The 72,089-nt window shown below is 47.8% G+C and overlaps 1 protein-coding gene across 1 annotated transcript; it reads right to left on the minus strand.

Annotated features, from left to right (window-relative positions):
* Window positions 1–5,699: 5,699 nt before the first annotated feature.
* Dkk3 (dickkopf WNT signaling pathway inhibitor 3) lies at window positions 5,700–46,416 on the minus strand. Its single transcript, XM_008853488.2, has 8 exons — window positions 46,284–46,416; window positions 45,550–45,785; window positions 38,759–38,893; window positions 34,844–34,927; window positions 11,017–11,109; window positions 9,009–9,153; window positions 7,838–7,994; window positions 5,700–7,026 (listed from the first exon to the last, which is right to left on the minus strand). The coding sequence occupies exons 2-8, from the start codon at window positions 45,760–45,762 to the stop codon at window positions 6,819–6,821; spliced, it is 1,035 nt and encodes a 344-aa protein (XP_008851710.1). The 5' UTR covers window positions 45,763–45,785; window positions 46,284–46,416; the 3' UTR covers window positions 5,700–6,818.
* Window positions 46,417–72,089: the final 25,673 nt, after the last annotated feature.

The raw sequence follows: 72,089 nt of genomic DNA on the forward strand, positions 1-72,089 counted from the left end.
TGTTTTGTTTTGTTTTTTTGCTACAGTAAACTTCCATCTACGCAGTTCTGTGTAATTTTTGAGAAATCTATATTTTAGTCATCAGTAGTTAAAGTCTTAGGGGAATCCTGTGAATTCTGAAATCAGTTGCAAAATGGTGTGTGTACGATTTTCCAGGGGGCTCTTTTCAGTGGAGCTTGTGGCCCAAAAGATGCTGATGCACCTGGGCTGAGTGCGAGGAATATGAAGAAGCTCCTCCAGGGCAGTCCTCACGGGCTGCGGGGCTATGAGCATTCTCTTCACCGAGGTGGTTTTTCACAGGTTGGCTTTTGGAAACAACCCAAAACAGGAAACTCAAGAATGCACTGAAGTCTGTGTGACCATTTAGAGAAGTACGGTTATCGGGAAGTTGAAGCCAAGAAGGCCCAGGGTGTTGGGAGTGAGCTGCCCTCTCCACAGCAGCCTCTGCCATCCTACCCAGAAGAGAAGTGGAAATTCACTAGCCCCGAGTTACTGTTAGCTTGTACCCCCTTTCTACCCCTTTGGGGGACCACCCCTTCCACTCCCTCCCCCATACAGAGAACACACCGTTGAGAGCCTCACACAGTGCTCAGGTCACTGCTTAGTGTCACTTTATGGAGACAGAAGCAGTGGCGGTTTGTCCAGAAACTTCTGTGCTCTGACTGTCCCTTCCCAGTAGAAGTCAGCTCTCACCGAGCTCAATGTAGTCCTGCAACTCTTATATCACTTTGTGTCATTAAGGCAATCTGATCTTAGTGTTCAGTCTGTCAGTTACATCACTGAGGCAATCTTAGTGTTCGGTCACTAACACCATGCACGTCCCTGACACACAGGGCCGCCGCTAGCTGTCCTGCCTGGTGCCAGGAGTGGCGGTCAGCCTCACCGTGTGCTCTTCCCCAACCACTACCAATGACAAGTGGGAAGGAGGCAGAAGTTGGTAGGCAGCCGCCTCTGGTAATGAGGTCACTGTTGCCTCTTACAGACTCAAAGGTAGATGCCCACGGGTTCTATCAACAAAGTGCTCTGAGCAGCACTGGCGACCCTGCCCAGAACTTGACTACATCTTTTTGCCAGCCTCCTAGCAATAGACCTTCCCTGGCATGTACCACTCTCCCATGGTGCACTGGACCCCACAAAGTCTTCAACTCCTAATATCTTTTGGTGCCTCTGTCTCTGGAGAAGCAGTTGCTCTCTAAACTCATCTTTGCCTCCCCTAGGAACCACTAGGGGGTCAGGAGGTCTTTATCTGCCCTGCCTGTCTGCTATTTCTTTTCTCCTGCCATAGATTGATGTAAGCCTGAATGTCCTGCACAGTCTTTTTTTAAAAAAAAATTTTCCTCTTTTTTTGGACAGCGTTTATCTGTAGTCCCAGCTAACCTGGAACTCGCTATGTAGACCAGGCTGGCCTCAATCTCACAGAGCTCCACCTGCCTCTGCCTCCAGGGTGCTGGAATCAAAGGCATGTGCCTCCATGCCCAGCTGGATCTGTCTCTTAAAGCTCCCCTCGGCTTTCAGTTAAGGGAAATTTCTCCTCCCCCATGAGGAAGTGATGGGAATAATCATTCCCAAATATTGCACCCTACTCCCCCACAAAGGGCAGTTCATACCCACTCTGGGCTTCAAGTGACAGGTGGACAGTAACTTTACCTACATGGGAGGTTTGTTTGTGAAGGTGTCCAGAAGGGTCTGGGTAGATGGCTCAGCTGGTAAAGTGCCTGCCTCGTGTGAGCATGAGGACCTGAATTTGGATCCCCAGCATCCATGTAAAGGCCAGACAGTAGGCCCATATCTAACCCCAGCACTGGTTGGGGGCGCAGTCAGGTGGCCTAGAAGAATCAATGAGTTTCAGGTCAGTGAGAGACCCTGTTTCAAAAAATTAAGGTGGAGAGTAATTAAGAGATTCCCAACATCCACCTCTGACCTCAACCTGCATACACACGCATCTGCACACCCAAATAAACACACATACAAACCATACCTCTGATGTTCAGAGATGGTTGTGACCAGGATTGCTGTCGTTTTCAACTTCCAGGAACCAAACTCAGCCCTATATACTAGGCAGGATAACTCTCCCAAAGATGCCCAGGGGCTGAACTCCAGACCCTGGGACTGTTTACATGGCACAGGGGCTATGAATGTAATAACAGTCAAGAACTGTCATGGGAAGATTATTCTGGTTATTCAGGTGGGCTTAATCTACTCACAAGAGTCCTTGAAAGTGGGAGGGCCTTCCACAGAGTAAACTAGAGGGACCCATTATTGCTGATTTTGAAGGAAAGGGTTATTGTAGTTTGAGTGTGAAATGCCTCCCATAGGTTCATGTGTTGAACACATGGTCCTCAGCTTGTGGCACTGTTTTGGAAGGTTGTGGAACTTTCTGAAGGAGGAAATGCATCACTGGAAGTGGGCCTTGAAGTTTAATATCCTGGCCCTATTTCCTGTTCCCATTCAGCTTCTTGACGGGATAGACTGTAACCATCCACCTTCACTCCTGCAGCCAAGCCCTTTCATCATCATGGACTATACCTTCACACTATAAACCAGAATAAACCCTTCTTGACAGGTCACAGAAATAAAGTAACTAATACAGGGGCCATGTACGGTCAGCCACCTTAGGGACTACCAGAGTCTGGGAAGTGAATACTCTTTTGGAGTCTGCAGGGAGGAATACAGCCCACTGTTGTTTGGGTCTCCGGAAGGCTGCATTGGAGCCTAAAGACACATCCTGAGCACCTGTCCTCAAAGGTTGGGGACAAGGGGGGACAGGGGGCGGGGCTTTTCCTATTTCACTTTCCCTGGGTAGCTTGGCCTGTAGCTGGAATAGCTACTGTGTAGGCAAACCTTCAGCACCTGCCACCATTTCCCTGGCAGGAAATGGATCCCAGGAATGAGCAGGCAGCAAGTCAACGCCACATTCAACAATGGTGACACTGGTCTGCCAGCTATGGAACTCAGCTAAGAAGCTACAGGGCCTCTTGCAGCATCCTTACTTTTGAAGAGCAGGGTATTGCTTTTTAGGGTAATTACCAGTTCCAGAAAAGGGCTCTAATTTATTTCTATATATTTCTTAATTATTTTTATTTTTTTTATGTGTATGAGTGTTTTGCCCTGAATATATGTAGGTACACCCATGTGTGCAATGCCTGTGGAGGTCAGAAGAGGGTATCCGGATCCCCTGGAACTGAAATTAAGAAATGGTTGTTAACCACAATGTGGATGCTGGAAACTGAACCAGAGTCCTCTGTAAGAGCAGTCAGTGCTCTAAGCCATCTCTCCAGCCCTACTTTTTGTATTTTTAATGTGTATGAGTGTTATGCCTGCATGTATGTATGTGCACCATGTACATGCAGTGCACATGGAGGCCAGAAGATGGCATTGGATCCACTGGAACTGGAGTTACAAAAAGTTGTGAGCTACCATATGGGTGCTGGGAACTGAACCCAGGTCCTCTGCAAGAGCAGCCAGTGCTCTTAACACTGAGCCATCTCTCCAGCCCCAGGTTCTAGTTTTATCTCATTTACCACTATTACTCTGGCACCCAAGACAGGGCACATATGGTATGTGCCCCACACATTCTTTTGGGTGAAATAGTTTTCAGCCTCTTCTCCAAGCACCTCCTAAAGTTTCCCTCACCTTCCAGCCTCTTCTAGCCACTTTGAATTATGACAGTTTCCCCTCTGTGGCCCCCTTACCTCTCTCTTGCCTATGGTCCAGAATGCCTTTCCTTTTTGCTCTGGCTTCCTGATAAACCTGTGGCTTTTCAGATCATACCTATGCCAGCTACAAGCTAAGTCCTCCATGGGGGCTTTGTACTCACTGCAGGGCTGACTGTTACTGTCACTGCTTGATTTAGCTATGTCCCACCTTTACTGTGATGCCTTCAGGCCAGGGATTCTCATCTGGGTCAGCTTGGCATCTACAGGGCATGTCACAGCCCCTGGCTCTGATATGGTTCTCAACGTATAGCCACTGCATGATCCACGAAGGGATGGAAAGTGACCCTAGTGGTTTTTTTAATTATATGTATATGTGTGGGGGCATATGAATGCAGTACCCACAGAGGCCAGAAGAGGGTGTCAGATCCCCTGGAGCTCGAGTTACAGGCAGTAATGAGCTGCCTGACATGGAATGCACCCATGTCCTCTGGATGAGCAGCAAGGGCTCTTAACTGCTGAGCCACCTTTCCAGGCCCATGCCCTCCATATTTGAGACCACCTCCATATTTGATCTCAAAGTCATCACTGTACCCATGACATCACACCATGTTAGATGCTCTTTCATCTGACTTCTGGCTCTTCATTCTTCATCTGTTAAGCTGATCTCATAGAATCCAAGAAGTTAAATGAGTTAGCAAAGGTGGACTGCTCAAGCTTAGAATCATTTAGGAGACACACCTCTTGGCATATCTGTGAGGGAAGGAATTTCCAAAGATGTTTAACAAGGCAGGAAAAGGTCTCTTGCAGCAACTCAAGTGGAAGCACCAGAATCCCCGGCTCGGAGCAGGACTCTATGGATTGTTGTAAGAATATAGCAGACAAGCTGGACATGGGAGAAATCACCACCTTTGATAAGGCCAAGCTGAAGAAAAGCAGGAAAAGAATGTCCTGCCGAACAATGAGACCATTGAGCAGGAAAAGTGGAGCGGAATTTAAAAGCCTAGACTGGGGGAGTTCCCCACCCTGCCCCACCCCTGTGATCTCTGAAACACCCTGATGTATGGTTAATGAAAATAAAACACACCTCGTGGCAAAAAAAAAAAAAGGCAGGAAAACCCACCTTGAATGTGGGCACTACCATCCCATGGACTGGGCTCCCAGACTCAATAAAAATGGGAGAAGGAGAGAGTCAGCTGAGCACTGGCAATCCCTTCTCTTGATCCCCCATAATGTGAGCAAACAGCCTCATCCTCTGACTGCCAGCACCCTCCCACTCCCCCTTCCATGATGCACTGCATTCCCTAAATCAGGAGCCAAAACAAACATTTTCTCCCTTAAGTTGCTTCTCATCAGATGTTTGGCCCACAGCAACAAGAATAAAACAGAGGTGCAGGTACCTCCAGCCTTGCCTTTAGGAGGTGGGCCCTGGTAAGAGGACCCTAGGTGACAGGAGGGACTATGGAACTCCAATCCTTCCCCTCTCTTTCCCTTCTTAGCCAGAGGGGAGCAGCATGACTCTACTGAATGCTCCCACCATGATGTTCTGCCTCTCCACAGATTCAAAGCAACAGGATCATGGCTGAAACCTTCATAACGGTGAACCAAAATAAACCTTTTCTCTTTGAAATTATTAACCTCAGATATTTTGTCAGAGTTGGAGTGCTAACACAGACCTAGAACTATGTCTTGAGTACAGATAGCCTCCAAGAAAAGACTCAAATATTCCATTAGTTCAGAAGACAGTGAAGTAGTTTCTCACTTGAAACCAATTCCCATCCAGACATGGTTAAGACTTCTGGCATACTTCATTGCTAAAAGAGGTATGCTGGCAATGCCCGGAAAATGTGTCTATGGAAATTTTTTTCTGTCTCTTTATAATCCAGGTCATTTCTGTTTAATTTTTCTAGCTGAAGGGGTTTTATATTTATTGAAAAATCAAAGTCCAAGAACTGTCAGAGTATCCAAAGTGATATATGCCTGATTTCTAAACACAACATGTGTTTATATATCATTCAAAATTAAAAAGGGAGCATGCTTATACAATTGTATGCAACTTTTTTAATAACTCTGAATACATGGTGGAACAGTTCCTGGAAATATCAGCCATTGAACAACATCCTGCTCGGAGCTCTCAGTTGGAACATTACAGCCGTATTCAGAGCCTGGCTTGGTTTTGCTTTCTGTGTTCAGTTGCTGCTAAATAATTTTGCAAATTTCACTTACAGTCCTGATCTTACAATTACTCAAGTATCTTTCTTGCAAGTTAATTTATAGATGATGCCCCAATTACTGACCTTCAAAGTTACTGAAGCAAATGGCAAAGGACAGTGTCCACATCACTAGTCTCCACTAAAGTGATGGTCACCCCACACTGCTACTTCTAACAGAGGGACATGCAAACTAGCTCCACCTCACTTTCAGGCATGCCTCAAAAGGAAAACAAAATATTTTACTCCCTCCGTTTTGGGAGCATGGAGGCTGGTGTGTGGTGAGCAGGAAACACTGAGCTTGGAGCCACACATGAGTGAAACCGACCCTGGTCTTCATTTAGCTGTGTGACCGGCAAGTAGCTTGTAGTCTCAAAAACTCCAGGAGTCCCCTCCCGGGCTGTAGCAAGTGGAGGGATGGGTTACAAAGGGCTGTGCTGACAGCGAGGTAGGAGCTAAGAGAAATGCATAAGAGGACACTTGAGCAGCAAACTTCCTCTTCAGCTGCTGCCTCTGCCCATAGGAAGAACTGCATGACAAGGTCAATGGCTGCATTTTGCCAGGTTGATATTTGCAAAGCAGGCACCCTCCCTCCTTCACATGCCCCCCAAAGCCATCAAGGGCAGACTCCATCTCTTTCCATTCCCTCCCGTAAGTAACTCTCCAACCCATGTGCAACAAAACAGAATGTCTGCCGACCTTGGAGGCAAAAGGGTCAACGGGCCCTCACCCGCCATGCCCATCTTTCCCCACCACCAGAGGGGTGGGTCATGCAGTGCAGCTGGGGCAGCGGGACAAATGCACTAGCACTGCACCTTGTTAAGCCAGAGGGAAAAGTTACTGGGAAGGCCAGGCACGGGGAACACCTGGCCAGCCCACACCTTGGGGACACTCCTAGGGAAATAAATTAGCCATTTCTATTGCACGTCTAACAGTAGCTCCACTGGCACTGGATCTAAATCTCTTCTCCACCCAGCAGCTCTGCAGGGGCGGGCTCCTCGAATGCCATTTCCTGAGCCAGGTTCCGCTCCAGGTCCTCCAGTTCCTGGCGCACCTCCTCCATGAAACCACCATACTCATCAGGGGCATCCCTGGGCAGCAGGCTCTCATCTTGATCATGGCTGCCCACGAAGGCTGGCTTACACACGTACACCAGACTGTGGCTGGGGAAAGAGAGGGCTGAGGCTTGGTTAAGTGTTCTCCAGCACCCTATGGAACAAAGCCAGACACTGAGCATGAGGGTTACACTAGAAGCTGTGCTCCTTGTGGGCCTTCCGGCCTCACCAACTCTACTTCCTGTCAGGGCTTTTAAGTTGTCTTCACTTCCTGTCAGTATCACCTGGGTCACCTGCAACAATACCCTCAAGGCAGCCACAGGTCTGTCTTTATGTGACTAACTCTTGTCTTGGCTGCCTAGGAGCAGGCCCTGAGGATTTGGGGGTTTTGGGTTTTGGTGCCACAGAGAGTCCCCTCGCCCTCTACCCATCTGGGCTCCATATGGGGAGGCCCTGGGCCTCTGTGGGAGAGGGGAAGCGAATGCTGTCTGCCCAGCCACCATGGATGCTGGTAGACTAGGAGGCTGTGGACAGGGAAGAAAGATGTACAGAGATGCTGGCCACAGTGGTCCCTGAGGCTCCAGCCTCCAACATTGCCTCCCCCCTCCCCATGGTGGTCCACTCCTTCTGCCTCTCTGCCAGCACCCTCTCTCACTGTGAGGATTCAGCCTGGGCTCATTCTCTCCATACTCTCTCTCTGGGACATGGACTCAGGAAGCATTCAGCCACCATCCATAGCCAGCCTATAGATCTGCTGCTGACTGAACCCCTCCTCCATCCTGGTGACCTGGGGACGCAGCTAGTCACACACCTCCTACACTAAATCCACATCTCCCCCTGACTGAACTGCTCCTGAAGCCCCCTGGATAGCATTTCATGTGTCCTTAGCCCCAAGAAGGGGCAGCAGGAGGGGCCTCACCTGTGCGGCTGGCAGAGGAGACCACTGGTGCAGGGGCATCGATCCAAAGCGCCCTCAGGCTCCAGCTCCCAGGTTATGAGGTCCAACAGCCGGCTGGCAGGGTCATGGCAGAGCTCACCCTCCACAGGTAGGGGTGTGCACACAGGAAATAGCAGGCCTGGAGCCAGTCAAGAGGCACCATGAGGACGGGCAGAGAAAAGGGTGAACCTCCCTGTCCTCCCTCAACCCCCTAGTGAGGTTAAGATTGACGAAGTGAAAAGAATGAGGGACAGGCCATTGAGGATTGCCCATGAGTCTGCCTGAGGACCAAGCCTCAAGCAGGCCAGGGCACCAATGAAGACCTAGGTCAGTATAGTGGGAAGAGGCAGGCAGAGGAGCAGAGAGAGAGAAGACAGACAGGAGCTGGATGGTTGAGGCTTGGCAGGAGACAGCAGGACCTGATGTGGGTCCAGATCAGCAACACCTAAAAAGCCATTCTCTGAGAAAATCACTGAGGTGGCGGGTCCTGGGAAGAGCAGAGGGATCAGGAAAGCCTCTTGTAGGCAGCTGAGGAGCATTCAGACACACTCCTTGGAGAGGAGAGTGCCCATCCATGCTCACAGGGAGAGAACAGAAGCTGGGAACCAAAGCGATTGTTCACAGAAAGAAGAATCTGGGCCAATGTGGCCTTCGTGGGTGGGGTAGGGGCTGCCCTAATTCCACTCTCTGGGGGTACTCCTTGTGCCCTGGATTCATGCATCCTAAAAGAATTTAACTTTCTAGGCTGGATATCATGGCGCATGCCTTTAGTTCCAGCACTCAGGAGACAAAGGCAGGTGGATCTCTGTGAGATTGAGGCCAGCCTGGGCGGTATAGTGAGTTCCAGGCTAGCTGAGGCTACAGGAAGACCCTGTCTCAAACCCAGGTCCTCTGCAAGAGCAGCCAGTGCTCTTAACCACTGAACCATCTCTCCAGCCCCAAGAATTTAACTTTCACAACCACCAACTGGGCAAAACCAAAACAGAAGATAGTTTTTCTACCTCAGGAAGAAGCTGTGTGGCTGGGTCACACACAGCGAGTGCCACAGTGAGCACTGGAAACCGTGCCAGTGAGGCAGGGTGCTGCAGAGGTATGGGGGGCATTCTGAGAGCTTGGGACAGGCTTCCCAGAACCCACAGGGGAACCTACACACCTCTCTGGAAGGCACAGCACAGCCCCGGCTGGCAGTCCCTCTGGTTGTCACAGATGGTCCCGTTGCCACCTCTGGTGGCCTTTTTGGTGCAGTGACCCCACACACATAGCTGATCTCCACAGCACTCACTGTCCCGGGTGCAGAGCTGCAGAGAGGGAGGAAGAAACAAGACCCGGAGGTTCATGGGACACCTGGCCTGTCACAGTGCTCCAGCCTGGCCAGCCCAGCCAGAGATGGCTGAAAGCCCCAACCCCCCATCCTCTGAGAGGAGACAGGCTTTTCTGCCCAGCTCAGGACTGTGCAAAGGATACTTGAGTGTCTATGGAGCTTCCACCCCCAAACTATATATTTCCCCCCTTTAACGAGGCCCCAGTCAGGAAGGAGGGTCACTCAGGCCACAGGTGGGGGCAAAAGCATCATTCTAACAAGCTGATAAGACAAATCAGAGTCAGGAGAGCCCAGGGCAGGAATGGTACACTCATCCCAGTGACCCAGAATCCCACAGGAAATAGCAATTAGAGAGCAATGAGAGGCCTCCTGGCTTGTGCCCAGTGAGGGACTGGGAGGTACAACAGCACCTGCCTCTCCACAAGGGGTCTGAGTAGGGTCAGGAACCCCTTTATCCTCCAAATTTACTGTGCTATATGATCACCACAATAAGGGAAAATAGCAAGAGTTTTTGTGATCATGGCTTTGTCTAAACTGCATGCCAGGGGAGGGAAGGGTTTCCTCTGCTCTGGACCACCTCCACTGGGGGAGTGCTCCAGCCATCTCTTTCTTCCCTAATAGAATGTGTGAACTGCAGAAGAGCCATAAGCTTCATTAAGGAAAGCCATAAAACCATAAATCCCTTAAAGTGGCTAACTGATCCTAAATTAGCAGCCTGGCCTTGCTCAAACCTTATCAACTAGTCACTTCCAGAAGTGAAGGAGACTATTTATGGAACTGACCTGTCTCCTTTAATGCCATAGATAACTTGCCTGCTCTGCCTGAGAAAATATTCTTAGGAAGAGGATCTTCAATTACCCAAGGACACCAGACCCTGGCACCTGGCAAATTCCTGCAGCTGTGTTTAGTAGAATTCAGATAAAAGTCCAAACTTCCCACCCCCTATTTGCAGATGCCTTCTTCCCACGGAAGGGTATCTGTCACTCACTGTGTTCCTGAATAAAAGGACACATTCTTTGCCTGTTATAGGTCTGGCTCTGACTCTTATTTCTAAACTCCTTCCTTTTTCTGCTCTCCTAAATCTAACAATGTCTACTTTGGAAGGCTGTGAGGAGATTAAATGAGATAGTTTGTGAGAAACACCAGAAGTATCATATATTTTCACCGAATATCAGCATCCATTCCTCTTGCCTCAGCCTGTTTCCATCACCCAGCAAGAACTGAGCACCTACTATGTGGGTAGGCACCATTATGAGTGATAGGGATGTTATACAGGCCCATGCTATTTTGTAAAGATCCATTTTGGTAAAACTGTGATAATTCCTGAAACTACAATCATTTGCATTTCCAGAACTGAAGTAACTTGCTTTCCTAGAGTCCTGCCATCCCCAACCTGTGACCCTCAGTAAAGGACTGCCATAGGAAATCTAACACTCCCTCTGTGCTCTTATTGGGCAGATTGAAAGAAGTTGGGAGTTGGGCTGCACTGTTTTCTAGAGGGAGGAAAGCAGTGGTCCTTTCCCCTGCCTGGGGACAGCAGATGTGTAGTGCTGTGTGTACTATATGTTGTACCAGAGGAAGGGATTGGTTTAGGGCCTCCTGCCTCTCCTTCCTCCCATTCTCTGAGACAAACAGTGTGACCAGAGATTGAGGGCAGGTCTGCTGGTGGCTTTCTGTCATGCCAGGGTGGAATCAGACTTCTGAGTTACTCTGGGACCTGGCCCCACTGAGACTCCTCCCCATCACTGAAGGGCTCTTGCAAGCAGCCCAGCTGAGACCCTCTGGAGCATCTAGCCATCTCCCTGTGTCAGGCAGCCCTGGAGACTGCTGGCACCCTCACCATCTGCTGGTCCCGGCATGGCTGGCAGGTGTACTGGAAGCTTTCAAACTGGCAGTACTTGGTGGGTCCGCAGTCCTCATCAATGATGCACTCCTAGAATGGAGAAAGGGGCAGCTTCATCAGTAAAATATGGGGTGCAGACCCTAAGTGCCCCCAGAAGGGTGAAATTCAGATTCATTCTAGTCTTGGGTGAAATATGGGCCCCAGAAGTGTCTCCTAGACCAGGCCATCCCAGAGCCTGGCCAGGCTGGTGCTGTTCACATCCGCCTGTCCAAGTCCACACGGTGTCTAGTTTCATAGGCTCCCATGCCCATCACACAATCCCAGGCTGTGTGCAGCACCCTCCACACCCAGGGTGGGGAGCACAGGGACTCAGGGTCAGTCTTCCACATGGAGCAGATGGGTTTAATAAAAGGTGCTAATGAGTTCCAGGCTCCATGTGACTTCACAGGAAGGACTAGAGGCCAGGCCCAGCAGGCCTTGCTGCCTGGGAGGACAGCAGAGGTTGTACCACCAGATACCAACCCTGCCTGCCGGGAGTCCTCCATAGTTTCCTGAGTTCTTAGGCGCAACCAAGAGCAAATGAGCCTTAAAATGAGAGTTGGGTGGCTGGGATCCCACCATCCCAGCCCGGGTGGCCTTCTCATGGCCACCAGCTAAGGAAGGGTATCTGTCCATCTGTGAGTCAGACCTGCCATCAAGCTCAGGCCTAGGAGAGGAGGGCGGAAGAAGGAAAACAGTGAGAAGGACTCCATTTATCACCTGCTTCCCTGGGCTGGCACAGTGCAGAGCCTGACATCACTGATCCCAGGCCTCACAGCAGGTGGCAGCTGGGGGTCCCCTTCTCTCTGTTGCCAACTGGGAGATGAAGACCCAGAGAGGTCATGGCATCCCACTTGAGAATATGGCTAATTCAAGGTAGAAGGGCACTTTCTACCAATGTAGCTAAATGGGCTATTCAAGAAAAATATGGATTTTAATCCTTGTTTCCTCCCTTTGTCTCAGCAAATTTCATCTGACAAGGTCGTGGTTAGAACACTGACACAGCTAGCTAGAACCCGCTGGCCTTGTGTCCTGATGAAACATCCTCAACTCTGTCTCAGATGGACTTTCAGACAGAGGATTTTTTTTAAACATTTGTTTTCTAAATTTATAATAATCTACCTGGTTTTAAGGCTTTTGCGATAACCAATCAATGTATAGGTTTCCTTTTCACTGTAACTCACTGCCTAAGGTATGAAAGATGAGTATTTCCTCCTTTTAGCTTCCAGACTTTTTAGACTTAAGTCCTCTGGACCAGGATACAGCCTAAATAAACCTGCTTCCTGCATCACCTGGTGTCATCCTATCCATCTCCCAACACTACCACAACCCTTCGAAGGAGGGTCTCGTGGCCCCAAATGTAATAAACCAGAGATAAGGGCTCCCCAAGGGCCTGGTGTCCTAGAGTCCAGGCAAACCTTCTGGAAAGGTCTTGGTGAAGAGTGGGACTGGCCTCCCAGTGCATCCTCCATCCTGAAACTCAATGCGGTGCTTAACACAGTAAAGCATGGTGGGTCAGGCCAGGATCTCGATGCCTGGGGCTGGTCTTCACCACCTTCTGTGAGCTGAGGCAGCTGTATTAATGAATATAGGTATCTGGGGACCTACGGCCTGAGCATGTGCACACTGGGTCTCAGCAGATAGGCCCCAAAGAGCTATTACTGGGATACTGCTGATATCCATGCTCCAAGTCTGAATGTCCCCTGGCCCAACTCTGAAGATCTGAGATTTTGGGGGCAGCTGCAGGCCTGGCATTAACTCTTGCCCCCAGTAGAGGGAGCCTGGGCTATGCTCTGCTCAGCCACCAAAACCATCTTCCCATAGCCCTCTCTGAAGGATGACAGGGAGGAGGCCAGTGTGAGGGTACATATGCTTGATACATAAAGTCACTCTTCAGCACATCCTACCGGCATGCGCCACCACTACTGGCATAAAGTCACTCTCATACAGCAAGCTCTGGGCTTGCCAGGGCTCAGGCTGACTCCCAGAAAACCAGAAAGCCATTTTGCTCTTTATGGTAATTTCTCAACAAAATGTGAAAGGAGACCCCCACTGACACTAAAAAACATCTAAGATCACTCTCTTGCTCAGCCCCAGGAGTCACAAGGCATTCTTCAAAGTAATTCTAGTGTCTCTTTTCTGTGCTCAAGGGTTATGCTGCCATTTGAGCCCATCTCCTACAGAGTCCTCAGTACCTACCTGGGGCCAGGCTCAGAGGAGCTGAGAGCTAAGGAGAAAGGCCTGGGATGCTGGAAGACTCTGCTGCTTCCCTGTCTAAGCAGCACTGCTTTGATTTCTGAGGGGTGAGGACCTTACCGGTCTCCTATCTCTTAGGCCCTTGGACTGGAGTAAGATAGCCACTCAATATGGCACCTGAACTGAAGACACATGAGAGTGAGAGCCTTGGCCTGCAGGAGGCCCAGGAGGGCTGAGATCTGATGCTGAGCACCTGCTCTACAGAGGTCACCACTACTGGCACAGCAGGGCCCTGAGTGCCCACTAACAACATGACCTCTCCCTAATCAACATAGCTATGATCCTTATAAACTGAAGTTCTCAAAAAACAAAACAGCCACATCTGTGATAAAGATTCTACAAGACTGCTTTTTTCAGATTAGAACATAAGTGATTGTGGAGGGTTAGAATGTTACAGGTACAGACACAAATTATCTTGGGCCATCTTTAGCCCCCTACATGGCCATTCACTGTCTACCTCTGTTGTCGACCTAACATCCAGCCCCATGACTAGGAGGTAAATCCTTTTGGAATGTACAAACAGACCCCTGGCTTCCACAAACCCAAAGGCTAAGAATGTCATTGGATAGCCAGGCATGGTAGCACACACCTTTAATCCCAGCACTCAGGAGGCAGAGGCAGGCAGAGCTCTGCCTGGTCTATATAGTGAGTTCCAGGCCAGCTGAGGAACAGGGGGACCCTGTCTCAAAAAGACCAAAAAAAAAGAATGTCATTGGATAACATCTGTGAGGCCTATAGCAGAGGTTTCCCCAGCTTACTGTAGCCCACCTACCTGTTGTACCCACCAATATGTTTTTAATTTACTTAATTTATGTAATAAATATGTATTTTATTTATGTGTTCACCTAAACGAGTTTATGTGCACCATATGCATGCCTGATGCCCAAAGAGTCCAGAAGAGGGCCTTAGATCCCTCGGAATCTAGAGTTATAGGGAAGTTGTGAGCCACCATATACATGCTGGGATCCAAACCCAGGTCCTCTGCAAGAGCAGCCAGTGCTCCTAACCGCTAAGCCATCTCTCCAGCCCCTGGAACATGAGATGACCTGGGCCATGGTCACTCATATTTGGTTCCTGGATAAACTCTTATTCCCTTTGAGGCGACAGGGTTTTTGTGTCAACATGCCATCTCAGATATGGAAACTAAGACTTCAGGCCTTGGAGGATCGCCCGGAGTCTCCGAACTTGTCACAGGTGGTGTCAGGTCCCCGACATCCCTGAAGACAGGGTCTCCAGATCTCTGTGGTACATCTCAGCTTTGCCCTCCCTTCATGGCCCATCTCCACTAGCTCAGTTAGCCCAGCACCAGCTTCCTGTGCCAGGGCCCAGACAGAAGGGGAGGTGACAGCCCCGGGGTCTGGGATAACAGGATAGCAGGGCTTCCAGTGAAGCTGTGACCACACCCAATCTGTCCTGCCCCTCCCTCCCATCCTGACAGTCAGCCCAGAAGCTGGTCACCATCTGCAGTCATTCCATTTCATGGAGACCTTTGTAGTGTTGTGCTATATTTAGAAAGCTCGGCTGGAGGCCCAAAAGCAGGACTAAGAGCAGCAGGGGCTTGGCCAGGGCTGCCTGGAAACTGCCCTGGAGCCTTGACGGAATCCTGAAATAGTGGAAAATGGCACAGGAGCTCATCTGTATCTTTGATTTTCCAGCTCACATTCTGTCAGAGAAGAGATCCAAGGAAACAAAGGCCAAAGCCAGGGGTGAGGGGACTCCACCAGGATAGTACAGCTTCCCACGGTGCCCCTGCGGGTCAATGGCAAACAGCACACTGCTCAGGCTCCATTCTGCAGAGGAGAGTGAGCCTTGGGGCCCAAGGTCAGGAAAAGCTAAGGTTTAAACACAAGTTGAACCCCAAGGGCTCATTCCACTGCTTCTTATAGCCCCAACATTCTCAATTTGAGGGTCAGAGAGACAGCTCAGTGAGTAAAGGCACTGGCCACACAGGCCTGATGACTACCTGAACTCCATCCCCAGAACCCACATAAAGGTAGAAGGAGAGAACCCACTCCACAAAGGTATCCTCTGACCTCTACATATGTGGTCATGGTACATGTGCCCTCTATTATAATTTTTTTGAATATTAAATGTTGTTGGACAGGGTGGTGCGTGCCTTTTAATCCCAGCACTCCAGAGGCAGAGGCAGGCAGAGTTGAATTGAGGCCAGCCTGATCTACATAGCGAGTTCCAGGCCAGCCAGTGCTATGCCTCAAAAAAAAAAAATTTTTTTTTTAATGCCCCTTATGGATTTGTTCTTCTACCCAAAATTCCTATGTGGACCTAAAACTTCAGAATATGCCCTATTTTGGAGGTAAGGCCACTGCAGGCTCGGTTAGTTATGATAAGGTCACAAGAAATCTTTATCTGTGGTAAGGATTCTACATGGCTGACTGATGGGAACTTCCTGGTTGTGGAGAGTTGGAATGTTGCATGCCTGGAGCCAAATGATCTCGGACTCTTTTTAGTCCCCTTAGTCACTCTTTGCCACCTGAATCTAACTGCTCATCCTTAGTCGACTGTTAAGTTCTTTGGGGATGGATGTATTAGTTCCTACCTCTGCCCTAGTTTCCAGAGCCCCTACACCAGGGCCAAAGCACCAGTGAAGCCACAGAAGGGTCTAGCAACTTGAGCCAACGGATCTCTTTCTACCGAAAGACTTAGAACATCAGGCTTATGCCAGGGCAGGGCTCTCCCCATCACAACTAACCTCCAGCTTCATCTCAGAGCCCTCTGTCAGTGGATAGGGACAACAGAAAGGATGAGAGGTGCATGGAGACGCAGGAGGGACTCAGGACCAGCCAAGAACCAAAGACAACAATCAGGCAGCAGAGGGCAAAGAAGTCTAAGAACCCTATCAAGACTGCAGGCTGCACCCCACTGGTAACGTCCCAGTCACTCTCACACTGCCTTCCCTCCAAAACAAGCAAAGACAAGGAAACCCAGACAGTAAGATAGTCTCTTGCCAAGGTCATGGGTAAGTAGCAGAGCTGTACTTGACCCTAACCTAGGGCTTTGGAGACAAGGGCAGATGTGGGGGCCAGGGGCAGGCAAGGAGCAGGAGGTAGTGGTATGAAGCAGTGGATGCTCAAGAGCCCTCGAGGAGGGGGTACCCTCCCTGCCAGGCTGCAGTCCTCCAGGCTGGCCCTGGTACAAGGTGTCCAGGAGACTGGTGGGCAGCTTCTCTTTCTTTAGTTGATTTCCAAGTCAACTTATTCTAAGATGTATGTATATGTGACTAGATGTGTGAGTGGGTATGTATGAGCATGCATGTGCACTGTGTGGGTGTACAGAGGCCAGAAGAGGGCATAGATATCCTCCTCTACTACTCTCTGCCTATTCCTTTGAAGCAGGATCTCTCTCTGAATTTGCATCTTGTTCAGCTAGGCTGGAAGTCAGCAAGCACCAGGGATCCTCCTGCTTCCACCCCCTCCCCTCAGAGCTGGTGTTACAGGCATGCACTGAACACCTAGTTAGGAGGGTGCTGGGATCAGAACTCCAATCATGATTGTAAAGCTGAGCCATCTCTCCAGCTCCTCAAGTCAGTTTCCCCTCACTGCTGAGAGTCCTTTTTTGACCTCAGAATGAAGCCAGCTGTAGGAGCCTGTAACAAAACCTGCACATCTGTCTCCAACACAGCGGGGTGTCTGCACTCTTTCCTAGAGGTGGGGCTCCAAGCTGTCTGCCAGCTCAGAGCTGCAGGGCAACCTCACCCAGGGCTCTGGCCTGGCTCACACTGCAGAGACAGTGCTGTGGGAAACTCCAGGCAGAAGCCAGGGGCGGATACCAGCCCTCATTATCCTTAAGTGCCAGTGTATGCAAAAGCCAGAGTATGTTGCTTGCTCCTGCCAACCCTCCCTTCCCCACATTTCAACACCCAGGGAAGAGGAGGGCATCCCACCCCCCACTCCAGCTAAACTCGCCCCCACCTGGGGCTTGGCACCCCAACTGGTAAGGTTTAGCACCTTGAGGTAAGGACCAAACCCTATTCTTAGCCTGGCCACTCCCCCTTCTCCCTCTACTCCTGTAACACAGTTCATACCAGGGCTCCTCTCACAGCCTCCTCTCCATCAGCCACAGAGATCTTCAGGCAGAGATGGGTGTCCCACAGAATAGCTGGCTCCCTCCTCTGAGACCTTAACCCACTGCCTAACCTCACAGCCCTATGCCCCATGTCTCATACTCCATGCCCCACGCCCACAGGGCTTCCCAGCACATTCTTTAAGCCTGAGTCTTCCTGCACTGGGGTTCCTGCCAGAGGAACTTCTTCCTGGTCCTCACTCTGATTTTATCTGGCCTATCCCTCCCCCTCTCCCTGTCTTTCTCTCCCTGCCTCCTGTCTCTCCCTCTCTTTTTTTCTCTCTCCCCTCACCCTTCCCCCTCTCTGCTTTCCTCTAGCCATGATTTGAGCAGACTTGCTCCCCATCCATAATGGTTTGCCTTCCCACAGACCCCAAAACAATGGAGCCAACTCAAGGAAGCTCTGAAACCATGAGCCAAAATAAACATCCTCCTCTAGAATTGATTGTCAAGGTGAAAAGGAAGCCAGCTGACACCCAGAGAAAGGCACCTCACCTCCCCAGCCTCTCAGGTCTCCTCCCATCCACAGGGGTGTACCCTACCTCTGCTGTGCGCCCCCATCTACAGCAAGCCCCATTCATCCTCCCTTGAGTCAGGGGAGGAGAGGTGGGCCTAGATGGGCCTCATTAGACACAGCCCTCTCCCTCACTGCTGCCTCTGCTCAGGCCCTGCTGCAGTGCTACCAACCCAGGGCTGCAAGGCCCCCACAGGGCCTCCAGGGAAGCAAAGAAGATGTTAACAAGCAGGTTCAGAAATGGCAGAGAGCCAAATCCTTACGGGGTTCCCAGGAACTGAATCCAGACCTGGATCCCTAGAGAAGGTGTTGAGTGCCAGAGAGAAACAAAGCCAGCCTGGCTGATGTTCACCTAACCCTCCCAAAGGAGCTCTGCTCCTGAGGGAAGGGTTCTGACTACAGTTCTGGGCATCAGACATAAAAGGGGATTTCTACACAAGTAGCAGAGGGGCTGTTGGTTGGTTGGTTGTTTTTGTTGTTGATGTTTTTGTTGTTTGGTTGTTTTTAGACAGAGTCTCCCTATAGCCCCAGCTAGCCTGGAGCTCACTATGTAGAACAGGCAGGCCTCAATCTCATGAAAATCCCCCTGCTTCTGCCTCCCAGATGCTGGGATTAAAGGCTCGGACCACCATGCCCAACTTGTTTGTTTTAGAGACAGGACCTTGCCATGCAGCCCAGGCTAGCTTTAAACTCGATATGTAGCCAAGGATGACCTTGAACTTTAGATCTTCTGCCTCCTGAGCACTGGGATTACAGGAGGCTGTCACCATGCCCAGTTTATATGGTTCTTGGGGTGGAATCCAGGGCTTTGTGGGTACTGGGCAAGCATTCTACCAACTAAGCTACATCTCCAGCCCACAGAGAGATGTATTGCCCTGAAAGGATCTTTGCCTCCAACTCTGGGTCACATCTCATGCTCTGAAAACTCAAACCGAATTATATGTGCCCCTGATCATAATTGTTTTGGAAGTTTTGAGGGCTGAGGGCCCTGAAGAAGGCTGAGGGTTGGACTAATTCAATCAGCATCTAATTGGAGGAGACAGCTGCCTTCCAGGCCCTGAAAACAGCCTGCATCTTCGATGCTGTGCAATAAATTAATGTGACAAAGAAGACACGAGTGGAAAAAACGACATATCCTCCAGTGACCAGAAAGTGGAAAACTTCAGTTCTAGTACTGGGGTGCTGTCAGGTTTGGAACCCCACAAAGTATGTTTCAACCATTTTCACTTCCTGTGGCTTTAATCCCCTCATCCAACAACCTTCAGAGGAATAGCCTCTCGTCCTGAGATTGATACCAGATAGGGGCAACCTGGACATCTCTGTCATTGGAAAGAGATGCTCAACACTCCTGCAATGAATGACCAGAATAAGGTCCAAGTTTAGTTAGCACAAGGGCTGAAGGTGCCCAGGCTCTGGACCTGCATGGCTGAAGGGACCTGGACTCCAGCAAAATCCACCAAGGAAGAGTCTTTGAAGCCCTCCATTCTGAGGACTCGCTACCTTCCACAGCCTAGGACTCAAATTCTGTATACTTTCACGGAGATTTTAGACTTGATTATTTATAGGTTTTAAGAGTCAGTTCCCAACCCACTGTCCTGCCTGATTTTTCTGAGCTCCCCAAGACCCAGATTTCATTCCGCGCATGGAGAATCCCTCACCCACCTTATACTCAGATTCCCCCTCAAGGAGTAGCACGAAGAACCAGGTGTGGTGGCACATGTAATCCTGGCACTTGGGAGGCTGAGGCTGGAGGATCACCAAGAGTTCCAGGCCAAACTAGGTTGCAGAGTGAGAAACCTCCTTCCCCCCAAAAAGGGGGTCTCCACCAGTATAGTTGCTAATGCCTGCAATATGGGGGGCCAAGGCAGGAGGATTGTCACAAGTTTGTGGCTACCCTTGGCTACATAGCAAGTCCCTGACTCAAGCAAATCCGAAACATAAACATAGACGTCTTGACCTTTTTTTGCACCATGGGCCCCTTTGGCAGCCTAGAGACCCCTTCTCAGAACACTGAGATCAAGGAAAAATGGCCTCACTCTATGGTTAACAAAACAGTCTGAGCTACTGTGTTTTATGGCATCTTTAATTCCATAATGGATAGCAAAATCTGAGGGCAGCTCTTCATTTTGAAGGAGGGCTAAGCATAAAAGCTGTTTGAAGGCAAGCAACAAGTCCTTGAAAGGTGGAGGCAGGATGATGGGGAGTCCAAGGTCATTGGAAACAGAACAAGTTCAAGGCCTGCCTGAGCCTGTGAGATTCTGTCTCACAAATTTTTTTAAAAAGGGCTAGAGATATAGGTCTAATGGGTAAAGTACCGGCCACACAAACAGAAGCTGTGTTCGATTCCCTGGCTGGGCACAATGGCACAAGCTCCTAACACCTGCACTAGAGAGGCAGAGACAGGCAGATTCCTGGGACTCACTGGTCAGCCAGGTAGCCAAACTGGTGAGCTGTAGGTTCAGTGACAGACCATCTCAAAAACAAATAAACAAAAGACAAATAAATGAAAGTAAGTAGAGGAGCTGGAGAGACGGCTCAGCAGTCAAGAGCATTTGCTGCTCTTGCAGAGGACCCAGGTTGGTTTCCCAACACTCACATGGTAACTCACAATCAGCTCCAGGGGATCTAATGTCCTCTTCTGGCCTCCATAGGCACCAGGCATGCATTCAGTGCACATACATACATGCAGGTAAAACATCCACACACACACACACACACATAAATAAATAAATAAATAAATAAATAAATAAATAAAAAAGAACTATCAACTGGGGCTGGAGATACAACTCAGCATATAAACCTTGGCCTGGTATGGCGGTTCACGATAGTCAATCCCAGCACCTAGGAGGCAGAGACAGGCCAATCTCTGTGAGTCAAGGCTAGCCAGAACTACCTAATGAGGCCCTGACGCCAATCTGCTAACCCTCCTTTAAAAATACATCACAGCCGGGCATGGTGGCACACGCCTTTAATCCCAGCACTTGGGAGGCAGAGACAGGTTAGGGAAAGATGAATACAACTTAAAGCTACACCAAATCAAAATAGTTTCTCTCTAGACAGAAGAAACTGGCTTTCACCTCAGGCCTCTTGTGAGCTTCTAAGCCCTTCTGGCTTTTCCCCCCAGCAATTACTCCTCCTCTCCCCACCTCTACCCACAAAATTCTTCCCCTTCAAGGCACAAAAGGGGCTCCTGGAATTTTTAGACTGTTCAACTTAAGCCATGCATGTGTTAATGAGCCTGGAAAAAATCTTAATATGCTTCTGTGGTGGGAAAACGTGCTTTGACATCACTTTGCTCAGAAGTGGCAGGGTCTTTGCCTCACTGCTGGAGAACACAGGGTACTTGACCTCCAAGGTGAAGCCCATGTGCAGGTAGCCCAGAGCAACCTGGGGCCTGCTCTAGCCCCACATGCCTGCTTTACTGTGAAGACTAGGCAGTTGTCAGGGGTGAAGGAAAGCAGCCTACATGACATGGTCACACTGTGCCTGGCACACAGTAGGTATCTGGTCAAAATGAGCTCTCTTTCCTTACTCTCACCCTCTAAATCCTAGCCAAGCTTTGGAGGAGCGGGCCACTCTGCATAAGGACTGTGGCCTGGGACTTGGTCTTTCTGCTACAGGATGTGTCTTCCCTGGCAAAAGGAGGGCCACCTGCACACGGGTTTCGCCTTAGAGGTCAAGCACCTCGTGTTCTCCAGCAACCCCTGAAGGTGAGGCAAAGGCCCTGCCACTTCTGAGCACAGTGAAGTCAAAGCATGTTTTTCAACCACAGAAGCATACTAAAACTTGTAGTGTTATGTTAGTACAAGTGCTGCCATATCTGGGCTCTGCAATCCATTAGTAATGCCTGCCAAAGAATGGAGGTGGAAAGAGCCATGTTCCATGTACTTTCATTGTCTTCTTTTATTTGTTTTGGTTTCTTTAACTTTTTAAAATCTTATTTATTTTTATTTTATGTGTATGAGTACTTTGCCTGCATGTATGTAAGTGCACCCATGCATGCAATGCCTGTAAGAGGCCAGAAGAGGATGTTGGATCCCCTGGAACTGGAGTTACAGAGGATTGTTAGCCACATGTGAGTACTAGGAACTGAACATGGATCCTTTGCAAGAGCAGTGAGTGCTCTTAACCACTAAGCCATTTCTCCAGCCCTTTTGTTTTGTTTTGAGACAGGGTCCTATATAGCACAGGCTGGCCTCAAACTCAATATATAGTCAAGGATGACCCTGAACTCCTGATCCTTTCCCTTCCACCTCCTGAGCGCTAGGATTTCAGGCGTGCACCACCATACCTGGTTTATGTGGTGCTGAGGACCGAACCCAGGTCTCTCTACACATGCTAGGCAAGCAGTCTGCCAAATGAACTCCATTCTCGGTCCCTCATTACTTAAAGTACTTTAAGTGCACTCAACAGACCTGTGAATTCTCCAATTTATAACTGCATGATTCCCTGAAATACTCCATTTTCTTTGGCACAGGGCCTGTCTTCTTACACATAATTTTTTCGTCTGTTTGGTCTGTCACCTTGGCCACTGTCACCTTTCAGAAACTCGTAGTCACCACATTAGAAGCAACCATGACCTTTCAGCAAAATAAACATCTTTCCTGATTTACCACACTTATATTTGGTAAACTACTGCTTCCTACCCAAGCAATCCAGGAAATTAAGTCAGAAGAGAGAGTTTACACTTATTCAGCACCTTTTTTGGCGGGGAGGGGTGTCTGCTATGCAACTGAGGCTGTCATTGAATTTCTGATCCTCCTGCCTCAGACTTGCCAGTGCTGGGATTACAGTCATGTGCCACTGGGCTCTGTTCTTTGCCTCCTGCTTCTAGAATATCCTTCTCAGATAGCCAGTACACTCTCTTCCCCACAGAGTAGCACCCAACACTCAGAAGAGAGGGACGCTGCCCGCAGAGCAGGTCTTTTAATCTGCAGCAATTCAAGTTCCAAATTCCACTGCACCATGCTGCTCTGAAACGGGCCCAACTGTCTCGTTATTCCTTCTCCTCCAGGAGGTGGAGGCAAAAATGATGGTCTAGAGGGAGCAGTGAGATCTGGGGACTCAGTCTCTATCCTCATTTTCCCTTCTCTTGCTGGGGAGATGGCCAAAGAAGAGGTTTTCTGCCAGATGTGGGACACCAGCTTGGCTTGGTCAACAGCATCACTGCTGTGATTCCACCAGGGTATTAAATATGGCCTCTGCACTGCCCACCACATCCTAACCAGCTCCCTTCCTCTGACCTTGCATTCTACCTTCAAAGAGGAGAGAACTCAACTCAGGCTCTGCTGGCCCTGTCCAGGCCCACCTTCCAGGAATTCATGGCTGGTGGGAGTCAAAACACCATCAGTACCACAAAACCTCCCTGGGGGCCCAAGTCCCTGGGATCTGGAGTCCCTGGCAGAGAAATGTGGGACTCTTTTAGGAAACAGGGAACTAGGGGGTCAGAGCCTCATAATGGATAGTGAGGAGGGGTGAGATTCCCAAACAGTCATTGAAAGCTCATCTTGGGATCCAGGAACTTAATCTCTGAGCCTGTAGATAAGACTATGGGCTTGAACACATTGGCTAGAGGCCCCGTGGGGTGAGAACAGAGGACCAGCAGTCTCAGCTATGACTTCCAGACACCCCTGAGCATAGGGCCACCACATGCAGAGTCAACTGCTGTGGCCAAGGTTGGGGGTGCACTGCCTTGGACAATGGATTGAAGCAGGAGTTAATTTTGGTTTGCTTTATTTTGGTTTTGTTGTTTGAGGCAGAGTTCACTACTATGTAACCCCCATGGCCTCAAACTTTCAGTCCTCTTGCTTAGCCCCTAGAGAGTGGAAGATGTACTGCCATGCCCAGCTGAGACCAGGAACTTTGTGATAATCTTCAGCTCGAATTGGGCCCCTGCATCTCCTAGTGCCTACAACCACGACAAACGAGAGGGGCAAATATGCTCATGGTGGGCAGGATCCGAAACAGCACAGCCAATGTGGGCGGCTGTATGTCCGCCACTCAACAAACTCTAAACCTAATGGCCGAAGAATCTAGAAATCCCCCTGCTGAATAATTCTCCCCCTCCTCCTCCTCCTCTTCCTCCTCCTCCTCCTCCTCCTCCTCCTACTACTACTACTACTACTACTCTTCCTTTCTTCCTTCCTTCTTTCCTTCCTTCTCCTCCTTTTCTTCCTCCTCCCCTCTTCCTCCTCCTCCCCCTCCTCCTCCTCAATACAGAGTCTCACTATGCAGCCCTGGCTGGTGTGGAATTCATTATGTAGACCAGGCTGGCTTGAACTCATAGAGTTCTGCTTGCCTCTGCCTTGAGAGTGCTGGAATCCGTGCACCACATGAGGTTGGAGGCTATAGATTAACACTGGGATCTCTTCTTCAATCCTTCTTCACTTTATTTTTTGAGAGAGTCTCTTGCTGAACCTGGAGCTCACCAGTTAGCTAGACTGACTGGCCAGCGAGTCCCAGGACCTGCTTGTCTCCACTCCCTCCCCACCCCACCCCCACCGACCCAGCTTTGGAGTTACAGAAGTGTGCTGCCATGCCCAGCTTTGTATGTGGGTGCTGTGGGTGCTGGGGATCTGAATTCAGGTCTCCATACTGGTATAGCAAGTACTTTACCCACTGAGCCATCTCCCTAGCCCCTGACTTTTTATGTGAGACAGGGTCTCATATTGTCCAGGCTAGCCTCAAACTCACCATATAGCCAATGATGACCTTGAACTCCTGATCCTCCTGCCATCTCCTCTTGAGTGCTTGGGATTATAGGTGTGCACCACCATGCCAACTTGAAAGTAGGGTCTAGAAGAGAGATCTACACACCCATGTTCACAACAGCAGCATTTACAGAAGCCAAGGTGTGGCAACTACTCAAGTATCTATCCCACTGATAAACAACATGTGGGGTGTGTGCTGATGCGTGTGTGCATGCATGCGTGTGGGGGGGTGAGTGAAATATTCAGGCTTAAAAAATAATGAGATTTTCACACATGCTACAGAATACATGAATAAACTCTGAGGCCACCATACTAAACGAGAGTCATCACCTACAGAATGACATAAATATTGTATGGGCGCATGTTATGTCTTCACTTATAAGAAAGACTAGAGTGATGAGATCCTCAGGGACAGAAAATAGGGTATGAGCTGTCAGAGGCAGCAGGGAGGGATGGGGCATTACTGCCTTACTGGTACAGAGTTTAAGGTTTTTTTTGGTCTTTTTGAGACAGGGTCTGCCTGTAGCCCCAGCTGGCCTGGAACTCACTATGTAGACCAGGCTGGCCTTGAACTCACAGAGATCCTCCTGCCTCTGCCTCCCAAGTGCTGGGATTAAAGTTTTATAAACAGAAAGAGATATGGTCATATAGCAATATGAATGTACTTTACTATTGAACGTATACTCAAATAATTAAGAAGGGCCTTGTGTAGTGCATGCCTTTAATCCCAGCACCCAGGAGGCAGAGGCAGGCAGACCTCTTTGAGTTCAAGGTCAGCTGGGTCTATATAGCAAGTTCCACACCAGTCAGGGCTACAGAGTGAGACCCTGTCTCAAAATAAATAAATAAGTAAATAAATAAATAATGGTTAAGGCAGTAATTTTATGTTACATATATTTTACCACAATTTTAAAAACTATTAAGGTGGTCAGTGACATAGTTCAATTGGTAGAGTATTTGCCTAGTATGCACAAAACCTGTTTGAGGGGCTGGAGAGATGGCTCAGCGGTTAAGAACACTGGTTGTTCTTGCAGAAGACCTGGGTTCAAATCCTAGCACCCACATGGCAGCTAACAACTGTCTGTAACTCCAGTCCCAGGGGATCCCACAGCTTCTTCTGACCTCCACAGGCACTGTACAACATGGGTGCACTTACTTACATGCAGGCAAAACATGCATACATATAAATTTTAAAAAACAAATAAAATTTTTAAAAAAAGTTTAATTTTCAGTACCACAAAAACAGGGCATGGTGTCGCATGCTTGAAGTCCTTAAACTAAAGAAGTGGAGGCAGGAGTATCAATTTTAGGTTATCCTCAGCTACATAGCAAGTTTGAGGTCATCCTGGGCTACATGAGGTTCTGTCTCAGAAAACAAAGTTCCATTAAAGATACATGTTTTAGAAGTTTGGAATCAATAGGGTCTCAATGTTTTATTCTTCCTGTTAGTACCAGCTCTGCCACCTACTAGTTTAGACCATTTCTTTGAGCCTCAGTGACTCCACCCATAAGATGGGTCAGTGGGTATCCTTCTGTGGCTGTCAGGCAGATGGTAGGAGAGGTGCTAGAGATCTCTCACACATGGCACACAGTCTGGGCTCCTCAAATGACGGCTTTCATTTTAATCATCTAAGACTCTCACAGCCATTTGGGTCACTGGTTATTGTGGAGAGCTCAGTTATACAGCAACAGTCAGTATTTACTCTGGCTCACAACCGGCTAGATTTGGAGAGGGGCTGGTTAATCTGGCCACCTTCTGAGTCACAGTGACTAAATGAGGGTTATGTGTGTGTCGCAGGGCAGGGGCGGCTTGCTATTACTCTATCAGTGATCTTATGATAAAGACAAAACAAGACGGACTTGCAGCCTTTGTGAGGTTTTCAGAGCAATGCCAATGGCAGGCAAGGAAGGGCAAGGCTCCACATATATGATGAACAGGATGCAAAGGGCCTCTGGGTCAGTGTCTGGAATCCCCAGGTCCCTGGGGCAGAGGACAGCCACACACCTGCACGAGACTCCACTCCGTTCGGCCCCTACATGCCCAGAAACCACAGAACTTGCTTGGTCTGCAGCTGATGTCATCAGTCTAATGGGATTTCAAGTCCAATTGCTGTGGCTTATCTGGTCCATCCCTGTCAATGAGCACACCCTGCACTTGTATACAGACAGAGGTGGAGCAGAAGTCCACACGTCCCTCCTCCCATGTGACTCAGTCCATGAGCTCACACAGACTTGGAGCACACAGTTAGGTCCTGCTGGGACTTCCCACCACCTCATCTGCCCCACTTGGGGAGGAGAGGGAGAGTAGATGGCATTTGGTCTTGAGAACAGACTGGAATGTAAATCTGAACTTTCGCCCTGAATTTTGAGGAAAGAGATCAATTTCAGAAGACTCTTTGCTACAACTTAAAACTCCCAAACAGCCAACCCTTGATCTTGCTCATAACCCTAAATATGCCACCACAAACAAACTCTTCCTTTTCCAGTGACGCTTCCCAGAGGGCCACCTGCTGTGATACTTGGTGCAAGCGAGGCTGAGCAGAAACAAGTCTCAGAAATTGCTGCGAGTGTAAAGCAAGCACAAGACTAGTGCAATCCTCAGATGGAAAATTCGCTAGGATCTCCCAAAACATTAGGCATCCTCACCCTTTGATGGAGCAGCTTGACATCAGTCATTGAAAGATATAGATAGCTATTCGTACCAAAATTTTAAGTATCTAAGTTCTTTTAAACATTTTTGAAGATTTACTACTTTTATTTTATGTGTATATGTACGTGCCATGTGTGTGCAGATATCCGAAGAGGCCAGAAGGGGCATCAAATCCCCTGGAGCTGGGGTTAAAGGTGGCTGTGAACCACCTGCTATGTGTGCTATGGTTCCTGGGGACTGAACTCTGGTCCTCTACAAGAGCAACAACTACTCTTAACTGCTGAGCCATCTCTACAGCCCATTAAAAAGATTTTTTAGGACAGCAATTTATAAAGAAACATCTCTATAAGTTTAAATTCCTCCAGAGAGTTCTAGTGACATTTTAGGATGTATTTTTTTGTTTGTGTTTTGAGACAGGGTCTCACTACGTAGCCCAGGCTGGCTTGGAACTCACTATGTAGACTAGCCTGGTCTTGAACTCACAGAGATCTGTTTGCTTTTGTGTCCTGAGTGCCAGAATTGAAGGTGTACACCACCATACCCAGTATTTTAATGTGTATTTTTTTGTTTTTGGTCTTTTTGAGACAGGGTCTCCCTGTAGCCCCAGCTGTCCTGGAACTCACTATGTAGACCAGGCTGGCCTTGAACTCACAGAGATCTACCTGCCACTGCCTCCCGAGTGCTGGGATTAAAGACGTGTGCAACCATGCCCGGCTAATGTGTATTTTATCAAGCTTTATATATATTTTCCTAAAAATGACATATTTTTACATACTATTACATATGTATATCTTACATAATTTATATGTTATATGTACTATTCTGAAATTGCTTTCTTTTTTTGTGTGACAGAGTCTCACTATATAATCCCAGCTGACCTGAAACTCACTGTGTAAACTAGGCTGGCCTCAAACTCACAGAGATCCTCCCAAGTGCTGGGTTTAAAGGCATGTGTCATCATGCCTAGCTGAGACTATTTTTCTCAATGATTTGTTGAAGACAAGCTTTTCTCTCTTTGTTTTATATTAACTTTTATGAAACTTATTTATTTGAAACAAGGTCTCATGTAGGCCCTAAACTCACTATGTAGTAAAGGATGATCTTGAATTTCTAATTCTCCTGGCTCCACCTTCTGAGTGCCGATTACACCTGGTTTATTCACTGCTGGAGATGGAACCCAGGTCTTCCCACATGCTAGGCAAGCACTCTACCAACTGAGCTACATTCTCAGCTGAAACTCATTTATTAACTTCATAGTATTTTGATTCTAGATGTGGGATCATTTACAAACGACAGGTTTCTTTCTGAGGGACATTTAGGCTGAGGACAGCACAACATACTGTTCCAGACAAGAGCTCAAAAAGATGTGCTAGGGCTGGAGAGATGGCTCAGCAGTTAAGGGCACTGGCTGCTTTTGCTGAGAACCTGGGTTTGAATGCCAGCACCTACATGATGGCTAACAACTGTCCATAACTACAGTGCCAGGTGGTCCGACTCTCTCTTCTGTCTTCTGACGGCACTGTATTACACAGGTGTACTTACATACATGCAGGCATAACACTCATACGCATAAACAGAAATAATTAATTTTTTTTTCAAAAAGACATGCCTACCTTGTGAACACTTCTCTCCACTTCAGTTTTCTTTGGGAGTGATTACCCATTTCTCAGAATGACAGAGTTCTTCAATTTTCCCCGTAATTTTTTTCCTACTGAATTAAGGCATAAGAGCCTTATACTTGGCCAGAAACCACAAAAGCAACTCAAAATATGACTCTAGAAACATAAATGTATCACATTCCTGTGTGGTTAGGGAGCAGACTGCATCCCCCTTAGAACAGTAAGTCTGTTTTCTTCTACAAGGACTGGCACACACCAGCCACCTGGCACCTCCACCTAGCACTTTAGCACCTGCCCATCAGTCACTCCCCTCTCTGTGGTTCACAATGACCCCTCCCCCCTTGTGGGAGAGTCATAGGGGACACACCTAGAACAGCAACTAGATGACTCTCCCTGTGGCTGGGAGCTCAGGCAAAGAACTTGGTGACAGAGGAAGGAATAGCCCACGGCTACACCTTCCCAGAGAGGGACCAGTGGAGGCCTCCCACATGGCCTGGGCTGCCGGGAACCAGGGCAGATGCCAATTACAGTCCAGCTTTAATTACTTTTCCTTAATAATGAGCATGGCATAAGAATGTTTGTCAACCTTGCACACAGATTCTTCCTAGGTCTTGTGAGAGGAGATTAGTGCCCCATTTAATGAAGAATCAGAGCTGATGAAGGCAGAGACTGTAGGGATTAAGGCAGGCTGGAGCCTATGTCTGCCTCCCACTCACCTTGCATGGACTCTCCAGTCTGTCTTGGAGCTGACAGAAGGGAAGGACAGGATTTCCTGGAGCTGGGTCCTCCACACTGTTCTGGCCCCAGGACTCTGACTTGCCAGGAGTCTGAACCTTTAGAAACTGCCTCAGACACCCCAGGATGCCTGCACCCTCCTCAGGGGCAGTTCTGTTAAAATAAACCTCGGGTTCTGGGGAGATTGCTGAGTTGATAAAGTGCTTACTTTGCCAGCATGAGGACCTGAGTTTGATCCCCAGTAGCTATGTAAAAAAACGAGGCATTAAAGTGCGAACTTATGAATCCCGGCACAGATGGATGGATCCCTGGGGTTTGCTGGCCAGCAAGTGAGTTCCAAGCCACTGAGAGACCCTCAATAAACAATATGGAAAATACCTGAAGAACGACACCCAAGGTTGACCTCTGGCTTCCACATGCCCTTGCACACACAGGAACATGGATACACATGCATATTTTACACACCCACACATACACACACACAGACTAAATCCAGAGACTGGCATTTTGGTGGCACTAGCCTTCCATTAACTTGAAGTGGCAGCAGAAATCAGGGTGTGGAGGAAGCCACACCCACGGCCTTTCCCCTGTGATGAATGACCATGTAAGGGGTAGGGGTGAACCAAGGCCCCAGCAAGAAGCATATCACTTGACACTTTCCCCTCCCACTCCATTCTGGTCCCTTGTCTCCCTCACTGTCCCAAGAGAAGCAAACAAAACACTTTCCAAAAGCTCTTCAGGGTTCAGCATCTCACTTCCCCTGGGATCCAGCACCAGCAGCAGGCATGGTAGCCTCCTAACAGGAAAGGCCCTGGTTCCACAGCCACAGAAAACAAGGGCACCACCTTCATCCTTCAGCCAAAAAGACAAAGTCAGCACTGGCCACTCTCAGGAACAAGGAAGTTCCTGGGTCATTCCAATATCTACTGCCTGGATGGTTTTGGTGAGGAAATCCATTTACCCATGGCCTCAAAAATAGAGACAAGTGTCTCAGAGTTCACTAGACATGAGTGAACCTGTAGCTTTGAACTAGGTGTGTTTGGGTAGAAAAACAAACAGACTCACTGTTATATCACTTCAGAAAGTAGAACTGAAAAGCAACAAAGACAGACATGCTAGGCTGTGTAGCTGCAGGCTGCATTTTAATTAGAGACCACAGCCTTTCAAAATGGTGGCTGGGCTAACTAACCACCACTTGGCTGTTTTTCTACAAAGAAAAGCTTCGTACTCATGCATAATGGCTTGTCCACTCTCCAGCTTCCAACTGCCACTTTCCCTTCTAATGACCTTCCGCCCCACGCAACAGAAGCACAATGGTCAGCCCGCCCTCTGACCCGTGAAGAGACCTGGCTCAGCACAAAAGCCCCTTGCAAGGACGTCAGTCCCTATCACCATCAGCCAAGCACTCAGGTGAAATTACATGCCACAGGGTGCTTCCCCCCACCTCATATTTGAGTGTAAAAACAGACCAGTGTCTTGCTTAGACTGTGAAATTTCTAGACAGGCATATAGTGTTACTGTCTGGAACTTTCCATGAGTCTCCTCAGGTTACCATACATATTAGTATGCACACCACATTTAAAGAAAGGAAAATATGGTATGTTGGGTGATTGTTTTTAATTGAATTCATCTGAGAATCTCAAATCCAGAAAATTTAGCCCCTGTTAATGGTGTACAAAGATTTGAACAGGTTATGATTTTTGCCTTTTGGAATGGGACATCTGTTCCTTTAAGGATAGTTTCTGTAAAGTATAACTCAGAGCCAACTGTGAAAACAGTTAAACTACAGAACTATGGAACAAGAGGGTGGTGACACACACTAGCCCTCATAGCTTCCTGCTCTGAAATAGGAGTTCCACCCTTCTGTAAAGACAGCACTTGAGAGCCAGATATGGTGGCCCACACCTGTAATCCCAGCACTTGGGGGCAGAGGCAGGAGGATCACTGTTCAAGGCCAGCCTGTTCTACACAGCAGGTTCCAGGTCAGCCAGGGTTTCATAGTGAAACCTTGTCTCACTATGGGGAAACAGAGATGGCTCAGTGGTTAAGAGTACGGGCAGCTCTTGCAGAGGACCTCAGTTCAGTTCCCAGTACCCACATGGCAGCTAACAACCATCTTTAACTCCAGTTCCAGGGGATCTAACATTTTCATCTAGGTTCCATGGGCATTTCATACACATCATGCAGCAAAACACTCATCCACATAAAATATAAGTAAATAAATAAAATTTAAATTTAAAAGTCGGGGGCACACAAGATGGCTCAGTAGGTAAAGGTATTTACCACCAAGCCTGATGATGACCCAAGTTCTATCTCCAGGGCCTACATGTGGAGAGACCTGACTCCCACAAGTTGTTCTCTGACCTGCACATGCATACTGTGATACACACACACATGCAGGCTAAGTAAATAAATGTAATAATGACAGCAGGACCTGGCTTAATGTTAGGACAGTGGTGAGCCCAGGACAGAAGGGTAGTTGAATGAACAGTGCTGTGTGCACTGGGAACCACATCTTGCTTCTCTGACTCTTGGTCACCGTGACACTAGCCAGACTCTGCAGTGAAATAGACATATCATCTGTCACATGTCATCCCCTCATAGGCAGCTTGAAAAGCCTCCAGTTTGCTGTCAGAAGCCCTATGAGACTGATAAAGGACAGGAAGGATAAGCTCTGGCCAGTGGACCACCTGATCCTCAGGTTTCCCTTCTAGCCCTGCAAACAGACATTTATTCTCACAGAGAAACAGTAAGTTCAGCTTTCCAGGACCTAGGCAAAAGTCAAGGAAAAAATCATGATGAACCTCCCTCTCCTGGGCTTGGATATGTCATTCATTCCCCTCCAGCCTGCTGTTGTCTTGGGGCTACCTACTGTACAGAGGGTTTCAGATTATGCACCACACAAGGATGCCAGTTTTATGTCTCCTGTCACCTGATGAACACATGTGCACACGGGCTTCCAAGCTGAGGCCCAAGGCAGGGTTACATAAAAACCCACAAGGTCAGGCATACCCAGGAAAGCTGGACCAAGTCACAGCACCCAGTGCAAGAGTATAGGCAGCTGTCTCCCGGCCCCAACATACTCCTGGCATCTTTCAGGTCTTGTGTCTTACGTACCCACAGCTCCCAGAATCTCAACTCCCCACCACAGCACTCAAACCTCCATAGGAGCCTCATTCAGGGTTGGAGCAGGTGCAGGATATATATGCTGTATTTTGATTGCGGATGCCCTGCATCTCATGTGCATGTGGGCCTCCATCACCTGCTCATCATCCTGAGGGCTGATAGAGCCAAGCAGAACCATCTTTGAGAACCAAGGGTTTCTTTCTGAGTTACTGTTGCCCTCAGATGACTTCATTCCACTCAGCCCCCAGCACAGACTTCACTCAGGAATTTTCAAAGGGTTTCCCTCCAGGAAGGCTGCCCTAGCCATGGCTGGCCCATTTTAGTTTGCCTTTCTCTCTTTCTCCCTATCCTGCTTTAGAAAGCTAGCCCCAGGACTAAGAACTAGCTCAGGCAGTAAAGTACTTGCCAAAAAGGATGAAGAAATGAATACAGTCCCTGGAAACCACATGCAGATGTCAGACGTGGTGGTGCATGCTTGAAATCCCAACACTAGGGAGGCAGAGACAGGAGGATCCCTGAGGGTCACGGGCCAGCCAGTCTAGCCAAATCTGTGAGCTCCAAGTCGATGAGAGACCCTGACTCAGAGAAGATGGACAGCCTTCCTGAGGTTGGACACCTGAGGTTGTCCTCTGGTTTCCATGTTGCATGCATACCTACACACATATGTGTAACACATACACATACATACACAAAAGCATTAGAAAAGAAAGGAAAGCTGAGCTGACCCCTGCCTTCATAACCCCTATCTATTCACAGGCTTCTCTGTGCTTTCTGGGTGAAGACACAATGCAGATTGTGACCTTACTTGAAAATGAGGAACCTGGGGCTGAGAAGATGGCTCAGCGGCTAAGAACACTAGCTGCTCTTTGCCAAGGATCTGATTTTGGTTCCCAGCACCCACATTAGGTGGCTCACACCCACTTGTAACTCCAGTTCCAGGGGGATCCAAAACCTCTGGCCTCCACATACACCTATCCACACAAGACACACACACACACACACACACACACACACACACACCAATAACAATAATAATAGCAAAAGAAGAAGAAGAAAGAGGAGAAAAAGGAGGAGGAGGAGGAAGGGGGAGAAGAGGATGATGATGATGACAACAAGAATGAGGAAATCAAGAGACCCCAGCTTGTAGGGAGGTGGTAAGCTCATGCTCCGTGGCCAGGTCCTTCTGGTTCACAGCAAGACTCCCTCCACCTCCCACTAGGCCCCCTTGAAAGGTGGGTCACCATTGTAACACAGCTGACAGGGCCTCCAGACTGTAGTAAATGTTGGTTAGCTCCCCACACTTGAGTACCAAGCCAAGACAAGCAAAAAGAGAGAGAAAAAGTACTGACTGCCAACCAAAACAGCACCACCTTCCTATTAACAATCCACCAGCTCTCTTCCAGCAGTGAGGTCAAAAGAGTGGGCACAGATCCTGGGTGCCCTTGGGAAGCTGGGGGTGTGGGGGAGGTCTGGGCAGAGGCTGAGTCCTACTGCCTCCACAGGAGGTGTGTTGTCTCTGCTGACTACATCCACATGCCTCAGAGTCTCCTCCACTGGATCTTCCCTAGCCTGGGCCATATCAGATCCCTGTCAACTTTAGGGCTTTATAATCCTACAAAATCCAGCCTACCTTTGGGTTAAGCCACAGGCAAATTACAGCAGCAGTTATAGGGAACAGAGCCTAAAGCCAGGATGACAGGTAGCCTTCTTCCCCTGTAGGCCACTGGCTCTCAAACCACCTGGCCAGAGCTGGGGGGTTACATAAAGCATGGACCTCCTAGGGACTCGGGGTGTTTCATCACTTGAGGTACAGGGTCAGTCACCAGAGGCTTTTATATATACTTAACACTTGTTCCCCTTTCAAAGTCAAGGTGCAAATCACACCTGGATTCAGCATCTCTTGTTTCTGACCCAGGTACTTTGAGGCACAGTCTGCCCCAAGACTGCATGGTTGAGCTAGAGATGGAGGAAAGGACATGCCGGAAGTAATGAGGCAGAAGAGGAGTGGGGACTCTGTTCCCATCCCCCTTGACTGCAATTTGGGCTACAGAGGTGCATCACCTCAGGGTGTAAGAGGAGGGAAACAGTAACTTACGTGACTCCTTTTGCTGTCTTCAGCCCCAACAGATGTGATGACTGTCTCAGAAAAGACCATCTGTCCAGTCTGGTTGTTGGTGACCTACAGAGAAACAGGGGTGCCATGAACAAAGGAATTCTGGGAAATTCTCGCAGGCTTTGTTTGTCTTGTTTTTCTGTTTGTTTTTCATTTTCCAGTGCAAGAACATTGGCTGGAGTCTCCAGGAACCACCCCCCCACGCCCGCCCTTCTGAGTTCTAACCATAGCACTACCAATGGACAGCGCTCCTGGAGATAATCACAGATTCCACCTCACAGAGTCACTATGCAGAAGGAACAACGTGACAGTTGACAGCAGGAAGAGGGTCCCTGACACCTAGCAACGGCTCAACAACACCAGCTATTTTTTACCATTCTTGGACTCATCACTTGGCACTCAGCGGCAAGATCCTTTTTGACAAAATTCCAATCTGACACAGCATGATGATGCAGGACTGTAATCCCAGCACTTGGGAGATAGAGGCAGGAGGTTGAGGAGTTCAAGGTCATCCTTGAGTACGTGGTAAATTGGAGACCAGCCTGGGCTACATGAGGCTCTGTCTCAAAAATAAAAATTCCAGTTTGTGTGTCTAGTCAAACAAATGATTCTGTGAGGGGCAAGTGGATTCTGGCCACAGAGCCTTACTTCTGGTTCTAGAGAGCTAATCATCTCACCAAGATAGTGTGAAGAGAGGGCTGGAGAGATGGCTCAGTGGTTAAGAGCACTGGCTGCTCTTACAGAGGACCCAGGCTCAATTCCCAGCACCTACATGGCAGCTAATGGCTGTCTATAACTCCAGTTCTAGGGAATCTGACACCCTCTTCTGATCTCTATGAGCATTGCATCATACACTTATACACATAAAATCAAGTAATAAAGTTTTTTTGGGTTTTTTTGGTCTTTTTGAGACAGGGTCTCCTTGTAGCCCCAGCTGGTCTGGAACTCCCTATGTAGACCAGGCTGGTCTTGAATTCACAGAGATCCACCTGCCTCTGCCTCCCAAGTGCTGGGATTAAAGGCATGAGCCACTATGCCCAACTATAAAGTATTTTTTAAAACAGTGTGAAGAACAACAGAGACCTGGTCACATGCCTGCCTGTCATCTGTCTGATTCTGTCCCCTAGAGCAGGCACCTCAAACCACACTCAGCAAAGAGTCCAGGGCACTCCTGCTTCCTTTACCACCAGGGCTAAAGATGGGTCTGGCTGCACAGCAGCCAGCCGTGGTCTCTGAGCCCTGGCTCCGCTGCTAACAGCCATCTAGTCATTTCTCTTCCCTGATTCAGTTTTCTCATTTGACGTCATCTTTAAAGTCTGTGCCAGCTCCAAAATCTTGAGTCTGTGGTCAGGAGAACAGAAAACAGCCTAGTGAGCAAAAAGGGGCCAACTTCTAGCTTCTAGCTCAGAGGAAAAAGGGTCTGTTTCCATCACTTGCTTTGCTTGCCCCCCCCCCCATTAAGGGTCACAAGTAGCCCAGGCTGGCTTTGAACTCCTGCTCCTCCTGCCTCCATTTCTCCAGTGCTGGGATTTCAGGTGTGAGTTACCAAATCTGATTCATGGTTTTTAATTTTTAACCTAAATATTTCCTCTCCCCCAAAAAGTAATGGTGTCTTTTTTCTCCATGCTAGATTTTGTACAAATGTCAGATTTGTAAAATTGATTTTTTTGTGATTTTTCTTAAAATATTTCATGTATTATTTTTTATTTTATGTATATGAGTGTTTTGCTTGAATGTATGTAAGTGTACCCATGTTGTGCAATGCCCATGGAGGTCAGAAGAGAGAGTCAAATTCTCCCTGGAACTGGAGTCATGGATGCTTGTTAGCCACCATGTGGGTGCTGGGAATTATAACTGGATGCCAATGTGGGATTTAAAAAAATTCTGTGGTCCTGTGTGTAAGAGCTGAAGACCCTCTCAGTGCCTTTATTATACCAACATACATTTTTTGTCCTTTAGGAGAAGCATCGATACAGTATTTTCCAGGTATCTCTCACCACCACCGAGTGCCTCTTTAATGCATCACCTTACAGGATTGGGATCCACAGACCTGCCTTGAGAACTATACATTGTGTGGGGAACAACTTTGCCTTTTGCTGTTGTTTCTTTGTTTTGCTTCTAAGACAGGGTCTCGTGTATCCCAGGCTGGCCTCAAACTCACTATGTAGCCAAGGATGATCCTGAACTTCTGATCCTCCTTCCTCCACCTCCCAAGTGCTGGGGATTACAGGCCTGTGCCACTGTGTCCATTTTTATGTGGTGCTAGAGATAGAACCCAGGGTTTTCTGCATGCAAGGCAAGCACTCTACCAACTGAGCTCTATCCCCAGTCCCAAACTTCGCTGTAATGACATGAATCATAAAAATGACTTGCTTTCACACAGAACTTTACAATTTATAAAGAGCTTCATGTCCTAGGTCAGGCCATTTGGGTCTCACAATTCTGTAAGGCGAATGTTGATATTCCTGTTTTATAATGCTTTGGGGAGTATTGGGAAAGGTAATACTTTTTCAGAGTCACTTTAGTTACTAGTAGGACTCAGAGGTTTCTGACATTTGCAAAGAGCAACCTTAAGATGCAATAGAACCTGTCGGCTAACTACTGTCAGGATGAATAACTTAATATTGGTTTCACAAGAATTAAATAATCATTTTCAGGAACATTCTTCAGTCTTTGGATGAGTACTACCCACAAATTCTGAGGAGCTCTTTCATTCACCTAGGGACACACTAATTCATCCATCCAGCTGGGCCCATCACTACACAAGGGAAGAATTGTTACTTTATACTCAAGGCCATGACCCATAAAACTGATGTTTTATGCTCTATGGGGAAGAAACACTGTTGTTTCAACCAAGTCGTTATCTGGGCATTTGCATGACGGGAGGATCTTAGGCATGAACCATTTCGACCTTGCACATAGAGTTGAGATGAGATTAGAGGTCAAGTTCCTTGACACTCAGAACAGAATAGCAACACTATGGCCTCTAACAGCGACCATGAATGTCGGCTTGGCTAGCTCTTCAAGAGAACACAGGCTGGCACAGTTGGCTCTCTAAGTTCTGCCAAATTACACTGGAGGCACCTCACACCAGGGGCAGGCTAATGTTATGCCCTTCTAGACTGTCAATACTTCATTGGGTCAGATGGGAAATGAAGCTGCTTGCTCCTAGGTAACATAATGAACCAAGTCACACTGTGACAGATTGGGGAGAAAACATACTATCAAATTTTGGATGGACAACCAGCAAATGAATACATTTGTTTAATATCGTGGCAAAAGAGGGTTTATCTTCTTAAATTAGGGTTGCTCCTAAGAAAATCAAGAAGACCCCCCACTCACCTTAACTGGTCTCTAGTTCAACCCTGACAGTGACACACATAAAAACTTAAGAGATGGAGCTGGAGAGATGGCTCCGTGGTTAAAAGCACATACTGCTCTTGCAAAGGACCTAGGTTTGGTACCCAGCACCCTGGGTAGTTCACAACTGCCTGTAACTCCAGTTCCAGAGGCTCTGATGGCCTCTTCTGGCCTCCAAAGGCACTGCATTCACATGTACATACACCCAGAAACACATTTAACAATCCTTCAAAAAATAAAGTCTATTAGGATAATAAAAAAATTAAAAACAAACAAAGAACAACAAGAAAAACCCTAAGAGATGTGATCTTCCTTCTAGGCTATCAAGAAGTCTCATACACTGCTTAATAAATGCAAAAGCAATTTAGTCCCTGATACACACTTCCCCCCTGAACAGGACCCTCACTCCCTCTGGTTTTTAGCCTGCATTCTGTCACTTTTATTTACCTTTGTGGTTTTATATCACACATGCCAACAGGACTTTATTCTCAACAGGACTGCCCTGCAGAAAGGAAACAGTGCTGAACCTGCCCTTACCTTGTGAATTTCTCGGTGCATGTGGATGGTGTTATTCCCAACCTTGGTATCTGTGTTGGTCTCGTTGTGGTAGCTGAGAGGTAGGCTTGCCAGGTTCACTTCCGATGTCTTAGCAGCTGCTTCTTCTGCCTCCATCTGACAAGCCAATGAATTGAATAAGCAAAGTTGTTTCCTTTAGTTATAGCTGAGGGAAAAAAAGAGCCACCTCTCTCTCTCTCTCTCTGTTCCACAGCTGCTAAGGTAGGTGACAACGACAGGCCATGGAGTAGCCATTAGGACATGACACTGCAGAATGGTTTACAGGGTCTTTAACTCTCACAACCTTGGGGTGGTGAGATAGCTCAGAGGGTAAAACATACTTGTTACAAAAGCCTCAAGACATGGGTTTGCATATTCCCAGTACCTCAGTGGAGAAGATGTGGTTCATCCTGACAGAGGTCATTGAATCAGTAAGTAGCATTCAGGCCCTCCTGACTTCAAATTACATACCTTTCCAAGTTCATTTAGGATTTCCTCTCCACCACCACCACCACCACCACCACCCCCCGCCCCGTGGCTTACATGCGTTTACTGAAGAGTCCCACACAAACCAGTTTGAGGATGACCATGGCTCTTCCTATGGGATGTTCTCTATCATCAGAGGTTCAAAGAAGAAAGCAGCAAGGCTTCCAAAAGAGGGAAGCAGGGTTGGGCTTGTCCTGGAGCATGAGAGGACTGGGACAGATGGGTTGGAGAACACTGCAGAGTGCACACTGGCAAAGCCGTGGCAGCCTGCAGGGCACGGCATGCACTGTAAGCTGGAGCAGAGGGGCCCTGCCGGACACAGAAGGAAATGGTGGCTAAGCTGGAGGCCAACAGGCATATCTAAGGAGTAATTCTAATGCAGAGAAGGCTGGCCTACTCCTCAGCTAGAGACGGCACAGTCACCCTCAAATCTTTGAAAACTAAACATACCTGGGTCACTTCCAGAGCCACTAAGTTGTCATTTCTAGAGCCTGAACTCCAAACATTGATGAGTTTCTCAGATAACTGGAAGGATTCCCTTCCTTTGTACTCACCCCAAGTTAAGAACCTCTGCTCCAGGAAACAAAGAGCTAAAAGTCCTATGCTAGTTGGATGGCCGAGTTAAGCTTTAGTTTTCAACCTGATATACCTAGGAAGAGGGAACCTCAGTTGCGGAATTGCTTCCATCTGAACTGCCTGTGGCCATATCTGTGAGGCATTTTCTTAACTACCAAATGATGTAGGAGGGCCCAGCCCACTGTGAGTGGCACCGTCCCTAGGACGGTGAGCCTGAGCTGTGTATAAGAAGTGGTTGCGCAAGACGGGGGCACCCAGTAAGCAGCATCCTCCAAGTCTGTGCATCAGCTCCTGCCTGCAGGTTCCTGCCCTGCTTAAGTTCCTGCCTTGGCATCCCTCAGTGATGGACTTGGATGGAAGTCACTTGGAAGAGTAAGATGAAATAAACCCTTTCCCCTCCAAGTTGGGTTTTAGTCAGTGTTCTATCACAGCAATGGAAACCAAACCAGGACATTAGGAGATAGTTTAGAGGCCAAGGGAGGAAGAGACTGGAGTCAGGGATCTGACTAGAATCAAGTCTGGGGGCAGGGGCTTCCTCTGGAAGGAGCCATCTAGGGCCAAAGGCTCCATGTAAAGCTAGAAGGACCAGGCCGCTGTGAGATGAGCACTGATTTAGACAACCAGCCACCCTAGCATCATCAGAGGGCAGCATGGGAGAATGGGTCAGGGCTCTGGATTTGAACAAGGTGAGTTCAAGTTTCAGATCTGTCCTCAATGCAGTCGCAGGTCCTTGGCAAGACTCCAAGCCCCTCTAAACCTCAGCTTGGACATTGGTACGATGAAGATTATCCAATTTTGTTGAGCAGGTGTGAGAATTAAGGATCACAAAATCTAAGTATCAGTGTGGTACCTGCCGTGTGTTAAATAAGTAACACACTGCTGCTTTCCTAATAGTGTCCTGTGAGGAAGCAGTTTGAAAAGTTAGTTTGTGAGAGGTGGGAGGGGCAACAGACAAGGATATTCCTTTTTGGCCTTACAACAGAGTGGGGAAGAAGCAGAGGAAACTCAGATGGGAGACGTGATGGGTGGGAAATGACTTCTGTTTTCTTTTTCTTTCTAAAGGGGGAGAAAGAGAGAGAGAGAGAGAGAGAGAGAGAGAGAGAGAGAGAAAGTGTGTGGGTGCCCATAGAGGCCAGAAGCAAGTGTCTAGCCCCTTAGAGCTGGAGTTACAACGAGTTGTAAGCTACCAGACATAGATGCTGAGAACAACACTTGGGTCCTCTGGAAGAGCAGGAAGGGCCTCTTAACTGCTGAGCCATCTCTCTAGCCCATGATTTATGTTTTTTAAGAGAAGGACTCTGAGCTGGGCATGGTGGCACCTGCCTTTAATCCCAGCAGACAAAGTTAAGCAGATCTCTGTGAGACTGAAGCCAGCCTGGTCTACATAGCAAGTTCCAGACCAGCTAGGGCTACAGGAAGACCCTATTTAGAAAGAAAGAAAGAAAGAAAGAAAGAAAGAAAGAAAGAAAGAAAGAAAGAAAGAGAGAGAGAGTAGATAGATAGAGCCTGGCATATTTACCAAAGGGAAAAGTATGGGCAGAACACAGAGACCGAAGTATTAGAACAGGTATGTTCAGAAAGAGATAAGATTGCTTTAATATCTTCTAAATTCCCACTGGAATCAGAATTGTAGTTTGGTTTTCGGGTAACTGACAAATTCCCAAATCCCCAGGCAGCTGTGGGTTGAGTAATCTCTGTCAAACCTCTCTCCCCCTCAGCAATGAGCTAAGGGTTCTTTAATGGCACCATGAAGTAAAAGCACAGTTTACAATGGAAACTTCAACCACAACTATTACCGCCACCAGCAAGAGAGACTGAAGCCTGAAGCAATTGTTTCCTAGTGGAGGAATGTGAAGCTGTTAAAAATGGCAATCCGTGTGTACTGAAGTAGACAGCAGGAAAACGAGACAGCTAGAGTCAGGCTTGGTATGAGAGCTCTTCTTAGGACTCACTGAGGTAATAAGAACGCTAAAGTATACCAGCCACAAGTTAGCACGATGGCTTTGCGGGTAAAGGTACTTGCTGCCAAACTTGGTGACCCGAGTTCAGTTTCCAGAACCACGTGGTACAAGAAAAAACCAACTTCTACAAGTTGTCCTCTGGCCTCCACACATATGCTACGGAGTGCATGTGCCATACACATATGTACACATACATACATACACAGTAATAAAACATTTAAAATAGACAAGTCACAGGTGTAACAATGAGGGTGGGAGGAATGACGTGGCTTTATCCTCAATATACACTCATTAATAACACACAGTACAAGTCTGGGGCTGGAGGGATGGTTCAGTGTTAAGAGCACTGGCTGCTTTTCTAGAGGACCTAGGTTGAATTCCCAGCACCCACACGGCAGCTAATAACCGTCTGTCACTCTAGTTTCAGGAGATCTGACACCCTCTTCTGTCCTCCATGGGCACTGAAGGCATGTGGTACACTTTACATACATGCAGGCAAAGCACTCATATACATAAAATAAAAATAAATTTTAGGGGCTAGAGAGATAGCTCAGGGGTTAAGAGCACTGATTGCTTTTGCAGAGGACCTGGGTTCAATCCCCAGCGCTCACATGGTGGCTAACAACCTCTATAACTCTAGTTCCAGGGGAATCCAGTGCCCTCTTCTAACCTCCATGGGCATTGCACAACACAGATATACTTACATACATGCAGGTAATACATTCATACACATAAAATAAAAATAATAAAAAAATTATATAAAAATAACACAGAGAATAACAAAACAAGAAAACAAGATATCCCAGATTAAAGCTATTTAAAGACTGCTTTTCCTAATGATAATCCTAGAAATTGAGCTACTTTGTCATTTAAGGGACACCAACAGCTTGGGACAGCTGGAATAAATAAAATGCCAGGAAATTACTTGAAAGCAGATTCATCACACAACTATGTATACAACGAGAGCACTGGCCCAGGTCCCCTGTGTTTTATTCCTCTGAGCAACAGCTAAACAGCAAAGTCCTGTGTTTATGAGATGTAAGGGGTTTTCTGGAAGTTTCTTTAAAAACAAAAAAGCTGAGGCTAGAGAGATGACTCAGTAAGTAAAGGTGCTTGCTGCCAAATCTGATGACCTGAGTTCAATCCCTGGAACCTACACAAAGATGGAAGGAGAGATCAGCTCCACAAAGTTATCCTCTGACCTCCACACACATAATGTGGCACAGGCACAACCACACACACACACAGACACAGACACACACACACACTTCACAATAACAATAACTAAAAATTTAGTTTTTAAAAAGCTAATAGCCACAATCTATTAAAATCAAATGCTATTTTAAGGTTGATTCTAATACTTTAATTTTTTTTTCTTCTCTTCTCCCCCAGTACTGGGGATCGAACCCAGGACTCATGAATGCTAGGCTCTATTGCTAAGCTACAGCCCTAGTCCAAGACATTTTCTAGATACGTTCTACTGAGAACCTACTGGTAGGGCTCTGCTGTTATTTGAACTACTATTTCTTTTTCTTTGTTCTTTTTTGATTTTGCAATGCAGAATCTTGCTACATAGCCCAGGCTGGCTTTGAACTCACTGTGTAGCCCAGGTTGGCCTCAGACTCATAATCCTCCTGCCATAGCCTCCCAAGGGCTGGGATTACAGGTGCTTACCACCAAGCCTGGCCATGCTACCAGAGTGAAAACGAGAATAAGCACAGCTGTTGTTTCCTGAGAACCAGCAATCTCCAATAATCCTTACAAAGGCCTTATGAGGAAGACCCTTGGCTTAAATCTGCTTATTTCATTTTTTAACAAACAAGTAACTTACTTCCTAGGATCTTCTCCTTTACCTCGGAGGTGAACATTTTCTCCATTTCAGACCCTGGGTCCCACCCACTAGTAAAGAGCAGCTCTGGGACTGGATGAAAGAGGAGTCCCCACTATTTATTCTCCTGCCATGGGAGTGTTCAGCCCTCCTCATCTGGTCCTGGCATCCACAGCTCTCGCTGGCACTCCTATGGGAAGGACCACAGTCTTGGGCTGATGTGCTAATCAATGTCTGCTTGGTCCTTTGGCCAATCCACATAACTCAAGCAGAGCCATGTCAGGAAGGGGTGAGAATGGAGCCAGGACAAAACCCACTGCAGCTGGTTCCCATGGGAAAGACACTGCACTGGGGTCCCACAGCATCCCAAACTGCTCTAATGAATGAAGAGGCTAACTAGGCCAAGGCCTCGTGGGAAGCTGACACTAGAGAACCCTGCTGCAAACCTTCTGAGTGGCAGTAGGCATTTCCCAGCGAGCTAAAATATGGAGGCCACTTGGTCAATATTCCTAGGAATCAACGTGCAGGAGGAAAGTCCTACAATCCAGATAAGGACAGCAGATGCCATACCCTGCCCTGAAGTGGAAAGATCAGATGATTAAAGATCACATAATCTGCAGCTGAGGTGTTAGGCCCAGCTGACCCCTCTCATGCTTTAATGGTTTCACATCCTGATGTGAAATCCCAGGAAGTCCACGGGCCTTTGACCCAGGGTCCAGCCAATGGATATTCAATAAGAATGCTCATGCCACTGCCTCCAATCCAGCATCCCCCTCACTGCAAGTCCCATCAGGCTGGCTCTTACGAATGGAGAGCAAAATACACCCAAACTACACAAGCAACTTCTCCCAGCAGACAAGGGCCAGCTTAGGACTCTGCCCAAGGGGGCTACCAAGATGGAGACTATGGTTCACTGAGATAGCTGGTTCCTCTCAAAAGCCAGGCTACCACCAGAGCTGGACCCCAAAGTGACCATGCCTACCCATCTCAGGTGTCAGGGACCACTACCCATGAGTGAACCAGAAAAGACCAAGCTTCATGCTTAGGGGACAGAGCAGATGTCATCCACAATGCTGACACCTGGAAGATGAGGGAAAGGAGAGGATGTCTTCCATGAGATCTGGTGTCTGCTGATAACTACCAAGCACACACCTCTTATCTACCAGGTGCCCACCAATTTGGGCATTGCATTTCATTGTCAGAGGAAATTGAGGTTCAGGATGCTAAATGATTTACTCTACTAGAGAGTGACAGAGACTCTGAACCCTGAGCTTCAAAGCACTAGGTGGAGGAGAGGTGGGGTTGCCTCTAACATTCTTATCCCCTACCTTCTGACCAATCATGTGACTGGGATTCAGGGCTCCCATTTTCCCTTTCTGCCCCACACATTTAAAGACGCAAAATAGATTGCCAGCAAAGCTCCCAGCTCTTTCTCCCCGCCCCACCCTCGCATCCCACACTGGCATCCTGACTATAGCTTGGGAAAGATGGCACAGGGTCAATGCCCAAGAGACAGGCTAGGACTTGGAGCTGCCTGCAGCTGGCCAAGTCTCTGCAAACTCACAGCGCTGGGACACCAGGGTGCTTGCAAGCACAGTTCCAACAGGGGAAGCAGGCCAGCACACTCGAAGACAACCGCGGCGAAGACAACCGCGGCGTGGTGGCCTCAGATCTCCAGGGAGGATCCGGCCAAGACGCTTTCCATGGACAGGCTTGGATCAGTATCTTTTGGCAAGCAGGCAGGCAGGAGGGGCTGGGGGTAAAGATCGCTCGTGCTGCCCTCAGGTCACTCCTTCAGGCCCTTCCCACTGCTGTTCGAAACCAGGCCCCTGGCTAGTGCTGTAACCAGCACCGACTCCCCCAGGCCCGCTACCCACCCAGCCTTCCACTTCCTGGGCCCGGTCCCCTCCGGGCGCACCCACCTCCTCCACTGCGCTGCGCAGTTTGTGCTGAGTGTCCTCCATCAGTTCCTCCACCTCGCGGAACATCTCATTGAGGGTAGCCTCCTCCTGCGGGTAGCTGAGAGCGGGGCCCGGCTCCACCCGGGGCGAAGTGGTGGTGGAAGCCGGCGCCGGGGCTGTGGGGACCGCCACCGCCAGCAGCAGGCACAGCAGAGTGCCCCCGAGCCGCAGCATGTCTGCTCGGTGCGGGTTGCCGCCTGTGTGTCCCGGAACGCAATCAGAGGCACGAGGACCACCCCTCTCGCTGGCTCCGCCCCGCCTCGCTCCCCGCCCCCAGACGGGGCGAGACCCGGTCCCCTCCCAGACGCAGCCCCTGCAGGGACCGTGGCGCCGGACACCCACTCCAGCCTGGATCCGCTCCACATCCCCATTCTGGTACTTAGTGGAAGTTCTGCGTGCCGTGTTGGTGCAAACCTCACTCCCAAGCCGAAGAACACGGGTCCCTCACGTTAATAGCAGCCCCGGGGACCAGGATCATCCCCAGCTTGCCGCCAGGTTCGAGCCCTATCCCTTCCTGGACTATGTCAGACCGCAGCTCTAATGCCAAGACCTGCCCCAGCCTCTCCCCGCCCGCATCCGAGCTGGGCAGAACCCAGGTCATTCTCCACCCCTGGACATCCAAATGCGTGGAACTCCCGCCCACCTACGGGAGACCCAACTGGGCAATCCCCACGCCCGCCACATCGCGCACCCACCGACTGGACAGATCTGCGCTGCGGGCTAGATCTGGTCGTGCCTGGCGCTGGGGCAGCCACTGAGCTGCTGGCAGGATTTGCGCGGCGGGCCGGCCGCGGGTGCAGATGCTCGGCAGGGATGCCGCAGCACTGGTACCCGAGAGAGCCCGCAGCTTGCGCCCCTCCCGCCGCGCCCCCGCCCCGCGGGAGGGGCTGTCGCCCATCCATTGGTCCTCCCCGCAGCCCGCGACCTCACGCCTCACTCCTGCCTTTAGGGCCTAGAGACCCACCCCGCAAGGATCCATCCCCTTCCCGGCAGCCCCCTGCATCTGAGTCATGCCAGGCCTGGGCCATCTCTGGGACTTGGCAACATCCTCCTTTAGGTCGCTCCACCAGCCTGCGCCCGGGGCGCAATCCTGGGGGATGGAATTCTAATCTCTCAGCCAACACAGGCCGTACTTAGACCGTCTCCAACCACGATAACCCACTTGTACTCTGGGAATGAGTCAACAGAACGTCAGCAAGCCCCGAGAGGGCTACGTAGCCGAGTGGCTGGGACTGACACCTGCAGCCAGCTCTACTCGGTCCCCACCCAGCCAAGTCTGCCAAACCGAGCTGTCTGTGCGGTAGCCGAATGTAAGATGGTGGCTATAGTTGTGCTTATACTTGCTACTGAATATTCATGACATATGATGAGGGGGTGTGGCAGTGGGATGTGCTACTATCTTAACAAGATTTGAAGTTTATTGACAGCAGTCTTCTCAGTACATAGGAGGGGGGCATTTCTTTAAAAAAGAAATGAGTGTTTTCGAAAAACCACTTTCTTGATTATTCTGTTTAGTCCTGGCTCCTCCAGCTTGACTTCCCTGACTCCTCTCTCTCTCTCCCTCTCTCTCAAGGAATCTCCTGACCTTTTTCTTTCCTATCTCTCTTTTCAGTTGACCCTGTGCTTCCGCACCATTGAGCCTATTCACTAGTCCCTTTCCATGAAGGAACCAGGAGCTCCTTTGTGTCACCAGGGCCTCAGCCCTACACAACTGAATGGGGTGAACTGAAGGGGCTGATCATTGTACTGATCGCTGACAATGTAACAATACATCAGATCATTGCTGCACATGCGCTAATTAACTCACTGAATAATCAACAGCCTTCAGAGGTTGGTGTTGCTAAGCTTTGTCTCAAATGTGGACCCTTGCCTAAAATCCCAAGCTAGTAAGGGGTTAGATGGGGGTTTGAACCCAGGAACGTACCTCTAGAGCTTCCTTAACACCTCTGCACCTCTACTGCAATGGCTTGGAGGTGTCTGAGGTGACTTTGGAGTAAGAGATGAATGATTTCCAAAGCAAACACATTGAGAACAAATGCTTGGGATTGTGGCCACTATGTCTTGTCCACACACCTGAGTCCATTGAGGTACCAGCTGGGAAGAAGCTTATCTGGGGCATCGTTTACATTAGGCACTAGGCTCACCAAGAATCCATGAGAGAGGTGCTGTCCCTATTGTACAGACAAGGGGACAGAGACTCACAGAAAGTAGGTAACTAGACATCATCAAGTTAGGACTTCCAGCTACTCTTCAACTTCTGGGCCTCTAAGCAGAGACTTACAGAATCTGTGGAGAGCCCCCACCCCAGCATGCCTTATTTTGCTCCCTGGGTATCTATGGCAACCCCTTTTCAGCTTTCTGGAGATGGCTGAACCCAAGCAAAGAGCTGGGAGCTGTTTCCAGATGCCCCACAATGTCACTCACTGTACAGCACAGTATTCAATCGCTAGAAGAAATAAAAGCTGAACTGTGGACTGGGTGAAGCATATCCAGGCAGGGTGAGGAGCTGCAGAGGGCCAGATTCACCCAGCAACATATGCAGCCTCTGTGTGGCTGTGAAATGTGGGTAATCTCCCCAGATAAGTCTGTCTCCTGCCTCAGATCTTTTACAAGATTGAATTTACAAAGACGCTGTTGATGGCCCAAACTGTAAGTAAGATAAAGGGCTATGTTTTCTCATAGAGGGTCTCGATTTTGTGACATTCTTACCAGAACTGTTTTGCAGCTAAACAATTCCATTATTAAATGAAACTATCACAAAAAGAAAAGTTTACATGCCTCAAATATAAGTGCCTCGCCCCCAGCTTCAAACCAGTGTGGCAAACAGTTCCCAAGCTGGCAGCAGAGGTGCTGGGCAGGCTGTAGAGACAGATACGGGCAGGTCCAGACACAGAGCTTAGATGGGAATGAGGAAAGGTCAGTGACTGGGGGACTGTTAGAAAGAATCCTTGTCTAGGTTGTCATTGTGAGATAAGGGGCCTGGAGCAAGGAGAGGACAGAGCTGGAGAGAACAGAGCTGCCCAGGTCTGCCATGCTTAGAGGAAGGAACTTTCTAAAACTCCTCAGTTCCTGTTATAACATTGGCTAAGCACTGTATCCACTAGGGACATCTGGAGGGCTGCTGCTTTGTCTGTTTTCTTTTACACTGTTGGAAGCACTTTCTGGGATAATTATTTAACATTCTGAATCCTCCTACTTTCTGTATGAGGACTCACTGTGCCATGGAATGTGGTCTCGTTTCATGGATGGAGAAGAGGCTCCAGAGTGCTTACCAAGTGGCTACATAGCCATTTCACATCTAGCTGGCTGTCCTCTGGAAATGGGTGCCTGAGGAGAGCTGTGTGAGACTGCTCACTGAAGCATCAGTGGATGGCAAGGGCCACTGATTGGCACTTTTCAGCAGGAAAATGGATAAATTGGGGTTCCCACAAACAGCAGAATGCTGTGTGGCAGTAAAACAATGAGTAACATTTACAGGTGGTAATATCACAAAATTTCAAAAACATTATGTAAAGTAGAAAAGGCAATTTGCAAAATAAAATGTGCATGCAGAATGCTATTTGTGCGTATTTTTAAAATGTAAAACAATAGCATATATTATTTATGGATCTTTACATATATTTTAAAAATACAGGCATACTACAGCCATATACAGCTTCTGCATGGGCAGCAGGGGGCAGGGAAAAACACAGGGACTTTTTTTTATAGTCTTAGTTTTCTGATATAGAAACCCACATAGTCCAGATCGCCTCCAACTCACAATGTAGCTGAAGCTAACCTTTAATTCCTAATTCTGCTGCCTCCATCTCCTACGGGCTAGGATTCTAGGCCTGCTCCACCACACACAACTTCTGCTAGTTACTTTTCTATTGCTGTGACAAAACACTATGACCAAGGTAATTTATAGAAGGAAGAGTTTATTTCCCCAAAGGAATGAGTCCATCATGACAGGGAGGCATTATGGCACAGGCTGCAATAGCTTTTTGCTGAGTGCTCACATCTATAAGCAGGCACAGGAAGCAGAGAGTAACAGACTGGAAAGGGAACATGGTTATCTACTTTCAAAGCCCACCCCCAGTGGCGTGTTCCTTTCAGCATAGCCACACCTCCTAAAGGTTCCATGACTCTCTCCAAACAGTGCCACCAAAGGGAGACCAAGTGTTTAAATACTTGGAGCCTATGGGGGACATTCTCATTCAAACCACCATAGCATCTCTCTTCATTTTCAATAGATTATTATGAATATAACTTGGAACAAAAATTGGTAAAGTAAGAGAAAACATATCTGGTGGCTCTTTGACAACTGTTTTTTCTACTAGAACATAAATCACATTAGACTATACATGATGTGTATTCCTGCAGCCACCTTCAGTCCAGGCCAGAGTGTCCACATGGACATGGCTGATAGATGCCTGTAAAACCACAGTTCAGTGAAACCTGGTTGTATCGGCACTGGTGACCTCCTCACTTGATTAAGCCAAGGATGGAGATAGCTCAGTGAAGCTGGAACCCATCTCATTCTTTCTTGGATTTGAGGCTGGAGAAACCACCCAACTGAAGAAGAGAGAAACTTAAAGCCCATGAGCCCAGGGGGGAGGATGAAGAAGGCAGAAGACCCCAACTCTTGATTCTATTCTCTTAGAATCTTTCTGAGATCCAGCCGCAAAATCTGTCCTTAGATTCTTCAAAGAGTGTTGGTATTCTTCTCATACAAAGTCATCCCTCCAAGTCCTTGGGAGCTCATTCTGGGCTCCCCATAGGTACCAACCCCTGTGAACGCTTAAGTCCTTTATATAAAATAGCATAATATTTGCATATGACCAACTCACAATTTGCTGTATACTTTATTCTCCTTGCTTCCATTTTGTTTATTTTATATTTTTTTTGAGACTGGTCTCATGTGGCCCAGGCTGGGCTCCAACTCACTATGTGGCCAAAGGACAACCTTGAACTCCTGACTTCCTGCCTCTACCTCCCAAGTGCCAGGATTAAAGAGGCATGATCCACTTTGCTTGGCTTTCCTTCTTTCATTTTAATAAGACAGTTCTCTTCAAAGCAGCCTTGCTTTAGAAGAATTTATTGCCCCCTATAAGATGCCTAAGAAGTAGGGCCATTAGGTCCTGGTGAGCAGAGACAAATCACCAGGAATGCCTCTCCTTGATTAGGTAGTGGCAATGCCAGCCACCAATCTCTCAGAGCCTTTCCAGGTCCTGCCTGTAACTTGCAATTGTTCTGAAGAAATTGGTGCCAGAATTTTTCTGAATGGGAATTCCATCTGCCTTTGGAAAGAAGGTTCATGTGGAGCCAGGGTTTCCATGAGTAAGAGCCACCGAATACCCAGAATACACGTTTTATTTGCCAAGTTTCCGCAGGCGGGTGCAAAAGAGACCCAGAGGACCTTATTCCTGGCCATCACCCTTTAAGGCAGCACAGGAGGGGAAAGTCTCCAGCCTGGCTGTCTTGCTTCTTTAGTTAGCAGGTGAATCCATGTGCTCTGTTTGTTATTGCTTGTGTCTCAAGTGGAGGATGACTAACAAGTACAAGTGTTTTGGACAAACTGGCCCAACTGAAAGAAATGTGTCTGGGCGTGGTGGTGCATACCGTTATTGTAGAACTTGGTCCTCCAAGCAAAGCAGCTTGTGAGACACCATCACCAGCAGGCCTGCTGATGATGTTTCTTCAGAGAGGAGGCAGTGGGGAGAGCCAATGGACCCTCAGCTGGGATTCCAGCCACTCCCTTCTGTCCCTCCCAGCCAGTACTGAAACATGTGGCCTTGAGGTCCCAGAAGGCTCTTGAGTATATAGTGGAAAGTTAGCTTGGGAGGAGGCGCTCCATCTATGTGGCTATAGGGAAAGCCATCATCCATGCGAAGTGAAGACTTTCTGGTGTGGCTGCTTTGAGGTCCCTCACACTGGTACAAGCAGCCCTTCACACATGCTCTGTGAGCAAGCCTAATAACCTCACTGGTTCTCCAGAGTGAACTTCGGTGGAATCGTAATTTGAGCTGTTGTTGGAGCCTTATGGAGAGGGGTAGATGTTGTTTCTGCCTCCCCAAGGGAGACAAAAGAAAATAAGGAGAAAGAGGAAAAGTAAGTTGACCAAAGACAGGGCCAGGGATTTGGGTTTTTTTCTCTTGAATTCTGACTTTCAACTACTGCGATAGTGTAAATCAGTAGGGCACTCCAGACCTTTGTCAACTCCCCAGGAAGAAGGGGACCACCTAGGAAAGAGGCTTGGTAGCCAGGTCCCAGACTGCTAAGTCTAGTCAAGTTTCTGCTACCTCTAGATTTTAATCTTGGATTAGCCAGTGTATCTCCCTAAATCTTTCTTTCTTTCTCTTTTTTCTGTGTGTGTGTGTGTGTGTGTGTGTGTGTGTGTGTGTGTGTGTGTGTGTATGTGTTTCCCTGTAGCCGGTGCTGGCGTGGATTTCCCTATGTAGACCAGGCTGGCCTCAGTCTCACAGAGATGTGCCTGTGTCTGGCTCCCAAGTGCTGGCATTAAAGATGTACACCACCATACCTGTAATTTTTCTTATTTTTAAAATACAGTTTCTCCTTTGCTATAAAGAGTAATGAAAATCTACTTTTAAAAAATATCCTTGGGGCTAGAGAAATGGCTCAGTGGTGAAGAGCACTGGCTGCTTTTGCAGAGGACCCAGGTTCAAGTCCCAGCACCCATATGGCTAACAGCCCTCCATAACCAGTTCCAGGGGATCCAATACTCTCTTCTAACCTCCTTGGGCATTACATGACACAGGTGCACTTATACACATACAGGCAATACACTCATACACATAAAAAATAATAAAATATTTTTTTAAAAAAACAAGGTGAATGGCTCCTGAGGAAAGACACCTAAGGTTGTCCTCCGGCCTCCACACATACATGCACACACTTTGATTCCCAGCAACCACATGGCAGCTAACAACCTTCATGCTGGGAATCAAACCTGGGTCCTCTGTAAGAACAGCCAGTGCTCTTAACCACTGAGCAATCTCTCCAGCCCCCGACCCTGTTTTTTGAGACAAACTCTTTCATTGACCTGGATCTTAATGAATTGACTAATCTGGCTGGCTATCAAGCCCCAGGGCCCCCGCCCCCCATCTCCTCTTCCCCAGTGCTGGGATTACACATGTACACACGCCCAGCTGTCTTTACATGGGTGTTGTGGATCTAACTTAGATCTTCATACTTACCATGCAAGCACTTGACCCACAGAGCCATTGAGCTATCTCCCCAGGCCCCTAGCACTGCAATTCAGTTATAAAATCACCGGGGGGGGGTGTGGAGTGCCACTTCTATTCACTCACTCTTCCCAGGTGACCTGGACAATTTCTCTACCCTCGTTGAGCTCCATCATCCTCCCCTTTAAGGGAGGGCAGGAACTCATTCTACCTCTTGGGTCTATTGTGAGAAACAGTTCTTCCAGTGCACCCAGCAAAGTGTCTGACTTGTAGGAAGCCCCAGGAGGCACTGGCTGTGATTATTTTGGCCATCTCCCACACTCCATTACCATGCTTGGCCAGCAGCCTTTTATCACAGATGGTCAACGGGGACAGGAACAGAGCCTCTTTGTGTGGACCCAGCCAAGCTCCCAGAAAGACAGATAAGGGTATGTCCACAGCAAACATGCTGAGATCACAAAGGGCTATGGAGGGTCCAGCAGACGGCTCTTTCTGTTTACGCAGACAAACCTTTTATCTGCCTCCCAGCCCAGAGCTGCCAGGATGGCTGGGTCAGAAGTTCACGTAATAAACAAGTTCTGCATCCAGAACATGCTCCTGTCCACTCCTGGGTGCTTTTGCCATGGTTCTTACATTTGCTATTCTTGAGTCGGGCTTGGTGACGTACCCCTGTAATCCCAGCATTTGGGAAGTGGTGGCAGGAAGATCAGGAGTTTAAGGTCATCTTCCACCATATATTAAGTTCAGGATTAGTCTGGACTACATGATACCCTGTCTCAAAAAATAGATATTTGGGGGGCTGGAGAGATGGCTCAGTGGTTTAGAGTACTGGCTGATCTTACAGAGGACCTGGGTTCAGTTCCCAGCACCCACATGATAGCTAACAACCATCTGTTATTCCAGTTCCAGGGGATCTGACACCCTCTTCTGGCCTCTGCAGGCATTGCATTTACATACAAGTAGGCAAAACAGACATAATCTTTTCTTAGCATTTTAGGGTTTCTACATCCTCTCCTACAACAGGATGCCTACCCAGCTCTCTGATGAAGAGTAAGCAGGATTAAAATGAAGGTATTTGTCCAAAGTTTCATGATAAATGAGGAAAAGTTGTCCCACAGTGGGAGCAAGTTGGCTACATGTTGCTAAACTCCTGCCTTCTTGTTTTGATTTCTTATCATCATCTTGCTCTATCGATGCCTTCTTGATGGAGGCCGACCCAGCAGGGGATCCATGTACTTCCCATTTCTGCAACACCACATCCCCTCCCCTGTTTGGCTAAGCAGATTTGGAGACTCACCACTGACCTCGAGCTGGCCAGTGCTGCTAGGAGCCCATGCCAGAATCTGGCATCTTTCAAGGCTGGCCCTTAAACCTTCGCAGCAGAATCACCTGGGAAGGGCAGCAGTGGGTGTTCAGCATGGGCTTTGGATGCTGCGCTGGGCAGTGTGATCTTCCCAGGTGATCTTAACCCTCCAAACCTCCACTTTTAACTGCTGGGAGGAAAGAAGAGAATGGCAGCATTGCTAGCAGTACCTCAGTCAAGCCAAAGAGAGATCGTGACTGCGTCTAAGACGGAAAGGAACCAGGGGTGTTTCCCAAGCCTTCTGTGTAGCTTCCGGCCAGTAGTTACCCCTAAACATGCTTGACTGGGTTCAGATGACAGGACGAAGGAGGACTTGGTGTAAAGTGTCCTAGAATGGACCAGCAGAAGGAGTCCCTGAAAACTGGTGGACAGAGACTGGTGTTCACAGAATGCAACTGACATTGAAAAGCAGAGCTGGAGAAATGTCTCACATCCAGACGAGGTGAGTAGGAAACAGGTGAAGACAAACATGAGCAGATTGGAGCTGGTTAGGAGGCAGTTCGAGACCAGGTGGGAACAAAGAGTTGAGGACAAGTGTGCAAAAGGTTTGACAGGTAGAAGAGAGCAGGCTGTCGTCACAAGCTGTTGTCCAGGTGAACTCTAGTGTGAGCAACTGATGGTGAACCAGATCAAATAAGGCTGAATAGCTCTTAAAACTTAACTGGGGGGCATGGTGACACAAAACTGTCTTCTCAATATTTGGACAGTTGAGGCAGAAGGAGACAGAGGCATGAGGACCCAAGTTCCATCCCTAGACCCAAGGTAAAAATGTTGAGTGTGGTGGCATGTATTATCATTCCAGCACTGGGGAGACAGAGACAGGAGGATCCTTGGGGCTCACTGATCAGCCAGTCTAGGCTAATGGGCTGATGTACCCATCAGCTTCAGCCCAAGAAAATTCTGTCCCCAAAATAAAGCGGACCACGTTTCTGAGGGACAACACCCAGGTTGTCCTCTGACCTACCCCCACACATACTTGCACATACATGTACACCTCTAAACAACACAGAATAAAAAATAGGGACTGGAAAGATGGCTCCCATGGTATTTGCTGCATACACATATGCATCTCCACACACAAAATAAAAAAAGAGCTGGAGGTGGGGGCTGGAGAGATGGCTCAGCAGTTAAGAGCACTGACTGCTCTTGCAGAGGACCCAGGTTTGATTCCCAACACCCACACAGCGGCTACAAACCATCCTTAACTCCAGTTCCAGGGGAATCCGAAGCCCTCTTCTGACCTCTGCAGCACTGCATGACACAGGTGCACTCACATACATGCAGGCAATACACTCATACACATAAAATAAAAATAAAACAAACAAACAAAAAAAACAAAATAAAAAAGAGCTAGAAAGATGGCTCTTCCAGAGGACCTAGTTCAGTTTCTAGCACCCATATTAGGGGGCCCAAAATAGCCTGTGGCTCCAGTTCCAAAGGATCTGACATGCTTTTCTTGCCTCCAAGGGAACCCCTGCCACTGGCATATACTCATACATACACATATATTAAAAAAAAGAATCTCTTTTTTTTGACAGGATCTCCCTGTAGCCCCAGCTGGCCTGAAACTTGACCAGGCTGTCCTTAATCTCACAGAGATCTGCCTGCCTCTGTCTCCTGAGTGCTGGGATTAAAGGCGGGGACCACCACTCTTGGCTTAAAAATAAAAATAAAACTTTTTAAAAAGTAGTAACAGTGCTGATCTTAGAGTCAGACTTGGGCTGAAACCCTAGCTCTGTCCTCCATGGCCAACTCCCAAGCTGGTTCATTTCTCTTGACCTTGGGTGGCATATCTATAACATGGGAATGGCACCCGGACCTGTTCCCAGACTGTCAAGCCACTAACAAGAGATGATGAATGTGAAGGTCAGTGTCTGGGACTGGGTGAATGCTGAGTGAGTGACTGTGACCAGCTTTCACTCACAACCCTCTGGTACTAAATACAAAGGGTTTCCATGGCAACAACTTCTTCTCTAACTCCTTTGGCAAGATATGAACCTGGGGTGTGTATTAGACTTTTTTTGTTGCTATGACAAAATATCTGACATATTCAACTTAAGGGAGGAAGTGTTTATTATTTTAAAAAATATTTTACTTATTTTTATTTTTATGTGTAGGTGTGTATTGCCTGCATGTATGTAAGTGCACCCATGTCATGCAATGCCCACAGACATCAAAAGAGGGCGTTAGATCCCCTGGAACTAGAGTCACAGACAGTAGTTAACCACCATGTGGGAGATGGAAATCAAACCTGGGTCCTCTGCAAAAGCAGCCAGAGCTCTTAACCGGTGAGCCATCTCTCCAACCCAGAAGTGTTTATTTTAGTTCACAGTTTTGGAGGTTTTGGTTCATAGTCACTGACTCCCTTGAATCTGGGCCCATGGTAAGGCAAACATCATGGTGGTGCAAGCATGTGGCAGAGGCTGCTCACCTCATGGTAGACAGGAAGCAGAGAGAGAGGACAAGACCAAGGATCAGGTATAACCTTCAAAGACACACCCTCCTGACCTACATCTTCCAGCTAGCATCTTCGCCAAGGTTTTTAGAACCTCCAAATAGTACCAGCAGCTGGGGACCAGCCATTCAGTATGTGAGCCCTTTGGGAGGAGTGGGGGACACTTCATATTGAACACTAATCAGTTTACAGATATCACATGCTCTATCTGGGTGCAATACTTTCACAGAACCTCAGTGGGTTCACCAACTGCCATTGTTTGGATCTTAAGTGTTCCAGTGCTCATTAAAACCTCAAACATCAGGCTGGGGATATGGCTCCGTGGGTAAGAGTGCTTGCTGCACAAGCATGAGGACCCAAGTTCAAATCCCCAGCACCCACATAAAGAAGCTGGTGTGGTCGCACAAGTCTGTGACCCCAGTGCTATGGTAGAGACAGGAGGATCACTGGGGCTTGGTGGTCACCAGCCTAGCTCCAGATTCAGTGAGAGACCCTGTCTCAAGGAAATAAGACAGAGATGATAGAGCAGGAGTCCTCTTTGTCCTCCGCATGTACATTTGCATATACACACGTGCATACATCACACAAAAAAACATGTAACAATAAACATACCGAAGGCTTATTCCACCAGCCCATGGAGCTGTTGGGAGGTTATGGAGCCTGTAGGAAACACAGGCTAATGATGTTGCAAGAGCCACAGTCTGAGATTAGTGGGCTGGTAACTCTTAGGGGAAGTAGGTCCACATCAAGCCATAGGGTACAGTCCTGACCACAAAAGCCAGGACCACAGACCCTATGAGCCACTCTGCTGGTTAGCAGTCCCTCCTGTGTTCCAGACCCAGAGAAACCAGGAGAAAAATCTCAAGCCAGAACTCTCTCAAGAACGCTCCCAGAGGGTCCTTGTCCTAGTTTGTTTCTCCATTGCTGTGACAAAACTCTCTGACCAGTACCAACTTGGGGAGGAAAGGGTTTATTTGTCTTACTTCTCCCAGGTCACATTTCATCAGGGAGCCCAAGGTAGGAACTCAGGGCAGGAACCTGGAAGCAGGAGCTGGAGTACAGGCCATGGAGGAACACTGCTTACTGGCTTGTTCTCTTGGCTCCTGCTCAGCCTGCTTTCTTATGCAACACAGGCCCACCTGCCCAGGGGTGGCACCACCCCCTGGCCCCTGCTCAGCCTGCTTTCTTATGCAACACAGGCCCACCTGCCCAGGGGTGGCACCACCCACAGTGGGCTGGGCCCTCCCACATCACTCATCAAGAAGATGCCCCATGGACATGGCCACAGGCCAGTTCAATGGAGGCAATTCCCCAGCTGAGGCTCCCTCAACCCAGGTGTCAAGTTGACACTAAAGCTATCCAGCACAGTCCTAAAATAAACTAAAAGTAGAACTTGTGTGTGGCTTGTTTTTGCCATTCACATGTGTCTAGCTGAAAAGATTGAAGTCAGTTTATGGTAGAAATGACGTCGTACTGTGTTCAGTGCTGTAGTGCTCACATTAGCCAGCTTAGGCGCCCATCCATTTAAAGACAAAGAGAATGTAGTGTATAAACACAACAGAGTATTATTTTCCCATAAATGACAAAAATTCAATATAAAATATGACAATTAAATTATATTATTTTCAAGAAAATGGGTGGAACTGGAGATCATCATGCTAAGTGAAGTAAGCCAGACTCACAGAGTCAAGCACTTTGTGTTTTCTGTCATTGGTGGGATAGTTATCAGTTGGGTGCTCTGAGAAACAGAACAATAGAATAAATACATGCTATGAAAGATTTCAAGGATGGTTTACATGGTATGGGCTGGGTAATCCAACAATGGCTATCTGCATGTTGGGGACTCCAAGAACCTGGCAGATGCTCAGTCCACAGGGCTGGAGGCCTCAGCAGTCTCGATCTGAAGGCCTGGAGGACTTCTGGAGAGCTGTTGATCTTCAGTCAAGAACTCACAGAGATCTGCCTGCCTCTGCCTCCCAAGTACTGGAATTAAAGCATGTACTACCACAGCGGCTTCAGTCCATGCTGGAAGACCAGAAAAGCTGGAGTTCGAGGGCACTGAAGGATGCTGGCAAAGGCAGCAGCAAGGGAAGCAGGAGAGAGGCACCTGGCAGCAAAAACCTAAGGCAAGTCCACCTTTCTCTCTGGTCTGCAGCCAGAAGGTGCTGCACACTCTGGGGAAGGGTCTTTTCACCTTTCTGAAGCAACCCTCACAGACTAGGCCGGATTGTTGATTCAAGTCAGCAATGAAGATTAACCAGCACTGGGGGAATCTGGAACAGGGAGGACAGGAAAGCAAAAAGGGGCTATGAGGGATGTGGAAGGGGAAAAGGGGGGGAGGGACACTAGTATTAAAGTACATTATTTGCATATATGGAAATGCCATCATGAAACCCCTCTTTGTATAACTAAAAAATTAGGAAGAAGAGTAAAAGGAAGGAGGAGAAAAAAAACAGAGGAGAAGGGGGAGGAAGAGAGAGGGAGGAGGAAGAAGGAGGGAGGAGGAAGAGGGAGGGAGGAGGAAGAGGGAGGGAGGAGGAAGAGAGAGGGAGGAGGAAGAGGGAGGGAGGAGGAAGAGGGAGGGAGGAGGAAGAGAGAGGGAGGAGGAAAAGAGAGGGAGAGGAAGAGGGAAGGAGGAGGAAGAGGGGGGGAGGAAGAAGAGGGAGGGAGAGGAAGAAGAAAATAGGATGTCTGAAAAAGCAGAAAGACAGTATCAACAAAGTAAGCTGCAGGCTGATTCCATTGTGAAGATGGATCAGCCAGCAACAGTGGTGTCCCGTTCGTTTGTGAATCTTAATTTTGAAATGGAGGAAGACTGTGAAGTAATTACGGAAAGCAAACAAAATCCAGTTTCTGTCCCACTATAGAATGAAATGACTATAAAATGTTAAACCCTAAACTTTCTTCTATCAGGAACTTTTTACATTCTCTGGTAGTAGGACTTAATTATTTATATTTTAATTATTAAGGGTAAATCTTCAAGAGGAAGAGGGAGGGAGGAGGAAGAGGGAGGGAGAGGAAGAGGGAGGGAGGAGGGAGAGAGAGGGAGAGGAAGAGGGATGGAGGAGGAAGAGGGAGGAAGAGGAGGTCTTTAGAGCTAGATGTGGCACATGCCTGTAGTCCCAGCACTCAGGTCAGAAACAGGAGTTTGGGGAATCATTATTTCAAGTTTAGCCTGGGCAATATAGTCCTGTCTCAGCATCCAGTCACTTCCACAAAGCCCACCTCTGAATGCTGCCTCAGGGGCCAGGCCTACAGCATAGGAATCTTCAGGGGACACTGCAGACTCAAACCACAACACAGATGTCGACAGGTTTACAATGCAGTTAATGATTATATTGAGTGAAGCAGTGTTATGTTACAGGTTATGGTAAGTGACCAGTTATGCTAAGTGACAGAGGCCCCTAAGAAAGGCCACATACTGTACCATCCTGTTCACATGAAATGCCCAGAATGAGGAAGTTGTAGGGAGCACAAGGTAGATGAATGGATGCCTAGGGCTGGGGAGGCAGCTAGAGAGAAATGGGGGTGAGCACTAAGGCACATGGGGTTTCTTTGGTAGGGTGAGGGGTGATGCTGTTTTAAAATTGATAGTGGTGGAGGTTTGCAAGGTTTCAGTCATACACACACTAAAAGCACTGAACTGCACACTTCAGAAGGGTGAGTTGTATGATATGTGAATCATATCTCAAAACTCTTATTTGAAAAAGAAGAAATCCCCTGTGCAGCCCCCTCCTGGTCTCTAGGGACAGTTTTCTGGTTTGATTTATGTCTCTGTAATAAGCACTTTGACCAAAATCAACTTGGGAAAAAAGGGTTTATTTTGTCTTACAGGTTACAGTCCATCATCAGGGAAGCCAGGGCAGGAACTCACACAGGAACTTGGAGGCAGGGACCATGGAAGAACGCTGCTTACTGGCTGGATCTTGGGTTTGCCAGCTAGCTTTCTTATATAGCCTAGACCCAATTATATGGGGATGGTGTTGCTCATAGTGGGCTGGGCCCTCCCATACCAAGATAATCTGTCATAGACATGGCCACAGGCCAGTCTAATCTGGAAAATTCCTCAGTTGAGGGTCCTTCCTCCCAGGTGACTCTAGGTTGAATCAAGCTGACAACAAAAACTAACTGACACATACAGGTTTATTATTTGGACTTCCAGTAGGATCCAGTGATGTCTTCATGGGCTACATCTGCCTCTAGAATGCTTCAGTTTAGTGATGGTGGCAGCCCTCTCTCTGAAAGTCATGCTTTGCCCATGGACAGGGTGGCCTGGTGGGAAGGGGGCAGCTAAGGGTCTTTTCTATGTCCCGCTTCTCTGACTGATTAGGTCAGGAGCAATCCATCCCAGGCTAAGTGTATTCTCTTTCTGAAATCAGACACCCTCTGCTGCAGCTGGTAGTCTGTGAGGGTGCACTCCTCAGCCTCTGGATGCCTGCTTGCCTCCCCCCATCCTTGGGGGTCCCTTAAGACACTCATGCCCCTTACCATACAGCCCCTTTTTTGTTTGAATCAATTCAAATAACTTACATTATTTATAGCTAAAGAGCCCTAGGTGACAGAGAGAAAACCTTTAAAAAGGACCTTGATTCATATCCCTAACATTCTTAATTAAAGGTCAAGTGATCTGGGAGCTGGGATGGACCAAGGGATGCCTCTCAGGGAGTGAGTGGGATAGGGTAGGGATGGGGTTCCAAGCTTTACAAATACAACTTTGAGAAGCAGGGCTGGATTTGATGGTGGCTTCAACATGTCAATCAAATAACAAATAGAAGGCCTGGAGAGATGGCTCAGTGGTTAAGAGCACTTGCTGCTCTTACAGAGACCCAAGTTCAGTTCCCCACACCCATATCAGGCAACTCACAACGCCTGTAACTCCAGCTCCAGGGGATCCAATGCCCTCTTCTGGCCTCTGAGGGCACCCACACATGTAGTATACATATACACATAAATAAAAATAAATATTCTTTAAAAAAGAATTCTAATTAAAAAGATTAAAAAGCAAAGGAAGAGCTTCAGGGCAGTATGGGGTTGGGAAAGGGCACATGCCTTTATTAATAGCACTCTGGAGGCTGAAGCAGGAGGCTTGTGAACTGGAGGACAGCCTGGGCTCAGGAGACAATGTCTCAAAACAAAAACAAAAATAAAGGAAAGCAAGAAAACCCTATAAGTCAGCTATTAAAAAATAAACTGGGGCTGGAGAGATGGCTCAGTCAGTGGTTAAGAGCACTGGCTGCTCTTGCAGAGGACCCAGATTCATTTCCCAGCACCCACATGACAGCTAACAAAGTCTGTAACTCCAGTTCCAAGGATCCAACCCCTCTTCTGATCTCCACAGGCACTGCACAACACTCGTGCACTTACATACATTTAAGGCAACATACTTGTACACATAAAATAAAAATAATAAATAAAATATTGAAAATAAGAACTGGGATTGGAGAGGTGGCTTAGTGATTAAGAGCATTCAGTGCTTTTGCAAGGAATCCAGATTCAGTCTCCAACACCCACTGTTCCTAATTCTATTTCCAGGGGATCCAACGCCCTCTTCTGGCCTCTGTGGGCATTGCAGGACATGGGTGCTCTTACATACATGCAGGCAGAACATTCATACACAAATAAAAATAAGTAAATAAAAAGATTTAAAAAATAAGAACTGGGAAAAATATGGCAATCTTGATTCTTCCCACAATAGCATTCCAAAGTTTCAAAAACCTTCTTTTCCTTTTTCTGGTACTTTCTTTTGCTCTCCTTTGCCCCCCTCCCATTCTGGTCTGAGGGTCACTGGGTGTACTCCTGCAGTGTCCTGTGTGTTTCCTTCCTCTTGTTCTTTTGTAACCCTGTCTCTGTCTGGGTGATTCCAGACATCCAATATGCCGTCTAATTAGTCTCCGTGATCCTGGCATTCAGCAGGGAACTGGCATGCAGCACTGCCCAGGAACTGTGGAATAAATGAGTAAATATGGTTCTGGGCTCCATCACTCCATGTCAGACCCTGAGCAAAACAACTTTCATCTGCAGCCTGCCTTGGGTCACGTGCCCCTCCTCCCCATGCTGGTCTTGCCTCTGAAGTCCAGGAGCAAGACAGTCTCCGACAAGGTGCCAGGAGGTGGTTTGGGGTGGGGGCAGTGAAACTGATACTTTCTCCAGCTGATCCCCCTTCACATGATGTCTGAGCACCATGGTCCAAGTTGAGACAGTGTTGTGTCTCACTATGTAGGGGGCTGGCCTGGAACTCCCTAGGTAAACCAGGCTGGCCTGGAACGCATAGAGATCTGCCTGCCTCAGCCTCCCCAGTGCTGGCGATCCCCAGGTTGTGGCACTGTTGTAGAAGGTTGTGGAATCTTTAGGAGGTGGAGTTTGATCTCGGGCATCTTCAGTTGCTCTCTACCTTGCGTTTTGAGAGAGTATCTCACTGAATCTGGAGCTCACATATTGTCTAGACCAGCTGGCCAGGGAGCTTTGGGGATCTGCCTGTTTCTGCTGTTCTCCCAATCCCAGCTCTGAATTACAGCTGTACGCTTTCTTACGCGACTTTTTACATGGGTGCTGGGGATCCAAGCTCACGTCTTCACGTTTGAATACATGGCAAGCACTTGGTTGACTGAGCCGTCTCCCCAGCCCCCGAGGTCTCTTTGAACTTGCTGGGGTTCTGGGCTCCTTCCCATCCTGGGTGGAGCCTCCACCCCCACAGACAGCAGAAAACCATGGTGGGGTGGGTCTCCTTGCTGCTCATGGTATGTCCAGCTCTGGAGGTCACTGAGGCCTTGACAAAGGAAGACACCCCTGTTCCCATGAAAGGGCGAGACACAGACACAGATCCAGTCAAGTGTCGATCTGGATCGCAGAGTCCATGGAACGTTACATTGGGGAAACGCGTCACTACGGAGTTTCAATTATCTTCTCTATCAAAACCATAGATCAGAAATAAATATCAGACATGCTAATTCTAAGTGGAAAAGGACAAAGGGTGCTGGGCTGGGTTTGGTTTGGCTTTCCTGAAGAAAGAGAAATAAAAGACCATTTAGGTGCTCTGGTCCTAACTGGATTCATGGAGACAGTGGAAATCAACTCATTTTCATGCGACCGTGTGGAAGCCTTGTGTGGTGTGCACATATGTTTGTGTGAACCATGCTCACACATATGGGAAGCCAGAGGTTGACTAGGTGTCTTACATTGGTTTCCATCTTGTCTTTCAGAGACAGGGTCTCTCACTAAACCCGGAGCTCTCTGTTTCAGCGAGACTAGCTGGCCAGTGAGCCCTGGGGTCTGCCCATCTGTCCCCAACCTAGCGCTGGGATTATAGGTGAGTACCACAGCATCTGACTTTTACGTGAGTTTGGGGAACTGGAACTCGGGTCCTCATCCTTTCGAAGCAAGCACGTTATCCCCGAGTCAACCCCTGACACACAACACACACACGTACACACATACACACACGTACACACACATACACACACATACACATACACACACGTACACACACGTACACACCCGTACACACACACATACACACACGTACACACATACACACACGTACACACACGTACACACACACACACGTACACACACGTACACACCCGTACACACACACATACACACACATACACACACGTACACACACACACACACTTTTTTTCGTAGAGGAGATTATATGAAAAACTCTGATGGTCGTTGAGTGTGGTGGTACATACCTTATTCCCAGCACTTGAGAGGTGGAGGCAGAAAGACATGAGTTCAAGGTCATCCTCAGCTACATAATGAATTCTAAGTTAGCCTGAGCTACACGATACAAAACACGAAACAAGACAAAAATAATGGCAAAACTCAAAAATAAAATAAGAAAAAAATATGTAATTGCACACAGAAGTTGTGATACTTGTTTCTCAATACTGGGTGTGCATCAGAATTCTCTGGAAACTTTTAAGCCATGGATACCTGGTTCTAACACTAAGAAATTCTGCTGCAGCAGATAATAGTGACTTTTTCGTACCAACTCTGCAAAGGCCTGTGCGTGTTTCCTGTTTACATCACATGTGAATTTAGACTTGCCAGATTCCAAGAGCTCAGTAGCCACGTGTGGCCAATAACTACCAGGCTGGCCAGCACAGTCTCTCCAGGCACACAAAATGATCTTTCAGGAATGCAATATATCTTTTCATTTTTTCCCTTAAAACATAAAAAAAATTGCATACTCTTCAGCATGAACTCCAATTCCAAGAACGAGTTCTTCAATAACCACATAGGTATACAAAAACATCTGGGGACTGGAGAGATGGCTCAGTGGTTAAGAGTGCTTGCTGCTCTTCCAGAGGACCTGAGCTTGGTTCCCAGCACTCATATGACATGGCTCACAACCACCTGTAACCCCAGCTGTGTGGGGTCCAATACCCCCCTCTGGCCTTCTTGACACCAGCACACATGTGGCATTCACTCACACATACACAAAGACAAATACATAAAGATAAATCTATTCATTCTAGCTTTGCTGGAAGTCAGGGCCCGGAAGCTGTACTGCTGGAGTTAGAGCCTGGCTCTGTCACATTAGTATTAACATGGCCCTGACATTGGGCAAATTATTAAACACTTAAACACTTATCCCTCAATTCCTTGGCCAATAATTGATCTGCAAAAGAAATATTAATAGACATGAGTCTGTGGATTGTTTACAAAGAGTCAATGAAATAATCCACATAAAATTCTTTTCACTGTTGCTGGCTCACAGCAGATGCTCAATAAACCTATTATTATCTTCACCATTAGAGGAAAAAAATGTTCCAACCAAGATTCCAGTAGCAAGAAAATGACTTAATGGGTTATGACACATTCACACCAAGCTCCCTGAGAGCAGGGACCATGTTTCAGTCCCCATAACAGGACACTAGCTTTATGTTTGTGATTGGAGACACACCTAGAAAGTCCTGGAAGAATGAATGGAGCTCTTTGCAGGATTAGAAAGTGTGTGTAACATGATCCCATTTGCATGGGGGAAAGATGCACTGTATGTACAGAGAATGCACTTGGTTGTGCAGCTCAATTAAAAGAAAGGAAACATTCCAAGCCGTGAATGGCTCTGAATGTGTAAGCCAGCAGTATTTCACATATGCTGCCTTACTCAGCATTCATTCATACACTAGTCTTGCTCCACTGCCTTGTCTCATCCATCCCTGTTTCTCTGCTGTTTAGTGTATTTTGTGTTGCTCTAGCAAAATACCTGAGGCTGGATACTTATACACTAGATGCTTATTTGGTTGACAATACCGGTGGTGAGAGGATCCAGACAGCATGGCACTGGTGTGTTGGCAAGGGCTAAATGGCTGTGTCATGAGATGAAGGAAAAATGGACAGGGAGAGAACAGAAGAAACCAACCACACTGGAAGGGCTCACTTTATAACAACCTATTCACCCCACAAGACTTTCAGTAGTCTCTTCCAAGGCAGGGCCCCCATAAGCTAAGCCCCACCTCTTAATGGATCTAGCACCCCAATACTGTCATACTGGAGCTCAAATTTCCAGCACACAAGGCCTTGGAGAACAACCCCAAACTGTCTCCAAACTGCAGCTGCTATCTATCCAGAGTGTGTTTCTGGCTGTGCTGGGATTTAATGAGTGACTGCAGTATTGAACTGCCAATCATTGCTTGCCTTGGTGCCCACCTCCTCTGTTTGACCTCAAACTCCCATTCCATGCACCACCACCATGCTGCACTAAATGGTCTCATTTTAAGTTTAAGCTTTGAAATATTACACAATTAAGTTTGCTAGCTGAATTGTCTGCTTGCATTTCTCAGGGTTGAGTGCACTGCCATCCTGAATGGGTGGGAAGAAAACATTAACTGAACGGAACAGCTGAACAGCTAGTCACTCTGTAGGAACTGACTCGCTCAAGCCTGCGTTCAGCCTGGGGCTGCTGCTGTCAAGAACGTGAGTGAGTGACAGATCCCTAAGCCTGGGGTGTCTCCCTTTGGAGGCATCTTTGTGGTGATGGGATGGAAATGGCAGTGACTTGGACAGAATTTTAATTACAAAGTTTAGGGACCGGATGCATTTATGTATGGGTCCATGTCACATGTCACATGTCACATTGTTTATTCAGCCAGTGAATGTGGAAAGGACTCAGCTTGCTTGGCCCTGAAGATGGAAAAAAAAAAAAAACCCAAATAACAAAAAACAAAAAAATCAACCAAGAAGCAAAAGGGGTCCTGGCTCAGTGAGGAGAGACTGGTCTCACCTTTTCCTCTAGCATCCTTTTAAAATTGTCTACTTACTTATTTTTATTTTATTTAAAAAAATTAATTTATTTTTATTTTATGTGTATGGGTGTTTTGCCTGCATGTATAGATACGTACTCCACATATGAGTAATGCCTGAAAAGGCCAGAAGAGGGCGTCAGATCCCCTGGAACTGGAGTTACAGATGATTGTTAGTCACCATGTAGGTACTGGGAGCTGAACCCATGTCCTCTGCAAGAGCAATACGCATGCTCCTAAGCTCTGAGCCATCTCTCCAGCCTGTTATTTTTAATTTTTATAGTTACAAATATATTTTAAAGTTATATTTTTTTTCACATTTATAGCTCGTGTGTGCCCTGGCTCACATGTGGAGGTCAAAGACAACTTTCAGTAGTCAGTTCTCTCCTTCCAACAAGTGGGTCCTAGGAATCAAACTCAGATCATTAGGCTTTGCAGCAAGCACTTTTGCCCCTGAGCCATCTTGCTGATCCTCTATTTATTACTTATTCCTTGACAGTTTCATGCACATATATAATGAATTTTAGTCCTTTTTACCCCGTTATCCTTTCTTTTCCCCTACCTCTCCTGCTGAAGCTCTTCTTCTCAAGTCCCCTCCGACTTTCACATCTTTCTTGTGTGTGTGACCCACTGAGTTTAATTAGGGTTCTCCGCATAAGTATGGCTACCGGGTTATTTACCCAAGAAGCATGGGCAACTTACCGTTGGTATGCCACCAAAGAAAGCGACATTCCTTCCCGAAGCCACTTTTAACTGTCAACTTACTTATTTTTTGAGACAGTCTCCTGTAGCCCAGGCTTGCCTCAAACTTGATATACTGCTGACGATGACCTTGAACTTCGAATCCTTCTGCCTCTATACCCTGAGTACTGGGATCATGGGTGTGAGTCACCACTGAGCTAAGTCTCCAGCCCCTTCTTTTGTATTTCTAGTGTTTTCCATGAATTCTGGCTTAAACCTAGCTTGAGATCATTGCAGAGAACCCTCACAGGAGTCCCACATGCTGGCATTCTATTTATCTGTGTGTGTGTGCACACTGTAGTATAAATACGTGTAGCCGTTCATGTGAGTGTGCACATGCGTGTTGGTGGCATGCACTTATATGCATGTGGAGGTCAGAGGTTGATGTTTGGTGTATTCTATCACTCTCCACCTTTTTTTTTGAGGCAGGGTCTCTTATTAAGCCTGGAGCTCACTGACTAGGCTAGACTGGATGGCCAGTGAGCTTTAGGAATCCATCTGTCTCTGCCTTCTCTCTTCAGTGATGGGGTTACAGACAAGTGCCCCATTTTTTATGTGGATTCTGAGGATCTAAACTCAAGTTCTCACATTTGCAGGACAAGCACTTTACCAATGGAGCCATCTTTCCAGTCTAATGTATGTCGTTTTATTTGATTTTTGAGTCTTACTATAGAGCCCAGGCTGGCCTTGAACTCTCAGTCTTCAAGCCTCAGCTCTAAAGTGAGTCCACTTTTGTCTCTGTGCTTTGGCTTCAGATAAATGGGGGTCTTCTTGCCCTGCCACACTCTCAGGGGTACTGAGGGTACAGGGCATTACTGATGCTGAAAGGGATGAGGTGAACAGAGCTGAGCAGGAGCATCACACATCACTACCATTCTCTGAGTCAGCATCATCTAAGGATACTCTGTACACAGGTCAGAGAACATAGAAACATTTAAACTCTAAGTGGAAATACCTGCTTTTGCAGACTAAAGAATGAAGCCAAGGCAGAGGAGTTAGTAAACCTGAAGAAGTCAGTTCCTCAGTTGGAGTCTCATCTAAGTCTCCTACAACGCCTGGGCCGACGATTCTCAAACCATGTTCCAGAGACCCAGCAGTGGAAAGAGATCCTTTAACCCCCACATCTGCAACCAGAGCAGTGAAAGGTTCTATCCCACCCACATAGATTTGACTTCTGCGTAAGAAGTATATATTTTTAAGATTTATTATTGTGTGTTTGTGTGTGTGTGTGTGTGTGTGTGCAGTTGTCTCCAGTGACCAGAAGAGGATGCTAGATTCCGTGGAGCTGGTTACAGGCAGTTGTGAGATGCCCAATGTGGGTGCTGGGTTCTGATTTTCTGGAAGATCAGTAAGAGCACTTAACTTCCAAGCCATCTCTCCAGCCCCTACATATTTTAAAATAAAATTCTGTAGTTAAGTGGAGGGTGCATGCCTGTAGTCGGTACGCTCAGGAGACTAAGGCCAGAGAATCATGAGTTCCAGGCCAGCCTAGATTGCCTAGTAAGACCCCATCACAAATAAGCACACATCTTGCAGTTAGGAAAAACACTACCCTGAATAAGCTGTGGGGTCATCCTGGCTCGGCTCTGCACTTTGCTTTTACATCCATGAGCTCCCACACACTGTACAACATGGATGCCCCTTCTGGAATGTGTTAGGTTCGCCTGAGGGAGGACCTCTGGGTACAGAATTCCCTCAGAGGAGGTTTGGCCCCATTCTATAACCTGCTTAACATTTAAGTTTGCACTCAGGACCGTTTTTCATGGTGGAATTCTGAAGTCTAAACAACCTTTGGCAGCTGAAGGCTGAGAAAGAAATCCAACAACCCATCCAGAGCAAACCTCGTCTCCCAAACGCTACAGTATTTGTGTTGAATGCAGATGTGGCCCAAGGGCTCTCAGAGAAGCATGTGTATGTGGGGACACACACACACACACACACACACACACACACACACAGAGGACCCAAGAGCTGGGGGTGAGGAGCATGCGAACAGCGCCACCTGGTGGTTGCATCATTACTTTCTAGAGCAGAGCCTGTTGGTGAAACTTGTGGAACTTACGGTTCTGGGGTTGGGAAGGGGCCTAGAGACACTCTGGGACCAGAACCCAGGTCTTCAGTGGCAGCAGGGCCAGTTGCCTTTTCTGGAGGCCGCCATACTCCTCAGGTCCATGGAGACTACCAAGACAGGCTGTATGGTTGTTGGAAAGTTAGGAAGGAGGGGCGTGTGATTGTCACCAGTGGGACCAACCTTGTCAGGATGATTTCACAATAGACAAGCCTGGGAAGATGGGGAGCCAGGAAGCCTGCAGTGGGAAGGCAGCAGGGTTGGGGGCAGGGGAGACAGTGTGGGGAGTGGGGGGGTGTGGCCACCCTTTCCTTACCCCTGTCCTGGGCTTCCCTTGGCCTCTCTCCTTGCTCACCTCCAGCACAGGGTGCCAGAGGACTAAGATAAGATGCCAGGTGCCTAGCACTTGGAAGTTTCCTGATGCTCTTGGATCCTTCTCCTTCCTCTCCTCCTTAGTTGGAACTCACAGCCCAGTGCAGCTCTGTCCAGTTCAAGAGTATGGACTACTTAAGTAATTTATATTTTTTCTTTTCCTTTCCTTTCCTTTCCTCTCCTGCCCCCCCCCACTGTTGTTTTGAAACAGGGTCACCCTGTAGCCCCAAGTACTCAGATACAGTTCTCAGCACCCTCAGCAGGAGGTACACAACCACCCGTATATTCAGCTCCAGGGAATTGGGCCTCTGTGGGTACCTTACCTGTATGTGTTAAAAAACTCACACAGCCATACACATGCACATAAATAAAAATAAATAAATCTTTTAAAAAAGAGTTCTTTATGGGGGCTGGAGAGATGGCTCAGCGGTTAAGAGCACTGACTGCTCTTGCAGAGGACTCGGGTTCAATTCCCAGCACCCACATGATGGCTAACCACCATCTGTAACTCCAGTTCCGGGGTAGTTACGTCAGATTTGGGGAATCCGATGCCTTCTTCTGACCTCCGTGGGCATTGCATGACACGGGTGGCAATACATTCATACACATAAAATAAAAATAATAAGTAAAATATTTTTTAAAAGTTCTTTAAGAAATCAATTTGGATAATATATTTCATTTAATCTAACACATCCAATGCCTTGTCATTTTAATACATAATTAAAATTCAGAGTCAGCATTGTGGTACATAACTCTAATTCCAGCACTTGGGAGACTGAGGCAGTAGAAATGTGAGTTGGAGGGTAGCCTGGGCTAAAATAGAAAGCTTATCTAAAGGCTGGAGAGATGGCTCAACAGTTAAGAGCACTGGTTCCTTTGGAAGAGGACCCGGGTTCAGTTCCCAGCACCCACATGGTGGCTAACTACCACCCCTAATTCCAGTTTCAGGGAATCTGATGCCCTCTTCTGACCTCCACAGGCACTGCATGACACAGGCGCAGTTACATACATGCAGGCAATACACTCATACACATAAAGTAAAAATAAAAAATAAAAAATATTTTTAAATTAAGCAGTGAGACATTTAGCTTTTTGCTGTGCTAAGGCTGTGTGTATTTTGCATTTATGGCACATCTCAATTTGGACTCACCACATCTCAAGGGCTTAGTAGACTGCCAGATAAAACACACAGACGGTACACAGACATACACAAATACAGACACATACAGAGACACACACACGGAGACATAGACACACAGAGACACGAAGACACACACACAGATGCATATGCAGAGACACACATACACAATGACACACATGTGTTCATGTGGAGGCCAGAAGACAACCTCAAGTGTCATTCTTCAAACCCTGTCCATCTTGTCTTCTGGCCTGGACCTGGACTCACCAAGTAGGCTAGGCTGGCTGGCCAGCAGGCCTCAGGGATCTGTCTGTTTGCACCTCCCTGGCACTGGGATTCCAAGTGTGCATCACCACACTAAACTTTTTTTTATCTTAACATGGGTTCTCGAGATCAAACCCTGTCCTTATGCTTGCAAGGCAATCGAACCATTCCCCAGGCCCCCATTTATATTTTCAAACAGTTGAAAGGGATCAACAGAGGAAGAACATTCTTGGCACAGCCTCAGAGTGTTGTAGAGAAATGATGTGAGGCTGACGGCCCGCCCAATCACTCCTAGTCCATAAACCTCTGGGATCCAGTCACACAGTAAACCTTCCTCCAGGGCCCCGCACTCTCCACTGAGAACCCCAGATCCATCGCTGAAGATCCCCTCTGAACTTGTGCATGCCAGGAACTGTCCTTCATCCGCACATCTCCAGTCAGGGGACAGCTCCAACGCATAGGCATCGCCAGATCACACTTCCTTCTAGCTCTTTTATTTTAAATTATATTTATTTATTTAGAGTGTCTGTGTCGGGTGTGCATGTGGGCACACCTGTACCACAGAGTGCATGTGGAAGTCAGAGGACAGCTTGCAGGAGTCAGTTCTCTCCTTCTGCTATGTGGTGCCTGAGGATTGAACTTAGGTTGTCAGACTTGGCAACAAGG

This window comes from Nannospalax galili, unplaced genomic scaffold (genome assembly GCF_000622305.1).
Source record: "Nannospalax galili isolate Female #2095 unplaced genomic scaffold, S.galili_v1.0 scaffold44, whole genome shotgun sequence".
NCBI lineage: Eukaryota > Metazoa > Chordata > Mammalia > Rodentia > Spalacidae > Nannospalax > Nannospalax galili.

What these genes read in the sequence shown, in the direction of transcription:
- Dkk3 (XM_008853488.2), bottom strand. Translation starts at nt 45,762, where the DNA reads ATGCTGCGGCTCGGGGGCACTCTGCTGTGCCTGCTGCTGGCGGTGGCG. An exon ending in TGCACCGAGAAATTCACAAG is followed by an intron (nt 34,928 to 38,758) that starts GTAAGGGCAGGT and finishes GTTTCTCTGTAG; the next exon opens with GTCACCAACAACCAGACTGG. An exon ending in CATGCCGGGACCAGCAGATG is followed by an intron (nt 9,154 to 11,016) that starts GTGAGGGTGCCA and finishes CCCTCTCTGCAG; the next exon opens with CTCTGCACCCGGGACAGTGA.